This window comes from Falco biarmicus, chromosome 12 (assembly GCF_023638135.1).
Source record: "Falco biarmicus isolate bFalBia1 chromosome 12, bFalBia1.pri, whole genome shotgun sequence".
NCBI lineage: Eukaryota > Metazoa > Chordata > Aves > Falconiformes > Falconidae > Falco > Falco biarmicus.
In genome coordinates, this window is record NC_079299.1 from 5,009,432 (window position 1) to 5,060,538 (window position 51,107).

The 51,107-nt window shown below is 50.1% G+C and overlaps 1 long non-coding RNA gene across 7 annotated transcripts; it reads left to right on the plus strand.

Moving 5' to 3' along the window:
• The first annotated feature begins 7,747 nt into the window (after positions 1–7,747).
• On the plus strand, positions 7,748–37,567 carry LOC130157719 (uncharacterized). Of its 7 annotated transcripts, XR_008824989.1 has the most exons (5): positions 7,748–8,740; positions 29,180–29,263; positions 31,843–32,000; positions 32,546–32,682; positions 35,361–37,567. It is a non-coding gene; the product is annotated as an uncharacterized LOC130157719 (long non-coding RNA). The 7 variants fall into 7 exon arrangements; XR_008824991.1 differs by lacking the exon at positions 31,843–32,000; XR_008824988.1 differs by lacking the exon at positions 29,180–29,263 and having other exon boundaries at positions 7,756–8,740.
• Positions 37,568–51,107: the final 13,540 nt, after the last annotated feature.

The following is a 51,107-nucleotide window of genomic DNA, read 5'->3' on the forward strand; positions in this document are numbered from 1 at the left end:
GCGCTGGAATGTCTGAGTCACTACTCTGAGCACTCTTAATTATACAGAGATATAGATTTCATATGCTGCGTTACATATTACAAGCGTGTGGATGCTCAGAGAAGCCTGGTGGCTGTCATTATGCATGTTGTTTACCAGGAGATTCGAGGCTGGGTGAGGTGACCCAGCGGGCTGTAGTTAGAGGGAGTTTTTTTGGTTGGGTTTTGTTGGTGGTTTTTTTGCAGGTGATTTTATTGGTTTTACAGAAATTGGAGCAAAGCCTGAAACAAGCAAACTGAAATAGTAGGTAATGATTTTCTTCCAGACCTGATGCACAGCACGTGGGAGCGTGGCTCACCCACCCAGCTGCTTCATGCACGTGTGCTCCATGCAAGCACACGCTCACACGTGACATGCTTTCTACGCTGCGTCTGTACGGTGCTTGGCTCAAAACCTGCCACCGTGCTTGGTCCCTTGGGAGTTACTGGGGGTGTGCAGCCCAAGTGGCCTGTGGAAACCAGCCGCTGGTCCAAACTTCCCAGATGGAATCAAAGCGACCACACCAGTCAGGGCACGGCTGGTCCCCGCTGATGGTGAGCCCTTGGCAAGGGGTGGCAGACCTGGGGAGGTCTGTCCGGTGTCCTGGTGCATCTGGGTGGTGCACAGTAAAGGTATGGCTGCCTCTGCAAGAGGATGCTGCCCTGGTAGGTCCTGGACCATATCTGCCAGCCCTGGGTAGGTGCCTCAGGCAGCCAAAGGCATTTCAGAAAGCAGTATACGGTACCTAGGCACAGGCTCCCGCATACCTCCTTGGCCATCACGTGGGCTTCCTGGACAATCCCAGGGCAAAGGGCATGTGGGCTCTGCTATGAGCCGTTTCCTACAGGGCACGTGGACCAGGAGCTGGAGAGCCAGCACCAGTCTGCACTGAGAACTGTGAAGATGCCCTTTTGCTGAGTGACCTCCTGGGATGCTGGTCCCGAGGTTGTGGGCAGAGTTCAATACCAAAGGCAGTGCCAGCCCCTGTAATTGGGCATGCTGATAGTACTTTTCCTGGATTACCTTTGCACCCATGTGACTGAGCTTTCCCAACAAAGCATGCAAGCAATTAAGGAGCTGAAGGCTCATTAAAAAAAAACCCAACAACAACCAGCCACACAGCTGGGCTTGTGACTGGTCGCTGGTGTCTCCAGCACCCAATAAGCATAAGGCTTTGGAAAAATCCAGCATGGAAAGGGTTAGGAGCTCAGTTACGTAATTCCTTTAATAAGTTGTTTTGTCATAAGCCATATCATAAACAGGCAGGAACAGGGACAGGAGGACAAGAAAGAGGAGGAGGAGGAGGAGGAGGATGGAAGGCTTCTCATAGCCTCCACTGCAGGCTGAGGAGGCTATAGGTCATTTGCTGGGTGGTGACTAATGTCATTATCTATTTTTCCCCCTTGAAGTGGTAATATTTCATCTGTGGTTTGGCCTTTTTATTCTTCTGTTCAAAACATGCCTGTTTGCCTTTTTCTTGCAGCCCTCATCACCCCCCTCCCTTGGGATGGGAGGGATGCACGGGGCAGCTCCCAGGGTCCCAAGGGCAAGGATGTGCAGCCCCAAACAGTGGGCTGGGGTTGAAAGGAGGTATAAATCTGGGAAGAAAAAAGGCAGTTTATGAGTTTTGGACCCCAGGTTTGCATGCTCTCCAGCAGCGCTGGCAGCGTCTGCAGCAAGGACCTCAACCCCTCCCGCTTCACTGCTGCCAAAATTTCCCCAGCCCACAGGCAGATGCATCAAGAGAGGCCAACGTTGCACTGCAGTGAGGGTTTGGGGGTTTCATAACATAACCTGTGAAAATAAGGCCTGCTGGGTGGACTGGCTTTCTGCTGGCCCAGGCTCCCAGGAAACACAGTGGTGGGCACCCCATGCCCCCCCAGCTCCCAGGGAAGAAGGTGGCTGATAACCAGAGCTGCTAATTGCTGCGAGGAGCTGGAGACAGGCAATTAGTCACTTCTGCGATGGCCAAGCCCCGTCAAATGCATTAGTTAAGCTGGTGTCCCCGGGTGCTTGGTTAGTCCCCCTGCGCCTGGCTTTCCACTGCACCAGGGTTTTTTTTAGAACATTCGTATTTTCCATCCTCTGGCAGGGATGATGCCTGCTTATTAGTGTCACCGTCGCCCCGAGAGGGAGAGATGCACTCAGGCACGGGTACCAGCAGGAGGGCTGGAGGTGCCTTGGTGGCGCTTGTGCTTTCCAACAAAATCCAGGGAAAGCAAGGGGCAGGGGGAGGGCAGCACTGCCCGGTGGTGATCCCATGGGCAGTGACATGCCCGTGCACGTGGGAGCATCTCAGCATCTTGTCTTTGCACTCACATGTGTGTGCACGTGTGCATGTGGATGTTCAGCTAGCCCCTCGTGAGGCGAGGTTTCCCCGTGGTGCCCAGTGCTGGGAGGGCATGTGAGCACGTGTGTGTGGGGGGGTGTCACTGGGTCTTCCCCCTGCTCCCCAGGGTGTACCACAGCAAGGCAGGCCTGATCTCTCCTGCAGGAAAAAAATCTAACCAGCTTGAATGACATAAGAAATGACCTGAAACATAGAGCTGAGACACGGGTAAGCATAATCAAAAAAATAATAGGAACTTTCTGGTAACGGCATGGCGGGGCCTGGGTTGTTTTATGGTGTCAGGTCAGTGCCCTGAGACAGGCAAGGAGGGAGGGAAGGGGCCCCTCTCCCAGCTCCTGCCTGCTTTTTCCCTTTAGGGAAGGCGTTGCTTTTACATTTGACATCCAAACACTTCTCTCCCAGCTGCCACCCCAAGCTGTGAGCGTTGTACTCTTCTCTTTGAGGGGGTCAAGGAGGGGGTTGAACGGCGAGCCTGGATGCGAAGGTGCAAATTCAGCCTCAGCAGTGCAGACAGTACCAAAGGAGCCGCAGCTCCTTCTGCTTCTGGAGGGATAATTAATCCCCAGAGGTGGCTGCTGGCCGCTGTTTTGGGAAACCAGCTTACAAGTCAGGGGCTAGAGCACTGAGGACCAGCTACTAGAGGTGGCTGGGGTTGCAGAAGAGGAGGAGGACTTTAATTTAAAACAGGTGTTTGAAGCTTGGGGCTGGAGTGGCTGTGCCTGTGAGAAGGGAACGGAGCAGGGATCTAATTTTTAAATAAGCACCGTCCGACCTCTGCCTCGTGCCAGCCACCCCACTCCACCCCGGTAACAGGCTCTTTACCACGACGCAGAAGGAAAAAAAAAAAAGAATAAAAAGAGAACAGGGAAATTCTTGAGATTCTTTCCAATGGAAAAAATGTCTCCACTTATCACTCAGTGTCAACAGCAGCAGACACCTGTGTTTGAACACCCAGCAGTGAGTGGCCAGGCAAAAGGTAACTTAAAGCTTCTGCTTCCACCTCCCTGCACACACGCAGGTGGGACGATGGACTTGGACACCTCTCGTCAGCCCAGTGGGGCTGCGGCCAGTGTCCGGAGGCAAGCTCAGAGGTGGCAAAGCTGGCAGCATCCCGTGGCCAGGAAATGCCAGCAGCCTGACTGCCGACGTGAGGCGTTATCATACGTTCCTTAATTAGACCGTCACCGACTTACCCCTCCCTCCTCCCCATCCTCCCTCCAACTCTTGCTTCATCGCATGCAGCGGTAAGCCCTGGTGCTCGCTATTTTCCCTGCTGGCCAGCCAGTGTGGGAAGCTCAGGAAGGAGGATGAAGGATGTGGCACAGCGTGGTGGGAAGTACTGGGAAACCCAGTGCGCTTCCCCCAGCCTGGGGATGCACGGAGTCTATACTCTGGGGTGAAGTGATGCTCTGTGAGTGGCACAGTTATTTGCTCTTGTGGCATCACAGCATGGCACACCAAAGCCATGTGCTGCCGATCTTCACCAGCCGGGAAGGCTGGGCACATCACGTACTTGTGGCACAAGGATTTCTTGGTCAATCCATCAAAGCTTCTGCTCTTCCCACCACTCCGTCCATCGCTCTCCCTGCTAACCAGCACCTGTGAAGCAGAGATGAGGGCCTACAAAGATTTTCCTCTATTCCCTTCCCACCTTCGCTCAAGTTCTTGTCCATTACAAATGTCAAAGTTTTGGGGAAGAGGACCTCCAAACGTCACAGCAGCCTTGTGTTTTACAGGTTCTATGCAATGCTAAGGTGCTGGTAGGAAGCCACTACCACGTGATGGTCTGTTTGGGGGAACACCTACTTCCCATCCCTCAGTCCTCCCCTGTTACCTGCATGATCTTGAGCAAGCTGCTTATCTTCTGCATTAATTTCTTAATTAACGCTTAATTTCAGCTTGATTCCTACATGTAAAGAACAGAAATAATAACAATACTGAAGCCCATTCACAGAGTGTGCAGCAATACCCTGCACGTGAACACATAGAGATGGTCAGCGATTAGTGAACATATATATGAAATCATAGAATGGTTTGGGTTGGAAGGGACCTTTAAAGGTCACCTAGTCCAACCCCCCTGCAATGAGCATACATCACCCGGCATCACTGACCACATATCCATTGTGTTTCTTTTGTTATTTCTATTGCTGCTGTTTTTCTTTTGGCTTGTTAGCGATAATGCTCCTGAGATGTTTTCTAAATATTTTTTTGAACAAAAAAAAAAAAGAAAAGAATTTCTTGTAGTCACTATGAGATAATTTATCAAGCTAGGAAGATGCGTCTTGGTTAAGTTCCATGCATCCCACAGCATCTGAGCCACAGAAAGGAAACACTGGCTCACACCTGCCTCCAAGGCTGGTTCATCCTGACTGATGCGTGTTACCTGAAGTGCTTGGATTCAGCGTGTGGTCACTCTCGGCACCTCCTACAGCAACGCAGGTGCTCCAGAGCAGGGTGTATAAATATGGTGGGTTGAAATGTTCTCTAAAAGCAGAGGTCCTTTGCCAGCGCAGGTTTAACTGTTTAAAATGAGATTCCTCTGGTCCAGCCCTATCATGCAGCTGAAGGAAGAATCCCATTTTTTTTACCAATAGAGTTGAAAGCAGTGAAAGCTTTTGCTAGCATTCCCGTATCATTTGGAGAAGTGATTTTTTTCTCATGTTTTCCAACGTTTTTCCCCATATCAATCCACTAAGCAAAGTCCGCTAAGTGCTGCATAATTCAGCATCATTTGGTGCCTGTAATGCTACAATTACTCTTCAAGGCTCATTTGCTTCAAGGTCTTCAGGCTGTAAAGTTATGGGAGTGCGGTTAGTTGATTTTCAGGAATGTCTGCTCTCTGGCAGGGGCTGGAGAAGGAAGGAACTGAAAAGAAATGCATGCAAATTCAATGACATAGCAGGAACTTTAGAGGCATTTCAACACTGCGATACCCACAGGCAAAGAAATCATAATTGTTCAGAGGAAATACAGCCTTGCCAACTCCTACGATTTTATCAGGAGTCTTGTAATTTTCAGTGTCCTTAAAAGCCCAGCTTCTGGAGTCATCCCATTGTCAGGGAGTCTCAGCTTCCTTTTAAATGAAAAAGAATGTTTCCAGCCTTTTTTTTTTTTTTTTTAACCCTCCAGAGAAAACCTTTAGAAAGTATGCTGAAGGTTCAGAAATGGAAGGAAAAGAGAACCCAGGTCATATTAAAACAAGCAGAAAACCAACACAAAAGTGCATGCTTAAAAATATGCTCACTCTGTGGGTTTTTTTGGAAAAACTCAATGCCAAAATCACATCTATTGCCATTTTTATCTGGACACCTGATTTGCAGATGCTTGTGCTTGGCTCTCCCAGCCTTGTGCACTTACCTCACAAAGGCTCAGGTAGCCTTTGGTGGCTCCCGGATGGGGCAGGATGAGATGCTGAGGCTCCACTCTTGCTCTTTCTCTTTGTCTTCTCCCCATTTTCACCTGTGACTTGCTGTTCCCCAGCTCTCAGAGGCATTGTCAGCCCTAAAAGTCTGTCTGCCCTGACACAAATGCTTGTTGCTTTGCTACTGGCCTTGTCAACTACTTGTATATCATCTTTGGGCAGTACCTGCTTAGGTATTCCTCACTGCCCTTACAGTGTAGATGATGGTGGGCATCCAACGTGAATCGCTGTCCTGCATCCCTTCCACCTCTCTGTGCGGTGGCTTAGCCACCTGGCATTGCTTAGTTCCCTGAAGGCACCGCTTTCCTCTGTGTTTCCATCCAAGTTCACATCTACAGGGATGCCTTGGCATGCACTGCCCGTGTTCCCTGGCCTCAGCTGGCACCTGGCTGCTCACTCAGCTCTCCCCATCGTGAGCATCACCCCAGCCCCAGGGCCTGTGCTGCAGTGGGATCTGCTTCCCTGGGTGTCGGGCACCTGGGACAAAGGGTGCACAGGGTGGCTGATGGAGGGCATTGGCTTCACTAGAGCCAGTGAGAATTTGGCGAGACCTGAGGAGAATTAACCTTCATGGGGAGGCTTGAAGGCACTTTGGTAGGGGAGGAGCAGGCTGCTATGGCTGGCGTGGACAGTTTTTTGAGAGCTAAAGTAGTGGTGTGGAAAGTTGGCTGTGCTTTGCCTTCCGTCATGGCTGCAAAGTCAAAATCATGACAAGCACGGGGGAAGGTGGAGGAGTTGTATCTCCCCGGTGTTGTGGCAACGAGGTCAGGCGAGGGGATTGCAAACCAGCTGCAAAGGCATGGTTATGCTTGCAGGGTAGCTGGGCCCTTAATTATGTGAGTAATCTTCCCGAGCGGGCTTGTGCAGATACAAGGGATGAGTAAGTGCGCAGGGCCACGTTTGCAAGAGGCACGTAGGCTGGAGGGCCAGCCAAAGCCTGCACATGGACGTAGAGGAGAGGCAAGGGCAGCAGGGAGGCGGGTGAGCAGCAGGGCGAGGGGAGGACGGTGGTCAGTCTTGACCAGAGGGCATCACCTGCCTTTCCTGGGAGGGTCATTGTAAAGACCTGAGGTGAGATGCCAAACTGGAAGTGAGGAGACTATGATTTTTTAAGCAATGCGCCCTTCCGTTCAGAAAACGGTGCTGGGCTTTTCTGTGAGAGGCCGTGAGCCTTTGCCGCACCTTTCAGCAGCACCGTGTGTCCGTCCCCTCACTGCTCAAGGCAGCGGCTCAGGCAAGGCTGGAGATAAATATAGCCAGGGATGGGAAAACTTCACGTCTTTAGAAGCTTCACTCAGCACTGGATCAGCACCAGAAGGTTTCAGCACCTATTTTGAGCACATTTCGACTTAACTGGGTCTCCTGCCTCCTGGAGGCAAAAAATAAGCTTTGTCACAGCATTTGTTCTGCTTCCCACAGGCTTGTGGCGATGCAAGCACAATTCTGCTTTCCTCTAGCCCTCTGAAATAGCCCTTTGGCTACCCAAGGAGCCTCCCCATGCACGGAAGCTGTGACTTTAATAATTTCCTAGCGAGCTGTTGGCTGTCACAGGGGAGGTACATGTATGATGCTCTCTCCATGGCTTTGCTGCTGGTCCAAAATAGAAATCCCCAAATTCCAGAATGGGTTTCCCCCTTCGTGTGTGTGGAGGTATGAAGTGTTGCAATACTGCAGGCTGCTTATGGAGGTGTAGCAGTTGCGATGTGAGGAACTGTTCAACGGGACTGCACAAGCCCAAGGTACTGCAGCCTGAGCCCTTCCCCGCGCTGCCTGTGCAGCATGGGCTCCGCAAACACCTCTGGGAAGGACTCCCGCGCCCTTCGTGCGACGCTGAGCTGCAATCCCCTTTGCTCTTCATATTTCAATGAAGTCTCTCTTTCTGTCTCCCTGCCTGTGCGATTCTGCCAAAGGTTTGGATTCGTAATGCTGCCAAAATGTCTTGCTGAAATCAAAGAGTGAAAATATTTCTGTTTCTGAAAGGATGGGCATTGCTGCTGACAAGGAGTGAACTCTTTCTTTCCATAGACAAACCCCCAAATGTCTGTTCTGGCTTTAAGTAGATATTAGCTTCAGCCTAAGGAAAACAGCAACAAATCAGGAAAACCGAGTTTCCTGCAGAAAGCCCGGTGTTTGTCTGTCCGGTAACGGACTGCTAATTCCAGGAATAAAACAGCTGCTATCCTTGCACGCAGGCAGTTGTCTTGGACTTTAAAGAGGAAATGAAATGGGGAAAGGAAACAAAAAATATTAAAACATCACGTATAAAACCATGCCAAAGGTATAGAGAAGCAGAAGTTCTCATTCAGTGAAGCATTACATGATTGTTTGATAGGTCAGCAAGTACTGCAGGTGAAATTCTGAGTTCTCTGAAGCGGATTGTTAAAACTTGGAGGCTGGGGCTTGCTCACATTTTGCCTAAAATGCTTAGCCTGCTTTCATGCTGTTTATGGGGGAGACTGAGTCCTGACCCATGGAAAAACGATGCCTGAGATGCAACCGGCACTAAGTCAAGGTGGTCCCACAAGTACAAATTCAGGAAACAAGTACAAAATCTAGGAAAAAGCGATCAGCAAGACAGTTTCTGCTATTGATTGGGTTGAAACAGAAAGTTTTAATTCTGTGGGAACTTGCATAGCCCCCATTACGTTATCATCTTGGTGGTGCTTCATCACCTGTATTGCATTCATTCTCATGCAGCCATAGGAGATGCAGGTGTCTCCTGGCACAGGTGAAGAACATAATGAGAGACAACAGAGAGAGATTTACTAACATCCCTCAGCCTGGCTGGTCTTGCCTGTAAAAGGTCTTGCCTTTGGTTGTGGTTTAAGTGTTGATGCAGGGTCTTTTCTTGGTGTACTTTTCTGCTGTCTCTGCCCCTTCCTGGCATCAAGAGCAGATTGGCTTCCTCTTTAGTAGGGATGCTGTGTGACACTGAAGAGCAACATCCTGAGGTAAGTCCCCAAATGGCATTTGTTCATGCTGTGCTGCTGCTTGCTGAGAGCTCCTGGCTTCCCTTTGCCACATCTGCTTTACCCTTCTGCCCCCCATTCCCCTCTTCTCCAGAAATCCCTTCTGCGAGACCCCTGTTTGCTTCTCCCTCCTGGCCTCTGCTTTCCTGTCCGTCCCCACTGATGTGTGTGACCAGGGTGGGGTGGGATGGAGGGGTCTGCTCCCTCCCCCTGGGCTGCACTGGGACCCTGCTGGCATGCCCTCCCTTTGCAGGGGGCTCCAGGCATCCTTGTGGTGTGACATTGATCTGTGTCCATCGGAAAACATAATGGCTTTGGAGAAGGGATGGCTTTGAACCATCTGAGAAGCTGACATCCCTCAAAAGGTTTTAAAGCTCCTGTCATTGGATCTACAAGGACTTTAGAGTGCATTTGCAACTTCTAGATTGCCAGAGAAGAAAACCTTCTGCTGTACTTCTTGCTTTTCTGCTGTCAGAAGATGCCTGGGGAGGGAGAAGCTGCGCTCCCAGCCCTCTGACCACCCCTCTCTGCGCTGCTCCCGGAGCAGGAGGTGGAAAATCACCGACTTTACTGGTGCCTTTTGCTTTGTCTCTCTCTTCCTCTCCCCTGGCAGCCTCCTGACAGCATGGGAACAATGGGATGACGTGACCGGAGCCCTGTAAATGCTAATTCCCCTTTGAGGCTCTTGCACCAAACAGGAAGCACAAACTGCCCCGGAATAGAAATCCAGTCCTTGCTCCGCTCCTCAGCAGAGCCTGCTCCCAAATAATGCCACCTGGCAGGCCCCTCTCTGCGTGGCCGAGCTGCTCTGCCCCTCGCCGTGCTCCCCAGCCCCACTGCTCTGGCTGGCCATGCTCACCAGGGGGTCATCTCCTGCCCGGGGCTGGCAGGCAGGTGGGTTTGGGGATGGGACTCGCCCTGGCAGAGCTGGGGCTGCCAAGTGATGTTGTTGGAAGAGGGCAGAGGTATGTTGGGAGAGTAGCAGGAGCCTTGGGAAGCTGAGCTAGGCAGTGATGCCGGTTTTGAGGATGGATCGTGGAAGGGAGGCTGTCTGCACCTGCTCATGTTACCCCTGCTCTGAGGTAGGCTGCTTGGTGCCAGAATGACAAGCATCATGTTGACCTGCCAATAACCTACCCTCTTCAAAACTAATTTTCCTTTTCACACTGAACAGTGGGGCGTTAGCGTGCAAACTTGCAATTGCTCCTGGGCTGTTGTTCCCTCTGTAACACATTTGCTGGGACATCTGCTGCAATCAATAGATCATTAGGAAGTACCCTGTAAGGAGCGAAGTGTTGATCCAAGTGAGGATGCAACCCAGGTGGAGGGTTTGGATGTGTCAGCTGGATTGCAGGGCCTCTGCTAAAGCAAAACTTCCATGCCTGCTCCCTTTAAACTGCCTTGAGCATTCAGAGCAATCCCTTTGCTTCCTTCGCTTGTCCTTCGCATGTGGTGTATTTGCAGTTCCTGCGGGTGGGCATGCTGCATTTAAATGAGGCTTCAGTCATCGCAACCTGCCGCTCCTTATCCTGCAGTCCAGCAGTGATGTGACAGGGCTGGATTTTGGATGTCGGAAGATTAATTGCCACAGAGTAAGTGCTGCTCGGTGGTGCAGAGACAATGCTGTGCAGGTCAGTGGTGCTGAGTGGGTGCAGAAGCATGGTGGTGCAGTGTGGTGACGCATGCGGTCTTGAGGACATTCACAGACTTTTCAGGAAAATCCTTTTCTCTCCTGAGCTTTGACTGACTCTCCATAAATTGAGGACAGTAGGTCTCTATCTATTAGACTGAGCTGTTTGGAGCAGGTACCATCTCCTGGTCTTTGTGCAGTAGCAAAGCCCCTTACCCTGGAAAGTGAGGTATTACCTGCAGCACTGGCAGTATAAAGGCAGGAGCTGTGCTGTAGTCAGAGCTAAATCTTTGGTGTTGACTTCAGCAGAAAGTGCTTGGGCTGGGAGGGGGCTCACAAGAGACAGTTACAAGAAAAGTGTCCCAGTGTGGGCAGATGAGTTCCTCCTCTGGGTGAGGAGGGATGCAGTGATGTGTTCCTGGAGGATGCAGGTCTGCTCCCTAGCTCAGGACCCACCAAACCACAAAGTTTCCCTGAAGGCTGATGGGCTCTGGGTGTGCAGATGGACTATGGAGTTGTAAACGTGTCCTCCCCTGCCAACCTGGCTACCCGACAGCATGGCAGGTCTTGCCTCTACCCATCTTGAGTCTCTCCATCAGTGTCTAGATTGCTTTAGGCTTTGCTGGGTTAGGAGAAGAGTTGAGGGGCTGGTGACAGGCAAAAGTGTTCCTCCCTTCATGCCGCTGACATGTTTTAGCATGGTTTTATCTGGTATTTCCTAGAGGTAGCCCTGAGCAGCTAAATGGAAGTAAAAATGGAGACGTCCACATGGAGGAAGAATACTAGGCTTGGTAAGCCCCAGCCTGGCTTTTTGGATGGCTTCAGTCAGCCTTTTAAAGACCCACTTCTAGGGGCTTTCTCTGAAAATGGGGACATCCTGACCGGTACTGGTTACAGAGGCCACAGATTTACTTGGCTTCCCTGGCTGCCTTCTGTGCTTCTGTATCATTTCCATTACTGGTTCTTTAACCTCAGCCTTGCCACCTCTTCACCGCTCCCCAAAAAGTGCAGCAGTGACGGTGACATGCTGCTTTCATCTGCACAGCACGCTGGTACATCCACATGATGAAAACGGGCGTGAGATTCTGCTGTACTGCTGGTAGGGGAGGGATCTTCTGCCCTGGCACTGCCAGGCTTCCCTTGCACGTGTAGGTAGTCAGGAGGGTCACCAAGCCTGCGGAGTTTCAAGATGGGAGCAAGATATTTCCCATAATGATCTCTAATCATTATTTTAACTAAGGGAGAAGGGATTGAGCTTGTTGCTTGTGTGAGGCTGAAGACGCATCTAGTTTTCAGCAAGCGGTTTGTAGGATCGCAGCCCTCTGGGAGTTAGGCTGAGATAAAAGAAGACATCCCTGCATCCTCCCATGGCTGTGCCTGAAGTTTCCAGGTTACACCACTTATTCTCAGCTTCTTGCCTACAGCACTACTGCTAATGCGTGTTTCCAGCTTCCATCAATGCACGAGGTTAAACGTGACATCTCCTTAAATGCTGAGTGTCGTCTTCCCTGCACCCTGAAGGTGACGGGCTAGGAGCAGATCTGCTGAGGAGGAAAAAAAAAAAAAAAAAAAAGAGACTTGAAGACAGGAAGATGTGTTTTTACACTCTGTTTCCAAGCTGAGATTGGAGGAGAAAAAGAGCAGGGACCAAGGTTCTGAGTAGCATGGTGATCTGTCAGGAGCCGTGGCAGCTGGGACCTGCATGGCTCGGGGGCTGGGTAATGGGCTGTGCAGTCCTTCACCTCCGGGTCCACAATGTTCATCCAGGCACTGGCCGGCAGCGAGGGAATAGTGTTGCTCTGGCAGAGCTGCTCAGCGGTTTCTGTGAAAATAAAAGGACTCGCTGCTGCCTGACAAGCCCTGTTCCTGCCGTGGCTCCTAGCAAGTGCCTGGGGAACCGAGAGTGGGTGTTAGCAAGACCCTTTGGAAATTACCGGGAGAAATGGCTCCAGTTAGACCAGCTGATACTGGTGTGCGCTTGGGCACACAAATGTTTTCTCATCTATTTGGTGCCAGATGAGGAAATCGGTATGCTCAGATCAAAGGAACGGAAGAGATGGGCTAGATATCAGAAGCAGTAACTGGGTGGACCAGCAAGACAAGAAGGGAATGGGAGTGTGTTCATGTGGGCTGGTCAAACCTTGCTGGTGGTAGCTGAGAGCCTGGTGAATAGCTCAGCTTTACAACCGAGTCCTTGATGGTCCCTTCCTGGACTTCACATGTTGATGGAAACTACTACACACTCTTGTTATTGGTACTTTATCAAAATGTTGCTGTGCCAGATCCTGGAGAAATTTGCACCCAAGATAGAGAACTTCCTAGCTGAAGGACCATCTGGCTTGATGCTCAGAAAGGAAGTGCGCTATTCCAGGGAGTGCTGGGAAGGTGGTGGGTGCTTTTGGTAACTGTGCAGGTGTCAGCAGTGATAAAGCGCAAACCTCCCTGAGTAAGGCTGGGGGTGGCAAAAACACGGAAAGGCTGGTGACAGGTGTGAGTGTTGCAGTGGCTGTGGGCAAGGAGCGGGATAATTGGCTTGACCTTAGGATAGGTGTCAGGCAGGCTTGTGCTCCAGCACCGGCTTGTTTGGAGAGACACTGGGGAAAAAAGATGTTCAAAAGATCCACTGATGGGAAATCTGCAGGAGGGTGCTTTGTAGCCCTCTGGGGATGGGGGAGTAGTTTACTGTACGCTTTACTGATGAGACTGGCCTGACCGGACCTTCGCGGGAAGACTGATGAAAATTTTTAGGAAGGAGGTTCAGAAGAAGATGCATTAGATCTAGAGAGCTAATGAGGAATGACAGTGGTAATATCCACCTTGGCATATGTTTTCCTAGGCAGATCTTGAGAGATTGCAATGTTTTACCCTTCCTGTGTATCTTGGGCATCCTGGCAATGAGGTGACAAGGAACTTTAAGCACTGCCTCAAAATCTGGTGTCAAGCTGGGTGTGTGACCCTGCTCCAGCTAAACTCACCTGCTTTTCGAATAGGTCACCACGCTACAAAGCTGTGTAAAATTGAGCTGGTGGTGCCTGGGTCAGGATCCTTGTACTGCGTGTGAGACAGGCATGGAGAAAACCTGGCATTGGGAAGCTCTCTGAACTGGGAAGATAAGGAATGGCAAAGTGTGGCTGCAGCCTGGTTTTACAGCAGCTTCAGTGGTGATGGGCATCAGGGTTAAGGGAGTGAAGGGCTGCAGCCAGCGAGCCGAGGGGGCTGGGGGGCACTGAGTGGGGTGCCCTGGTGAAGCAGTGACCTGGCTGAAGAGCCTGGAAGCACGCAGAGGTGGTGAAGGATGGAGATGGCTGACCACTGGCTTCCGTGTGTGCAATCTGCTGCTGGCAGTGCTGACACTGGGCTGAGCTGTGTGGTGTAAGGCAGGAGGGAAGGGATCGACACCCAGCCTGTTGTGGGGGTGCAGGTGGCAGTGGCATCTTTGAGGTTGGGGGACCTGCTGTCGTGGCACGAAATCCTTCTGTCAGGGATCAGGGGAGGGGCTGGGGCTCTTCTGTTTACCTTGGCATCCTGCACCCACTCCCTGGAGCTCCTTGGGTCTTTGTGAGCCTGTGCATCGCATTACTGCAGCGACCTTTCTTGAATTGCTTTGGGCTCAGTATCAGCACAGTCTAGCCCTGTCTACATTGGAAATAGGATTACTTTCTACTTTCCACCTCGAGAGGCAAATTGGAGTCCACAGAGCAGGATTTAAGCCGTTAAGGCATTCCTATTAATTAGTCTCCTTTCCAGCAAACTGCCTGGATGGAAAAAGAAAAAAGCTGAGAGGTAAGGTGTACAGCCCCTCATCTCTGGGGTGGGCTCTGCCAGAGTTGTTGAGATTTTTTTTTTATCGGTTTATTCTGCTTCTGAGGTAAGTATGCTCACTAATGTCTCGTGGGGGAGAAGTAGGGTTTAGCAAACAAAGCCCTGTGAAAAGGGAGAGCCAGAAATAGAAAGGCTGTGAATATAGAAGCCCCAGGCAGTGTCTTCCTCTGCCTGGAAGACTCTTTCCTTGTCACAAAAGCCACCCTCCGACTGGCTTTCGATGGCCCCAAGCAGTCAGGGGAAAGCAAGGCCATCAAAGAGGCAATTTTTTTTTTTTTTTGAGGCACAGTAAAGACCTATTCATGAAAGAAGCAGCAGGAGGGAAGGTGGGGAAGGGAGGAGGGAAACAAAGGGAGGTAGTAGGCAGACCTTCTTTCAGTCTGAAAACTGTCTTGCTATTAACCTTTTGCAGTGCTCTGAGCATCCTCAAGCCCTGGGAATCTCCTAATTAATCCACAGGCTTTTATAAAGGTAATGGGGAAGTGGGAACTGAAGCCTGCAGATTTTGGTGGATTATCAATCACCACTCTGCCCATCCTGGCAGGCAGCAGTGTCGTTCCCAGCAGGTGTATTCCTGCGAAGGACAGATCTTCTGGTGCAGAAGACTTCAAAGCTCTTTCAAGGACAGCGGAAACTCTCCTACCTTTGAGTTTTGTTCCAAATGAGAAACTTGCCTGCTGGTTTGAACTTTCTGGTGTGTCCCAGCGGTCTTCAATGAAGCTGGCTTTTTTCAGCAAGAAATTGGTGAACACCTTGCACAGGATCCAACCTGGGACTATGTTTTGCTGAAGAAGTGCTCTGCTTGCGCTTGATGCTTAAAAATAGAAGTGTGGGACGAAGGAGAAAGTTCCAGGGACATAAGTTTGCATGGCTGAAAGGAGGCAAATCACTTGGAAGAAAGCTTGGGGGAGATCGGTCAGTGTAAGGCTGCTGAGTCCACGTGCCCATGTTAAGGGCATGGACATGAAGCTGTTTCTGGAGAGACTGTGGCAAGTATTAAATGGTTTTAAAAAAACAGCTCACAAGGCAAAGGGAGTTCTGGGCTTTACAAAATGATGCTCAGTGTAGTTAGTGGCGCCCACAGAAGACATTGTTCTACAATATGCCTGTAACGCTCCACATCTCAGGGTTTTTTTTTAAAGAAACATTTTGTATTTTTAGGGGGGAAGTAATAGAAATTCATAGGAAACGTGAAAAAGCTGCTCTCAAATGGATTTCCAGGGATTTTTCTAAAAACAGGCTTTGATTTTTTTGCAGGTAGTGGTAGTCAGTCACGCAATCACAGCGCGCACATGACTATGCACAGCATGCAGCATCCCAGTGCCTTCTCTGCTAATACCTTTCAGCTGGATTATGCCTTAACATCAGATATGAAAGGGCTACAACCATGTTTTTTGTGCCTTAGGTGCCCCAATGGTCTTCTGAGGGACTGCTCCACACCAGTAGCAATACCTCTGTTCTGGGGAGAAGGGATTGCGGAGATCCACCACAGAACTGCAAACTCCAAACACAACTCCTGCTTGCTGACCCCTTCCCAGCTCTTGTGGCCCTGCTCTACCTGAAGCAAATGCCGTGCTTGTGTCCTTACGTGCCCAGCAGGGCTCCGGCGGGGGATACCCTGTCCACATGGAGTAGGCATGGGGCAAACAGACCAAGCAGCTCCAGCAGGAAGCTCAGGGGGGGATGTGGAGTTCATTCCTTGTGCACAAGTGGCTCGCTCCGTAGGTTTGATCCACTGATGCTACATTTCTTGCTGATAGAACATCATTGGGTAATTCAAGCCCTGAAATAAGGGGCATCTGAAAGGCATAGCATGTCTATAGGGGTGCCATGTAAGTTTCTAACCTGAATTACTTGCACCTGAGGCATGTCAGAAATGGGTATGGCAGCTAAATACAGTTAGAGCTGCTCAGGGTGGTGGGGTTGTGGAGGAAGGGTTAAGTAGAAACAATGGAATAAACTGGCCGAGGGGAAATGTAGGCTGAATACTAGGAAAACATTTCTTCACGCTAAGGTCACTTGTGCTACGAGAGGGGGAAGTGGCAGCTCACCCGGGCTGCCTTCTCCAGGCGTGGGATGGCTGGGGATGCTGAGGCAAGAGGGAATGGTTTCTACAGAGATGCAGGCTGCCTAGCATGTGTTTTCTGCTTCTGAGCGCTCGTGAGCAGCTGGAAAGGGAAATGTCCTAATGCTGGTGCCCCCTGAGGGTTTTTGCTGCAGTCCAGCAGCACGGTTGGGATCTGACATAAGAAAGAAGGAAAACCAGGGAGTGAGTAAGGAAAAGGAGTGACCTTAAAAGGAATTAATTGGAAACATTTCCCTGAATAGACTGCAACCGTTGCCCAGAAATATCTGCAAAGAGATGTGAAAGGGACACCTTTGGCCTTGTGTGGGGCTGACCGGGGGTCCCTGTGGGGCAGAGCAAGGTGGGGGGTTGGCCTCATGCTCAGGGCTGGCACTGCGGTGCCAGGGCAGTTTGGGCTGTAACGTTTTCCTGCAACCCCTGCCCTGGTCAGGTCAGCGCAGCGGCAGACACTCATGCCTCTGCAGCCTGATCTTCTGCCCTGATGGAAGTAGAATGGGTTGGTCTAAACTGTGCCTGGGTAGCCATAGGCTGCAATGTGGATGTGCAGAGGTAAACTGTCGTGTGCAGGTATGAGGGAGTTTGTCTGTGAGGAAATAAATAGAATAAATATAGAATCTTGGAAGAATAATTTTCTTCATTTAGCTTTTGGGGCTATTCAGCCCTTTGTGCTGAAGACAGTTTACGATACACAAGTAAAAGGAAACGAGGTTCCAATAATACTGGCATGTGCCCTGGCTTTTCTGTATTGCACCGTTCTACTGAAAATAACTTTGGAAATCTGATTTTCCTCCTGCTCTAAATGTTTATGCAGAATATTTTTGGGTCAAGCCTTTTGTCGTCCCTTGGAAGGGTGTCTGAGTGGAGATGGTCTTTGTGTGCTGAAGTTTGGCTCCTCTGCCTTCTGAAAGGTCACTGTCACAGCGCAGAGCAGAGGCGGCTGGCACTGAAATTAATTCTGCAGTAATTCAGTGACTGGTCAGCTCATGCAGTTGTACTCCTGCGTTTAGTATAAGTGGTGCTCTGGTTACTAGAAATCCTCTTTAATTCTTCATTCTTGGTTGCTAACTCAAGTATCAACTGGAGCTGTACAAGAAGAAAATGGAAAGACCAACGTTCATTACTTGAAGTGACTTGAGAACTGCTCAAGGTGTATTTATACACCTGGGCAGTGTGGGTGAAGCCACTGAGCTATTAGCGTTAGCAGGGGAGCTGTAACCAGGAGACCTCAGAAAACCATCAAGTGATTTCAGTCCTTCTCTAAAGCTTTCAGAAGAGGAGGCCAGATGGGAAAGGGATTTATTATTGAATCTGAGGATATTGGCATCTGGTTTTTGTTCTGGCCTGGGCGCAAAACATCTGAGGACAGTTAGTATTTGAAGGCTACTCTGCTGCAGAAATTGTGTGGAGGAGACTTGGTCTTGTCCCACTCCCTGATCTAACTGGCCTCCTTTAATTCAGCTTTAGTAAAGATGTTGCTGCCTGGAAAGGGAACCTGAGCCTGGGGGGAACCTGAGCATCCTTCCTCTCTGCAGTGTCAGAGGTGAAGAACTGGTTTGGGTTGTTCACTTTCAGGACTAGAATGGGCATCGTTTCCACACTGTGGGGGGACGTGCTTGTTGACTCACTCCTTGGCTTGGCCATCCCAGTCTCACTGGTGAGGCTGATGGTTCTGTGGTCTGAACACCTGGATGCTCCCAGCTGGTGACCAGGCAGCTCCGGAGTGACACTGCCTGCTGGCCATGGGTGATAAGCACGACTTTTGTTCAAGACCGCTCACCGGCACTAAGAAATACAAAACAGGTGTCATTGGTGGGCTAAAATGTGACACTTCCATATGGATATGCTGGTAGTGCTGCAAGCCCTCTGCAAGGGGGTGAGCCAAGAACAGCACAAACAGTATTAGAAGGGATTGCACTGGCTGAGAATGCATTAGGGCAAATGCAGGTTTCACCTTTTCTGCTGCTAGTGACACCAGGGCAACAATGTGAGTGGCCAGGCATTGCAGTCTGCCCAACCTACCAGACCCTCCTGCCTGCCCAGAACTCCCTCGAGAACAGGTATGGCTGCAGGCAGCGACTGAAAAGAAATGATGTGGTTAACAAATAGGAGAAAATCAAGTTGGTGAGATGTACTCGTCATCTGAGCTGGTGGCAGAGCGTGGATAAGTGATGGTGGGGTACAACAGCTGGTCCTGGAGCAGCCTAGGAGAGCAGGCGGTGTTTGGCTGGATGCTGCGCTAAGTGATCATCATTTTGCTTACTTGCTGGAAATCCTCCTTCTGCTCAGAGGTCCTCTCTGTCTCCTTTGGTTTTCCTCTCTGTGTTGTAGTAATTCTGCTTGGGTGAGACAGAACTTGTTTTGCTTTCAACAGCAGAGGAAAGTCACCAAACAGTGTTAAAATTGGGATGCAATATGCTTGTTCTGTAATGGTGAGTGGGTGGCTGAGAGACTCTCAGGGGATGCCTGGGGATGCTAGAGGAGAGGAAACAGCAATAGGAAGTCCCTACCCAAACAGAACTAAGAGCAGAGTGCTAAACTATGGTTGTAAGACAAGCAAATAGGGAAAAGCCTCCATGATATTGCACAAAGTTTAAAGCTTTGGCTTCATCGCTGTGGAAGCCCCTCATGGGGTTTGTAGGGAGAGAGAGCCTTAAGAAAGGGGACTGAATGTCTTGAACCACAGCGTCCAACAGGATGGAGAGTGCTTGTGTCCCACAGGGGCCAGCTCCTAAACCTGGTAGGAACGATCTCCAGTACTCTGTCGGCTGGGGAAAGCAAACCACTGCAGCAGGGTTACTGCAGAGCTTGAGATTTGCAAGGGAATGTCAGCATTTTATTTTGTTTCTCTTTCCTTTTTAAAGCAGAGCTAAGCTGTTCCTTCCTCCTCAAACCACTGGACTGAAGTTCCAGTCTAGCTTGCACCCACAAAACCATGCTGACTTCAGCGCATGAGCTGAATTTAGCCTTTGGCCCTAACCCCCATGGTAGCAGAGACACCTCAGGTCTGTGCTGGCTGGCCCCTGTGGCTGTGTGCTCCCAGCTCTGGGAAGTGGGGGAGGAGAAGCTGCTGCCACCTTGCTTTTTACCCCTTCAGGTTTTGCTGACTTTCACAGAGCTCACCTCTATTCTAGCAAAGGCATCGACACACCAGCATGGTAAATGGCAGAGTGGGTTTTGGCCAAGCTCCATTATGCAACAGGAAACAAGACATTGTAGCTGAAAGCAAGAGATCAGGGCTTCAGAGAACCTACTGGGACACTTTCATCCCTTTTTTTTTTTTTTTTTTTTTTTTATTATTACAGGAAGGCCTGGTGGGTTTTTTGTTTGCTTTCTGATATCTACTTTCCCACCATGTTAGTGCATGGAGAGCCTGGTCCCTGCAGCGTGTGCTCGTGCAGAGTGAGCGTGGATGCTCATTTCCAGAGCTAGCGCTGGCTGGAAGCAGCTCTGACTTTCCTGCCTGGTGCAGTGATGGAGCCCAGCCAGAAGCAGGGCAACTGGGAGCCACAGGGCCAGTGCTAGCCCCAGCACGGCTGTGCTTGGCCACAGCCACCGAAGCTCTGCCAGCAGGGAGTCACGCAGCATCCCTGTGTGCTCCTGCTCCGTGCGGTACCCATCCTGCCTGCTTGCCCTGGGCATCCTCTTCCTCCTGTGCCCCAGACAGCGGGGAACTAACCAGAGGAGCAGAGTGGCTGTGGCCTCTCTCAAACATTTTCTGCCACCGTGCACTTCAATAAGCTGTGGTCCTTTTTCCACAGGAAAGAAGTTTTGGGTATCACAGTTTATAACTAATAAAAACTGAGATTTTGTTGGCCTGATGTGGCCCCTGTCTGACTGTAGTTGTAGCGTGGGTGTTTGCTGCTCTCAGGATCAGGGCATCAATGTGCTGGTCTGGGGGACTTGACATTGCAGCTCCTGGATCCAGGAGCCCATCCTGGGAACCTTCCTGTGGTAGCTGGAAGCATAAAACTACAGGTGGGAGGAAACGCAACTATTTTCTGTCCTGTTTCTGCTGTCTCCTCAGCCTTTGAAGGACTCTGAAACTCTGAGAACAAGGGAGTCCAGAACTCTGGGTTACCAATATTCAATATATTCTCCACACTGGCATAAGCCCTTCGACAGTTGTTGTTCTTTGGGCAACTGAATGAAGGAAATACAGGCTTCTTGCACTGAGAGAAGGATGAGCTTGCAGGTTTTGGTGGAGAACTAGGCTGGACTGGTCTCCTCTGACACAGACTTTTGGCATGACCACAGACAAAGCACTTAACATCTGGCCCCGCTGAATGCAGTGACAGAAGACTTATTTTAACAGGATGGGAAATCGGCTGGTTACAAAAATACTATATATTTGATGATTGCTCATAGGAAGTGATGTCTGTTGTCAGACCCGAGGTCTGTACAGGCTTATGTCTTTAACACTGGGCAGCAGTGAAAGGTTGGGGACAAGGACATAAAGAACAAGGCACCAGTAGGACAATCACTTTTAGATTTGTAGGTGTTTTTTTTTGCCCCATAACATGCTTGCTAACGTCTTAGCAAATCTGGCATTTGAGTTATTCTCTTCTCTCTGTCTCTTCTTGGTTATCTCTTTGCTCCTGGTGAGAATGATTTGACGTGCAGCAAAGCCAGCGGTGTTTCCAGCCCCTCGCCTCTGCCTGCTGTCCAGCCTGGGACGCAGTGTTAGGTGTTATCGCAAGCTGAGCAAAGAGCCCTCCCCAAGCTTTGAATCAGATGCTTTCAGAACAAGCCCCAAGTTCTTAGGAATATTTAAAGCAGCACACAGGATTGTTTGTGTGGGGTTTTTTTTTATTTTTTTTTTTTTTAGCTCAGCATTGACATTCCTGTGTTATCAACCTCTAGAGCTTGTTGCTTGCGCAGGAAGGAGGGCCATGAATGGTCCAGGCATGTGATGTTCCACTCACTTAACCCTATCTCTTATCAGCACACAGGAGGCTGCTGTGTCTTGTGGAGAGTTTTTCCATTGCCATTAGCAGCTTGTTGCTGCTCCTAAAGCTGCTATTCATTTTATATATATCCTGCCTGTTCCCCTCCCCAAGGTACTCATCCAGCTGTAACTGCAGCTCCCTCATTTTCTTTGAAATCTCTTTTTTTCCCTGCCTGCTCCTGCACGCCCAGGGCAGGTATGCTGGCTTGCTCTGGGGACACCCAGCCGGTGGTCTTCCCTACCTCATAACTTCGGAAAGAGCCTTCCCTGAGGCAGTGGTGTGTGCTTCAGAGGGTGGTGATGGGCAGGAGGACTGGTGGTGTGGGTGGTGGCTCTTCCCTACCTCATAACTTCGGAAAGAGCCTTCCCTGAGGCAGTGGTGTGTGCTTCAGAGGGTGGTGATGGGCAGGAGGACTGGTGGTGTGGGTGGTGGCTCCCCACAGCCAAAAATCACCCCCATGTGTACCCTGGTAGCACGATGGTGAGTGAGATTAAAGCAGGGGCAATAAGCTGGTATCTATATCTCTATGTATAACGTACAGGCAGATAGCTGTAGGGAATTATGTCCTTACAGGACACGGGATCAAGCAATGACTCCAAGGGCCAGACTGTGCCTTGTGCATCAGTTACAGCTTGATTACCATGACTAGGACATGTGGTGGTGCTCGGACAACCTGACCCTGAAAGAATCCTTTGGAGAGACTGATGAAAACAACCAGGCCATAAAAAAAACCCAAAAAACCAACCAACCCACAACCCCAAAAGCAACCAACTATCAACTTTGGTATTTGTTTAAGAGATTAGATAAGCTGACAGAAATGCAGAAGATAATTATTTACTCACGAACGAAGACACATATACCAGGAAGAAAATTCTTTTCCAAAAATAGCCACTTACTCTTTATTTATAGCTTCCCCACTCCCACCCCCCGCCCCCTGTCCTTTCTTCTGAGATAGAGCAGAACATTTACATAAGGGGCAAGGAGATCTCATGATGAATAACCATTTCTTGTGCAGAGCAAAGTCCTCATTAGACCTGCCAGCAGGGATAGATGTCTGGACCTAGCAGAGCACCAGAATTAGCAAATATCTTTTAACTGCCTGAAGTCTTTAACTGACAGTAGATGATCTCCTAGAAGTTCAGTGGGTTTTTTTCAAAGCATCTAAATGATAACAGGCCTGATTTGTTCAGTGTAAGAAGTTTCACAGGACAGAAGCAAAGGCTTAGCTTGTGCCTGAGCTACACCCAGTTCATTTTGGCTCCTGCTCCCATCTCCTTGGTCATGTCCCAGTGAACAAGAAATGTGTAATGCCAGCGCTGGGGCAGCTAGGGCTATGCTGCCACCTGAATTTTACGGAGGGAGGAACCGAGGCACACTGACTTTTGCTGTTTGGCCATCTCCTGAAGGCCTTTCTGCAGACCTTTGTGGGGATCTGTGCCTAAGGTACTGACTCAAGATCGCTCCGAAAATTGTGGGCAGAGCAGAGCAGAGAAGCGATAATGCTGCATTGCCTGGTCCCCTCTACGTGCTGCTCTGAGACAGGAGGATGGACCTGCGGGGTTCTTGCTTCCTTCTAGCACTGACTTCTGCTAAAACAAAGCAGCTGTTCACCATGGAGCTGCCGGTGGGCTCACAGCCCCTTGTGCCACCCTCACCTGGCTCGCAGGACATCCTTCTTCCCTGTCATCTGGGGTCACAATGCTGTTGCTTTGCAGAAAGGACTTTGCAGCCAGCAGGTGAGGGCTGCCGGGCACTGAGCACAGTCTGGTTGCAGAGCTGCAGCAGTTGCCTGTGGCTACCTTAAGTTAATCTTATTTTGTGCTGCAATGTTGCTGCTACATTTTTGTGACCAAAGTGCTTGTGGTCCTGAGTGCAGGATTGTGGTCTCGGAGGATGATGAAGGGAGTGGAGGAGGCTGGTTATGAAGGAGGAGCCTCGATCTTCACAGTGCACATAAACCTATGGTAGATGCTGCCACCAGGAAGAAGATTGCTGGAGAAAGGGCACGGCTGATTGATGAGTTTTAGAAACATGTTCTTTTTAGCTTTGTGTGCATGTATTTTTAGTCTCGTAGGGTACAGAACTAAACTTTGAGCAAAAATAGCGATCGGCTTACATAACATCCTTGCTTACAAAACTCCCCCTGCTTCAGCTCTCCGGAGGCTTGTGGAGCGGAGGGCTGTCAATCACAGCGAAGCCATGACTCAGGCGCCTTTGCACAGCTCAGCAGCGCAAAGTCAAGATCTGCCGTGTTTACACGGGATGCTCTGCACAAGGCACGTGATGGCAAAGCAGCATCCCAGCTCCACTACCTCACAGGCAAGGCGGGGTGTTGACCAGAGCAGAGAGGTGCAGCTGGGGCAGTGTTTCCCCTTTCTTCCCACGTGCCCGTGACAGGGGGAAGAAAGGATGAGGGAAAGTTTTTCATTCTATGGGTTACTGTTTTGTTTTGGTTTTTTTTTTTTTTGTTTAGGTTGTCTTGTAGAGTAGGCAGTCCAGACACTGAGCCTTTGCTCTCAGTTGCCTTGCAGTGGGAGTTGTGGGTCATCTGGTACAGCCCAGTTTGCATCCCTGCATCCCTGCCACTGCTGTGATTAGCAGTCCTAGCCAAGAAGCTCTGGAGCTGAAGAGGTTTGGAGTCACAGCTCTCCTTGACCCTCTGCTTAGGACAGAGGCCTAGTCGTGCTATGGGGAAAGTTACCGGGTCACAGCCAGGGCTTCATTTATTCCAGTGATAAACAGGGGAGTGTAGTGTCAAGGGTGTTCATTCTTTCCATTTGCACTTTGAACATGCGTGGTTAGAGATTAATAATGTGTCATCCTTTCTTCATCCTGTTTTCCCTTGGCAGCCATGCTGTACGTGGATGAGCCCGGGCAAGTAGGTGATACTGGTTTGGTTGCCAAAAGTAACATTATGTTGTGATAGTACATGTTGACTCTAAAGAACCGATTCTGCTGAACACGCTTGTTTTCCTGAGACACCAAGGTGGAATGGGTTTCGGTTAAAAATAACTGACCTCCCCTTGCTAAGCCTGAGCATTTCTTCCTGGGAAGCCATTTTTAACCACAGATGATCACCAGATGCAGTGGTTTTCAAGGAGATCAAAGTTGGAAGCCCACCATGGGGATGAGCTGAATTCTTTCCTTTTGCTATCAGACCTTCTCAAGTGGAACACCTTCTTGGCTGTCCTCTGGCGTGAAGAGAAAGGTCTGTTTGGGGGGGAACGTGTGGGAACCATCAGGTCAAGGAGAGACGTGCCGTGGTGTGTGTGCATGCATGCTTAGTAACAAACATTTACTGGGACGCTGATGGATTCTGAGAAAGCCAGGGCTGTCCGCTCCGTCTTGAAATAGCTCATGAAAACAGACAGCCTTACACTGCTTCCATACTCTGCGATGGAGATGTACAGCCCTGAAACGTAATTGGTTATGCAATTTATCGTAATAGTTATCCTCCAGGGGCTTTAGAGCCTTAGTGAGAAGAGACAAGGAAAAACTAGGGACTAGCTTTCTTCAGTGGGATAAACAGTAAATTGTTTTCTGAATGCTTGGGAGTGATTTTATTGGGAGTCTTATTCGACCTCGGAATACAGTGGTGCATTTATAGAAAGGTTATTTTTGTCTTAGCTATGTGGAGGGTGGTGCTAAAACTTCCATATTGTTAGTGGCTGTGAAGAGAGTATCTTCCAGTTCCCTGTCTTTTCAACAGCGTTGGATGCTGTTGTAGATCAGGTCTCTCCTGTCTTTCTTGCAGCAGCATGCACACCCATCACATGGAGGGACGCACATTCGGTCTGTGGTCATATACATCAGGGAGAAAGCACAGTCTGGCAGACTGGGCACTAAACAGATTCACTTTTTACACTACTTCAATGAATCAGAGCAGGTGTATGGCTTGCCCACGGACACCAAAATGTGGGGAGCCCTTCCCTGTGTCCCAGGTGTGCTGTGATGACAGGATCCATAGCTGCTATGGAGGTGCCATCAGGTGGTCCTTATCTCTTGTGTAGCGAGGCTGAGCTGTTTGCGTGCAGGTACCATCATTTGCTTTCCCCTTGCTTTGGAATCAGCCACCAGCCTGACATATCTCAGGTTGGCTTTTTCCACCTCCATATGTATATATATATATTTCATTTATTTAGAGACATTCAGACATTTCTGAAAATAAAAGTAATAAAAATCTGGTGTTCTTCCCCAGTTAAAATTCTGGCAAATTTCTTCTAGAATACCTCTTATACTGCTGGGAATTTTGAAATGTGTTGTGGTCTGGTCTGTTTGCCAGCCTAGTACCTCTAGGTTATGCTATGTGAAACCTCTGGCAGGGGGGAGGTAATTTGCATATGCTCATATGGATTTTGTAGAGAAATTCCCAGAAGATTTTATATGCTTTATGCAAGTCCAAGCCAGGGACTGAGTAAGACTTTGGCAGCTGGCGGGTCTGTGTCCAAATACCTGAGCTGGAGGCAAGGAGGCTTTCTCCCTGGGCTGCTGGTGTTTGCCCCGTTAACACACAAAGATGAGATAAAAATCCCTGAGAATATTAACGGACCTGCCTTTGGAGCGGTCTGAGTACGGTACGATAAAAAGGCAAACGGGGGGGTGTAAAGTAAAATCCTGAGTTTGTATTCAGTGAGGGATCACGATCCAGGATAGGAGCTGAGTGTGGGAGCGGGAGGCGGTCTGCAGTCGTGTGGTTGATGATGATGTGGTACTACCTGCGCAGTGAGTTACGGAGCACGCTCCTAAGCGTTTCGCTTCATAGGCTAGGCAAAAAGAGTTATCTTTTGGTGTAGGCTGCTGTGGCATGCATGCCCCCCAGGGATGTGTGCAGTGCATCCTCTTTAGGGTGGCTGCTCTATTTTAGTGGGTACCTCTGCACATACCAACACAGGTACGTGTGTTTATAAAAGCTGGCCCTGCTGGTATGTGTGCGGGAGGAGGGGGCATGAGTAGGTTTACACCTCCACGGAGCAAAACGCTGTGGCCCTGCTAGTCTGCGTGGGCTCTTCGTGAAGACCCCTGTGTTGTCCAAGCCACTCAAAGGTGTTCTGCGAGCTCCCTCGATACCTCGGTTTTGGAGGAAACAAGCCCCAAAGGCCTTTGGAAGCTCTTACTGAGCAATAACTCCTGTAGCTCTTCTCTAATGCTAGCTTTGTCTGCAAAATTTGCTGTTTCCATGGCCTGGCTAGAGCGCAGGATCCAGGAAGGTTTTGCAATTGATGTTTACAGGACCGAGATGTTGCTGTAGGTGTTTAGCACCGCTGCTATAGCTGTGCAACCTGACATCTCTGCCTAGGCAGGCTACAGCAATAAAGCAAATGCGTTCACCCCAAAAGCGCTTCCCCACTGGTCCAGCACTCACTGCGCCATGAGAGGGCTTTCCCTCCCTGTGCAGTGGTCTTTCCTAGGATGTCCAAAGTATTAAGAGGGCCGATTTTCACCCATGAGCCTGTCGCAGATAGATCTGATCCCTAGCACTTTGTTACAACCGGGAGAACAGAACTAGCATGGAAATGCTGTTCCCTTGCCCACATTGAGCAACACCTTGAGTGCTTACAGAAGGGGAGCAAGGGCCAGGTACCATCAAAAGTGGCACATGGTGCACAACCAGCATCTTCTTTTATTTAAAGCTCCATGTAATTGAGTGAGCTTTTCTCAGCAGAGGACAGTCAGATACGTGCTGGCTCTTGTTTGTACCCACAATGCTATGCACACGTTCCTAACTTTTTATAGAAACACTCTTGATTCTCTGGGTGTGGGTTGGTTTTGTTTTTCTTCATCTGTGGGGATTTATCCCACCAGTTGGCCTAATCAGCTCCCAAAATTGAGTGATCATGGGAAGTTGTGCAGTGAAAATAACTCGTGAGAACCAAAAAAGAAAAATGCTCAGGACATCCAGGCTATTAATAAAAGCAAGTGTCGCAGAGCCCTGTATAAGCTCGCTGCATCAAGGACGCAGAAGTAGCTACCCAAACTATTTTGGCTCTTCCAGCCAACAGAGCACTTTCAGCTCATGAAGTTGTGATGTTCCAGCATCCATCTGGTGCAAGAGGAGCTGGTGCAAACCTGCCTCAGGGGCAGGGCTCCAGCACAGCCTCCCTCCTGCTGAGAGCCATGGAGCACCCTGGGGGGCACCTCTCCCGCAGAGGCAGCAGGCTCGCCACTGATTTTGGCATGGCTACACCTGCAGTTGGCTTTGGAGAACCTCAGCCGACAACATGGCCAGGTTTCTTCCACCCTTACCTGTGGACGTGCACGCTTCTTTAATCCAGCGCCAGGCTTCTTACTTCTTCTTAAAGTTCTCACAGCATCGATTTCCAGTTTTTGCACTATGGGAATAATAACTAACCGAGCTGTAATGCTTTCCATTGCATATTTAACTTTGTATGTGTGGCGTGTCATTGCCAGAGCTTGTATTTTCAATTCCGCAGCCCAAGGAACGCATGCACAAGGTACGTCTTTAGCAAAGGAACCGGTTCAAAGCGATGCTTTCTCCACAACAATTTTAAAGATCAGCGCGCAAATAAATAGCTGAGCTTCCGACAGGGTGCTGCTGTAAGCATCGGAAGATCCACCTCTTCCAGTCAGATCCCAGCCCCCGCCCTCCGCTCCCCTCCATATAGTGCTGATGCCAAATCAGCAAATGTTCAGAGAAACAGGATAAGGCCACAGCTGTAAACCAGCGATGGCATCTTGTGCATCGGGTTGTTGTGTGTTGTTGGGTTTTTTTTGTGGGGTTTTTTTTTTTTTTTTTTGGTAGTGTGAAAGACTGGAGTACTGCAACACTGAAATTACATTGGCTAGGATAATAAATGGATCAGACAAATATAGCCGGGCATATGCTGAGTGTGGGTGTGGGGTTTTAATTTCCCTTCTTCAAACTGAGGTCTATAATAAGATGTTTCCTGGCTTGTATGTGAGTGTTTTTTAATAGCTTCTTTTTCTTTTTTTTTTTTTTTTTTTTTTTCTTGCTGGATACTTCTGGATGTGGCTGTACTAGCCAAGCTCTGCACGGTAGCTAAGTGAATATTGTTTTATAGCTCTGAGCGGAGAATACAGTAGGTGCCATAAACTGTACTTCGAGTCTGCTCTGTCAACGGGTGAGCGCATTAGCAGCCTTTCTTTGCAAAGCGAAGCGGCGTTGGGGATGGCAGAGGAAAGAGGTTTTGTTTGCAAGAGAAGACTTCGCTTCTCCTCAGCTGGATGGTGGTTGTTGGAGCAAGGGAGGGTGTGCTTTTATTTTATCTGCCCCTGCAGTCACAACAGGTTGTGGAGGTTGCTCCTTGATCTTCTCCCTCGCCGATCCCAAATCCAGTCCAGCCTGGCTCCCAGCTCTCTCCGCAGACCCCGTGCAGCCCCCAGGAGCTGCTGCAGCATTAGGGACAGGAGGAGCTGGCAAGCAAGAGGCTTCACACAGTGCCATGCACACACACGCTGGCAGTGGTTAGCACCACGGGCTTGCCTGGAACCACTCCTCACATAAGCTTTGCCGAGTCCGTCTGGTGTCCTTTCTCTCTCAGGCCGAGCTAATGCAGATTTGCACTCACCATCCCTGCTCCATGTTACCGAGGTGGGATTCCCAGAGGGTCACAGCTTGCAGCAGCACAGAGCCCTGGCTGTTGCTGGCCGCCGTGTTTCTCCATCATTGCAAGGGCTGGTATGTCACCTACATGTAAAGTAGGATCTCAGGGCTGGAGCGAGGCACATACAGTGACCACTCCTTGCACAGGACATCGAAGTACCTGCCGGTGGAGGAAGCTTGTTAGAAACTCTACAAAATGTGTGTACTTGCTTCAAATTGTATCATCAGATGTCATTTGGATGACAAATCTCAGCTCTCACTTAAAATGATGAAAAATCCAGCTTTAGGAGCTCTGACCTCAGTGGCTCAGAAACCTGAAGGTGTATCTGAGGTACGCTCTGATTTTAACCCACAGGATTTATTTTTGAAGCCAGTGTCATGGCTGGGAGAGGCCTGAGTTGTAGTTGTCTTCAGACTGGAGCCAGTTCCCATGTCTCAGGTAGGACATTTCTAAGCCTCCTACGTAACACTTGAACTTGATGTGAGTCAGCATTGTGATGACGTTATGAAAAAGGAAAACACTGTACCAGGAGCATGGCCTGTGAGAAAAGATCAAACTAGCCAGACCTACTGAGACTGAAAGAAGAGAAAGTTGGGGGAAGGACAAATCTCCAGGGCATCACAGGCCACCTGAGAGAGGGAGACACGTTGCTGCTGTCATACTATGACACCTGCATCCCACCTCCATGAAGTCAAGTACATGGACATCCCTGATTGAAAAGGGAAGATGGAGCAGAGGTGGAGCATTAGCCCCTGCTCTGACAAAGGCTTCCCTGGGGAAATACTTTTGTATCTCTGCTCCTCGTCTCAGGAGTGGGAATGTCAACGTTGTTCTGCCTTATGCACATTAAGGCACCAAGTAATCAGATGTTGTAATTTCAGGACCACGTCAGTCCCTCTGATATGCAACTTGATAGCTCCAAGTGGCTTTGGGAAAACCTGAGCATGAGTGTGGGCTCTCCCACGGGTGGAGAAGCCACCACCTGGTCAGCTGCGCTGTTCCCTTCTGCAGGCAATAGTGCACATTTCCCCTGGACCTCTGGAGCAGTTAAGAGGGGGAAAGGGAGGAAAACAGGACCCAAACCAAGCATTTCTATAAGGACACCATTCCCACCTCTGTCTTAAATGCCAGCTCCCATTATGGTCTTGCCACTGCATCCCCAGTGTGACCCCAGCTCTGATGAGCTGAGCCCTGATGGTCCTTCTTTGCAGCCGCGTGCGTAGGGCAGCGTGTCTGGAATCAGCTTTGCAAAGGGGGGCTGTCTCCCCCTTCCCTCCATATCCAGCTGGGCCGTGCTCAGCTGCTGGGACAAGGAGAGCTGGGAGCAACTGCCGGGGCAGCTGCACCGCCGAGGAGCGTATCCCTTATGCTTGGCATTGGCCACTCCATGCTGTCCCCATGGCCGTGCCGCTGTCCCCATGGCTGTGCTGCCATCCCTGGGGCCCTGGGCTCAGCTGCGCGTTCGTTAGGACTGGCTGCAGACACGGCTGCAAGCGTCCACAGCTGGGCAAGTGCTGCTGCTAGGAAGGTGGCCCAGTGGTGGATGCTGAACAGATTTTGCCCTTAGAGAAAGGGCTTTCCTGGAAGGCTCCCTGGGCTGGCTGACATGTGTGGTGCGTTGCTGAGGGCTCTCACCTGCTTGCCCTGCACTGTGGCTGAAGCTGCGATGGAGGGAAAAGTCACATTATCCTGCAATATATTGGAATTTGTCTCTGTTCCTTGGACCTGTTGGGTACCAGGGCTACCTGGGCTTGCTTTTCACCTTTGGGCTGAAGTGTTCCATGGCCAGCCTGCTGTCAGTGACACATTTTGTCTGCACGCAGCTGATCTAGCACAGCCTCAGTATTGTCTCTGTCCTCATTCATTCTCCTGTTGTGCTGGTTTTGGCTGGGATAGAGTTGATTTTCTTTGCAGTACGTTGTATAGGGCTATGGTTTGGATTTGTGAAGAAAACGGTGTTGGTAATTCAGGGATGTTTTAGTTATGGGTGAGCAGTGCTTGCGCAGTGCCAAGGCCTTTTCTGCTCCACACACTGCCCCAGCAGCGAGTCACCTGGGGGGCACAAGATGTTGGGGGACACACAGCATGTTGGGGGGGGATACAGCTGGGACAGACCCCACTGACCAAAGGGATATGCCATACCATATGGCGTCATGCTTAGCATACAAAGCTGGGGGAAGAAGAAGGAAGGGGGGGACATTGAGCGTGATGGTGTTGGTCTTCCTGAGTCCCTGTTACGTGTGATGGATCCTGGCTGCCCTGGGCATGGCTGAGCGCCTGCCTGCCCATGGGGAGTGGCGAACAAATTTCCTTGGTTTGCTTTGCTTGTGTGTGCATCTTTTGCTTTACCTATTAAACTGTCTTTATCTCAACCCACAAGTTTTCTCACTTTTACAATTCCCCGCCCCATCCCACTGAGGGCAGAGTAAGCGAGTGGCTGCGTTGAGCTTGGTTGAGACTCAGGGTTAAACCACAACACCTATATATACCAGCTTATATATATATGTGCCAGGGTGTCTCCATGGCAGAAGTGAATCCCGGGGTGAGGTGCATCGCTGTCCTGGTACAAAAGGCTGGAGCCACGTGGGCACAGGCTCTGCTGGGGTTTACCAACATACTCGGCACGCAGCGGGCACCCTAGACACAGGCTTCCGCTCACAAACATACTCGTGGTGTTTGTGTTCTCTTCCTCCAACAGCTCTTGCTTCCCAGGCATTACCAACACATCCATGCATCCCTTTGCAACAGCAAACCAAGGCCCAGGGTTTTGCACGCCCCCCCAGGTCATGCAGTGATTCGTGGGTGTCTCTCTGTCCGTGCTGGGCCCCGTCTCTTCCTACAGATGTGGTGCAAACCAGGAGTTAAGATTGCATGACGCTTGCTTAATAACGCAGATACACCTCTGTTTTGGGAGGGCGCTTAGGAAATCCTTCCTGCTCAAATCAGCCCGCAGCTGGCTGCTTTCCTCCTGTGCAGTCTTGTGCCGGGCAGTCGCTTCCCATTTTTCTCTATTCCAGCTTTGCAGATGCGCAGGGACACCTCACGCTGGCCTGAGAGCAAGCCAATGCATGGAGACCGTTGCACCTGTGAAAGCCTGCATATGCAAACCATCTTGTACAAGCAGTAATTCGCTCTGTGATTACTTCTGTTGCTGCCGCAGCATCGTCCGCTCTCAGTACGTCAATCATCGCCTTCCCTCCAGGAGCCGTTTTGGTTTTCCAGGAGGTTGCAAAGCTTTGACCGCCCACCATGGGAGCGGTGCATAGCACATAGCCATCCGTGAGCCCTTCAGACACTGACACCAAGCAAGACCAAAACTTGCTGGCAATGGTCCAGCAATGACACTGCCCGAGGGGAGATGGGAGATGCTTTCCCTGTCCCTCGAGCAAGTGGGGTTGGTAGCAACATCCTTCCTCTTAAGCCATGGTGGGAGAAGGGGTTAATCCTCCACTGACACCAAGTGCTAAAATGTTTTATCTGGCAGGCGGTAATACACTTTCGACAGAGATATGTAAAATGAAGCGGTGACCCAAGGAGGTGTAATTAGCTCTGCTGTCACATAGGAAAGAACATGTTTCTACAGCTTATTTCGAATTTCTGGCAACACCTGCTCACTTGCTTTAACCAGCTTTCTCAAACCAGGGACTAATTAGCACTTCCTTGGAAGCCCAGCTCTCTCCAGGCAATGGCTTTACCTCTCAATCGGTATTCCTTCTGCAGGAAGGCACATTAATTACTGTATCAGGAAAACCTGATGGAAGCAGGAGACCATCTTCATGCCTAAAACTAATTAAATGAAAAGGCAGAGCTCACTAGACCTGGAGTTCCTCGCTCATGCAAGGGGTGAGGGCTGCGCGGTGAGTTTCCTTCTCTGCATCCTTGAAGGAAAATGGTATTTTGCACATTCATGATTTCTGAGGGCGGTGGGTGAGGGCCATGTGGTGCTGTTCCCCCAGGGTTTGAGCCCAGCAGTGGCACAGAGCTAACCCTGCCCCCTCCAGGGTGGCTTGGGACCAAGGGGAGCCCCCATAGAATCTGTGCTGGCCAGGGCTCCTCTTTTTTTTTTTTTTTTTTTTTTTTTTTTGTAGCAAACATAACTATGAGCAAGGCTCTGGCCATAGTTAGGTATTAAGTCCAATTTGGGAGTTCCTAGTGTTAATCAATGCACCTGTTTGTAGAGCATGGTCTAGCGAACCCCTTCCTAAAGCGGAGGATGGTGAAGAAGGTAATGAGGGAGGCGGGGGAGGGGTGCGAGGATGCTGCAGGTGAGTGTGCCAAGGCACAGGGTGTTAGTGACTGGCCAGGGCAGTCCTCCCAGGCCAGCCCTTCATCCCTGCTACCAACCACCAGCTCTGCTGAAGCTTTATAGCAAGGAAACCCCTTTTGAAAGCCTTCTGCTTTCCTCTCCTGCAGGAAGGGATGAGGCGCAGCCATCTGACTTGGCTGTCCCCAGCCCTTCTCTCCTTGTGAGAGGTGGGGGTGATGCTTCTTATCCCAGGACACAGTCCTGGAGCTGTTCGACACCCTTATCCATTAAATCAATACTCTTTCGATTGCTGCAGTTTGGTGACTTCCAGTCTTTAGGCAAATACATGTTTTTGGGAAGCGATTTGTACTGAACCGACTCCCTGAGAGTCTGCCATACGCTGTCTGCCGAGCACAAGGGGAGAAAGTACGGCCAGTCCCACCTTCCCCGTGTTTCAGGCCATGCAGCCACACCTCATCCCTCGTGCACTCCGTCTGTTAGCTTGTTTTTTGGCTAAAACATGTTTTCCAGGCAGATATCCAAGCTGGCTTTGACCGTCTCAAACGATGAAGACTCTGCTCTTCCCTTTGCTGTTTGTCTCCGACTCCCAGGCTTGCTCTGTTGATGTATTTCTTCCTTAGTTTGTCCAGCTTCGGTCCACAGCTTTTACTTTTTATTCTTCCTTTTTCTGACAGGGCATTTTAGTGCCTGGAGTTACGTGCTCGTGCACGGTAATTGAATCCACCACCTCAGTGAGATAGATGGCTCGCCCGACGCCTCCCCATAAGTGTCTTCTCCAGCTCTGAAGCTGCTTTTGTGGCCTGATTCTGCCACCCTCTCTATTTTACTGTGTCTTTTTGCAGCCACGGGCACCAGGGCATGGATGATGTGTTTTGGATCCAGGTTAAAATCTCTCCTGAATATATATGCAAGGATATATAACACTTTGTGCTACAGCATCGCTTGCTGTTCACCTGCAGTTTGCCTGCATCTCCTTCCCTGCTTTCCTCTCCTACCTGGATTGCACTGAACTCTTGAACACTAAAAGCAGTAGAAAAGGCATAATTTTAAAGGATTTAATTTATTTATATATACATATAAATATAAATATGTATGAAAAACTTTAAGGAAACCATTTTCCCACCCCCTACCCATCTTATGTGGAACTTGCTGCCGTAAAACAAAAGTGAGGCCAAGCAGGGCAAGATGTCCACAAATAATAGAGACATCTACAGAAATAACCGTAATTTATTTTTTTTTATTTTATTGGAGAGCTTCCAGAGACCTGTGAGTCCTTAAACCCTCTGGCAGTCTTAACTGGTGGGGGCTTCAGAGAAGTTCAGGGGGGCTTGTGCAGTGCAGCGCCTGGCAGTGCTGATTGCCAGGTAGGAAGGAGAAGGACCAGCAGGCTGAGCCAGCAGGGCAGCTCCCACATACCTGTGCTTGCTGTCATGTCCCTCCGAGAGAGGTGTGTGACCTTCCAGAGAACAGAAATCCCTGTTCCCCAGCTGACCTAGTTTATTTCCACGCATCATTTAACATGCCTTATAATATTTTATAGACTCGCTTCTGTAACTCAACGTTGAGCTATTATTTAATGAAATGATCCCCAGTAGGGACCTTAGGAGAGCTAATCGTATATGAAAGCTTTGAGGGTGGGGCAGTGGGAAGCATCCACAAATGCTTTAAATACTGAAGTTTGCTTCTCTTAATATTTATTTATGTATTTATTTTTAGCTTCAACTGTGGTTGCAATTCTGCAGATACACATCAGCAGTGATATTGATGATACCTCTGGTGCCAGTGCAAACCAGCATCAGAATCAGGCGCAGAGAAGCAATATTTTAATTCTTCTATGCCTGTTTTGCCAGCTGGAACCTTATTTTAATGGCATTGGTAGATGTGTGAAAAAAAAAACCTGTTGCAGAAGACTTCTAAGGAGGGAGAAATTCAAAGAAGTCCCTTTATCAGCGGGTCTGAGAGTTTGGATGTTTCCAGGCAGCTCTGCTTGAGGTCTCCCTATGAATCTCTGTCCGCATCCGAAGCAGCAGGAGGCTGAGCCATGGGTCAGGCAGTGCTGGAGGGAACCCCCTTGCGAGAAAGGAACATCTTATTTATTATTTTTTTCCTGCTTTTTTCTCAACACAAAATTTGCAAAATAAATATGATTGATTGCTTTTTGATGACTGCTCTGATGCTTTGCAAAAATATGATGAAACATTATTTTTATTATTGATATTCTTTATTATTCATATTCTATATTCTTTCATTATCTCTGATATTCAGCAGATGTGTAAGTGTTCCAGCAGACCCCAGGGAAGTCTGGTGTTTGACACAACTCGCAAAGGATCGCATGAAGTTTCCCACCAGGACTTTGCATTGGGGAGTGAGGAACGAAATGGAGCAAATCTTACCCTCCGGGACTGGAGGACAAAGAAACCTAAGGAGCACCTGAGTGCTATCGATGGTATGAAATGCCAGAGGACATAGGAGCTCTGCTTCTCTGGTCCCATGGAGGCTTTTTAGCATGAATCATGCTAAAGCAGCAATCCCCATGAAATGAGGACAGCTTCCAGCACAGGCTGACGAGTAGATATTTTTCCTCCTGCTGCTGAAGCCATTGGAAAAGTCTGATTGATCCAGGATGTCATGTCAGAGCCTAATTCCCCTTTTTGCAAACGCCCATATGCTCATGTTTAGTGCTTAATAAAAGGTAAGCTCCAGTCAATGGGAAAATGTGCTTAAGAGCTTTATTCGCTTTCTTAAGTGCTTTGCTGGGTCTGGCCCCATGCAACGTGTCAAGCACCCATTAGTCTCATCTTTTATTGCTGTAATACAGATAGCTCCTCGGAAATAACCCTTTCGACACAAAGGTGGGGTTTTTTTGGAGGGAAAGCCACCCTGTGCACGTGCACTTACTAATAATGACATGCGTTTGGGTGATGCTCTGGCTTTCTGCTCTGAGGAAATAAAGGGAGGAAACATGATGGTCTTGGAGTAGGTACAAAGCTGTCAGGCGCCTGGCTCGGGTGAAGTTGCAGAAAGCGTTTCTCTTTGTGTTGCAGGGCCTGGCAGCCTGGTGAGATAATAAAAGATAAAGCAAACTGTACGACAATGGAAAATGCTGAGCTCCCTGAGTAATTAAAGGTTGTGTAAGATGGTCGCATGGCTTGTGAGGCTTATTAATACAGTCACGTTTGCATTATATAAAGGGTAATTAAAATGCAGCCTGCTTACCATTGATTACGCCCTTTGCCTGGTGTTTGTAGCAGTGGGTGCACAGCCAGGCTGCAAAGGCGGCACAGGAGGCAGCAACTGCCAGCAAGAGGAGAGGCTGAGGGGGGGCGGGATGCCCGAGCTTGTGGGACCAACGCTGTGCCATGGCTTTGGACAAACCCCGGACAAATTGCCCTGCAGATGTACCTTCTCCTCCCAGCGCTGTGCCGCAGCCACCGCAGCTTGCCTACCAGAGCCTTTTGGGGTCTGGCGAACGTGAGGGGTGGGGGGGTTATAAGCAGCTCCCGACAGAAAGCTAAGCTGGCCGTGGGTTACAGATTGGTGCAGCTGAAGAAACTTTTCCAGGGTAACCTACAGGATGTCTGACACGGAGAGAGGTCACCGTGCAGCTGGGAACCAGCTTAGCCCGCCGCAGGCTGCACTGGTTTGCCAGTCCGGGTGGCCGGGCATCGGAGCGCCGTGGGTACCACGCGATGCTCTCGGGGTGGCACGGGCCATCGCAGAGCAGCTCCCCGCGGCAGTGCAGAGCGGACCCAGGCTGCAGATGCCAGCCGGCCCCATTGCGATTCCCAAAGCCCAGTTCATTAGTGACACGTGAAAGATGGGAGTGGGCCTGGCTGTGGCTTTCTGGCAGCCCCACCTCAAAAGTGAAGGGCAGCTTCACTTGTATGGTGCTGCGCATGGAAGTGCAAGCTAAGGGGAGTCTGAAGTGATGTGTTACCTGCGTGGGGGTTGCAGAAAACATTTTCCACTGGCTTTCGCAGCAGGGAGAGTTTGCCCAGATGGAGGAGAAAGGAGTGTAAACTCCCTGATGTCAGCTCCTGTGGGCCCTTGAACTCCTGGTTTGCATTTTCTATTACCTAAGGTACCTCTTGGTGCCAAAGAGGGGTTCCAGCAGAGCTGGGCAGTCTTGCTCTCTGCAGGACATTCTGCTTTTTGGAGGTCTGTGCTGTCTGCTCCTGGCAGGGCTTGCAAAGGGAACGCCTCAAACCCATGTACAAGGCTGTCGGGATGCTATGAGCACACCGTGTCTCTACATTCCTGATTATTTCTCTGTGTTACTGATTATTTCCTGGGGCTCCTGTCCTTGGTGCTTTTGGAGCAGCAGCAAAGGCAGCGCATCTGAGGGAGCTGGAGATAAGAGTACACATGAGAATGAGCTGGACCGACTGTATCTCCATGGAAACATGATTGGCACTCAGCTGTTGGGTCCAGTAAATCCAATTATGGCTGTAGACAGAAACGTGTTTAAAAAATAATACTAAATAATACTAAAAAAAAAAGACTACAAGCCAAGCTGGTGTAAATAAAAATATAACCATGTGCTTTAGAATTGTCGGGGCTATTTTTTTGATTTTTACAGACTCAGCTTGTGGGGTGTGAGTGGTGAGGGATGTTTCCCGTGGTGCCTCGTGGAGCCGTGGCACACCACCCCTGCCCTGTGGTGGCAGACGCTGGTCCTGGTAGCGCTCCTTCTGAGAGCAGGTGAATTATGGTGCCAGCCAGCCAGCCAACGCCAGATGTGTAAAGAGGGAGGTATTTCCACAAAGTCATTTCCCATGCAATGTGCCTGAATAACCAAACACTGAGCTCCTGGAGATGACAGCTGGGAACCCATAGCCTTCCTTCCAGCCACTCCTGCCACAACAGCCCTCCAGTGGCAAATAAGACATCATTTTTAAATACATATTAGTGTTCCTTGCAATGCCAGGGACCCTTTTTGGACACTTGAACTATGCAAAGAAATGCTGCGAGGTGAGGCAGCCACAGCCTGAGTTTGCAGACCCTGGTTACAGGTGGATGCCTGGCCAAAATACCTGCCGTGAGCTTTCTCCTTGTAGTTTTGTAATTCCCTGTCCCCACAGGTGATGTGTTCTCTGCTGGGTTGGGGGTGAAAATAATTTCTTGCAGCTAAAATGCGACCACTAGAATCTGAAATTTTTTTTTTTCTTCAAAAAAACCCCATGCAAATTAACATCACAAGTTCTCCCAGCCTCAGCCGTACCCTTGATGCAGCGTTTCAGCCCACCCAGCCCTGGGTGGCACTGCCAGCACCTTCCGCTCCCTGGAGCACCACACCAGGCGGGGGAAAAGCCCTTCATGCTGCCTTTTCTCATTTGCAGGTCACGGGGAGGAATCTGCTAGCAAAGCCACAGGCTTCAAAACCATTTTTTCCTGTCCGTGGAAGGAATTAATTGCTTTAAATGCATGTTGCGGCAGGTACAATTTGCTGTCTTTTGAATTGGCATCTCATCTGCACTTTCAGCATTCCCTTGTGACCGGTTTGAGGTCTGTTTTGCTTGTTTAGTCCCTGGGTGGCAAAGCTGTGGAGAAGTCAGGAGATGTGGGTGGCTTTTCCAATACTGCTACTGACTTTTCCTGACTGGCTTTCAGATGCTTATCCAAAATATGACTCGATTCCCCCATCCATAAAATGGAGGTTGTTGCTTCATCCCCTTCAAAAACTGCTCTGAGAGCTTGGGGTAGAAACCAGCCAGTGGGTTCCAAGTTGAGTGAGTTTCTATTTTCCAGATCTGTGACAGTTTTCTCTTAATTCTGTGTTTTGAAGTACAGAGAAGTATGGAAATACTCAACCTTTTCTTTTCTTGGTTTGGTTTTTTGTTTTGGGTTTTTTTGTTTGTTTTTTTGAGGGGATGAGTTTTAAAAGCTCTATAATATGGATATGGTGGAAAACTTAAAAAAAAAAAAATAATAAAAAAATATTCTTCCCACAGCATTTTAGCCTTGCACTGGACCAAATCTTGAAGGAAGCAGTATCAGTGTGGGTTATAATTGTCGGGCTTCGGTATTTCTCTGTTGTGGAAACCAAGTATCAGGGTTAGACATAAGGTCTCGTCCCAGTCATACTGTGCTTTCTCATCTCGGTTATTCCTGACAGAAAGCAATAAAACATCCAAATGGATACACTCCAGGCTTTCTGGGGAGGAAATGCCACCCGGCGGTGAGAGGCAGCTCCCCTGCAGAGGAGCACGCTGGCACGGCAGCCAGGCACGCTCCTGCACCTTGGAGCATGGGAAGGAAACACACGGCTTTTCCAGGTGGACTCCATCCCCCAAATCCAAGCCCGTCCAGCCGCTCTGGAGAAGTCATTCCGCTCATCCTCCCAGAGTTGGGTGGGTCCAGGTGTCATTCCATGGATTGAATGACGATTGATTGATGAACCCCTTAAATCGCCGATGCCCTTTGCAGACCCTGGGCAGGTGGGGCTCCATCCTGCTTTGCCAGCAGCTGGAGCAGCCCCCAGCCCGGAACAGCAGGGTGTTCATTCCCAGGACCATCCCTCTCCTGCCCCAGTGGTAGGTCCAGGCTGGAAGGAGACACTGTGGCATGTGGCCACAGGAGGTTCTCTGGTTGCCCAGGTGGCCCCACGCAGGTAGTTTTGCTTAATGGTATTAAACAGAGGGTGATAATGTTACCTCTGGGGTCAAGTGGTGAGCTTTGTGTGGCAGGACCTGCGGCAGCAGCAGGAGCCTCTTGTGCCACAGAGAGGAGCAGGGTGTCACAGGGACCCAGCAGGTAGGGGAAGGAGGGTAATGCTCTGGAATGGGTGGGCTGCTTGCAATAAAACCCACCTGTTCCCAGATGTGCAGCCCCTCTGTTTCAGCCCAAGGGCTTAATTTCATTTTGTAGTATTTTAACTATTATTTAGGGGCCACCTCCGAACATGCTGAAGCCGCTCATGCCGCTCCATCTCCTCTTGCCCCAATCCATCATCAGCCCAGGGCCGCCTCTGAACACGCCAAAGCCACTCATCCCGCTCCATCTCCTCTTCCCACTGCTTCCCATGGCTGCCACTGCTGGAAATGAGCTCCACGGTTTAAAACGACAGCTTCAGAGGTGACTGTGGCTGTGGCTGTGTGTGTCCGGGGTGGGGGGGAACCAAACATCAAATAACTAATCAGTGAGGAGGTGGTATCAGGATCTGTTTCCTGACCCATGGGTTGAGGGGAGAAGGCCAATGTGCCCAGCAGTTGCTGGCTTGGCTCTGGTGATGCCGGCGACTTGCCCTGTGCCATCCCCAAAAGGCTGGCCCCTGCTGGGCTGGGAGCCACAGCTGCCTGCCACCCCCCCACTGGGGCAGCTGGGCTTGGTGGTGCACAGTGCATCCAGCTATAGAAAGAAGATGCTATAATGGGAAGTTATAGTATATATATGAAGTATATATACATAAAAAAAGTCTCTATATATGAAGTGCAGTTCATCTCCATTGCCAGCCCAGTAAATGGCAGATTCAGTGGCATTAAACCATGAAATAAGCTGCTCCCTTAACTTCTGGGAAGGCAGCATGAATTTCAGGCGGGTTTCTGTCAGAAGGGAGGGCTGATGAACTTTTGATGAACCGGGGCTGGAAGCAGACAGTCGCTCCTATTGAATCAGCACGGCGTAAGGCTGGCCTCATTAATGAATGTCAGGGAGCCTGCCTGAATCAGGGGTTTCAGGCCGCTGCTTTTTCTCCTTTAATTGCATTTTCCAGAGTTCACAGGCCAGAGTAAGCGGGGAAATTTGCGATGGGTCAGAAATGGCTGTGGTTTGGAAAGAATCTCAGGCATCCTTCATGTGACCTCCTCCTCCTCCTCCTCGTGCACAATTGTTGCTTTTCAAAGAAGCAGCGATCACGGGGGGGGGGGGATCAGGGCATCTGCCTTACGGAGATCTTGCCCTCAGCCCTGCCATTTGCAAACCCCCGTTTCGGTCCGCGGGCAGGGAACGGTCAGTGCCGCGGGGAGATGTCCGAGGGCGGGGGACTGGCAGCCGGGCACCCCTCGCCCTGCGCCCGCCGGAGCCAAGGAGCCAGAGCTGACCGCAGCCACAGGGCACCGTCCGGTAGCAGCTTCAGAATTAGTCAGGCAGGGCTCCTGCGCCGTCAGCGGGCTTCGGAGTTCATCTGGAGCCGAGTCAAGGCTTGCAAGGCTCTGGGAGCGATGGGACTCACTCCCTCAACAGCCTGTTGTCAGCCGAGGGGGGAGAACCCCCTTGCGCTCGCTTGCTAACTCAGCTGGCCTGCCTCGTTAGTGTTAAATAAGCCAATTAAGGCTGCACCATAGCAATGCCTCTCAGATGAAGGTTTGCTTCAATAAAGGCAGTGAGATTGAGCTAATGGTGGCCCCAGTCCCAGCAGAGTGGTCCTCACCCAGAGGGTCAGTTGTGGCCTCCCAGCTCTTCCCATGCTGCGGGCAGGACACGATTGCACGGAATCCAACCTATGGAAGAGCGAGTGGCAGCCCCGGGTTGCCCAACGGTCAGTGGGTTTGGAGTGTAGCAGCTCGGGTCTGTTGGTTGCTAGGTAAGCCATGGTATAGCTCCCGTGCCTCAGTTTCCCCACCTACAAACCCAATGATGCTCCTGAAAGGTGCAGGACATCTCAGGGTGTCCCCTGTTGGATGTGTGGTAGTTGTAGCACTGGGTTAAAGCAGGTGTGTGTCTTCAGTGGGGGATGTGTGGCTAGTTATTGCTCTGCACCGGGGCCCAAAAAGCTGAGCATCCCCCCTAGCAGCCTGGTCGGGATCTCTCCACAAAGTATTTTTTGGCTTGCTGATGAAAAAGGTGAAGCAAAGTGTCCTCTGCTCTGGCTGCTTGCCCTGCGCTTTCCGACACAAGTGTGGTAGGAAGTTTGACCCAGCACAAACAGGCAACTATTATCCCTGCAGAACTCCAAAACAAGTTGCCTTCGTTGACTTGACACCAGGGCTGGCTGCGGCTCTACCTGCGGTTCCCAGGCTGCAAAAACCTGCTCTAATTAAATCTAAGAGGCAAGATGATCTGTAGGGGCTCAGATCCTTACTTGGATGTTGTGCTGCAAAACAGGAGAGCGTTTGCAAGAGAGGGAGGGATGGGGTTTTTTTACCGCTCTCTGTATTTTTTAAAATTATTTTTATTTTAAGAACTGCTCTCTTCAAATAATACCTCCCTGTGAATTCATAGTCCTCCAACCCAGTATTTTATGATCTCAACAAGAAGCCCATAAAAATAAATGTTTGGAGAGGAAGAGGAGAAAAAAAAGGGGGGTGTGTGTGTATAAAAGAGGCACCAGCAAGTCTCAGCCGAAAACATGGAGTGAGGTTTCCCAAGGCGAGACTTCCAGTAGAAGGAGCTGGACTGGCTGGGGAGGAGAGGATGCTTTTGTGGGATACCTTGTGCTCCGGCTTTTCCCTGTGCTGGTGGGTTGGTGGGTTGGGACCCTTGGCAGCGCCAGTGAGGTGCCCTCAGCAAAGGGGCATCTTGTGAGGGGGAGGCGGGGGCAGATGATGGGCTGTGCTTCACCTGCTGGCAACATCCTCATGCCAGGAGTGGTCCTGGGGGTCTGCGAGGGGATCACGGGGCTCGGAGAGGGAGCAGCTTGCTCAGAGGAGTCATGGGGCTGGGGGGTGTGAGCGTGTGCATTGTAGTGGGGAGGGGAGGTGCACGCAAAAAGCTCGGAGCTCAGCATTTCTGCAGGGATTCAGGGAATGTACTGGGTTTCTGAACCCCTCCCAGCTCTAGCAGGTCGAAGGCAGAACGGTGCCCGGCAGAATGCCTGCTCCTGGATGGGGACAGGCCCTCTGCCACCTGCACGTGGCAGAGACGTGGCTCCTTGCAGGCACTGGAAGCTGGGAACGGCAGGGCTGTACACACCAAAAACCACGGAAATGCTGAAAACCTGGTACCCTGCAGCCTCAATTTCCATGTGAGGTGTGGGGGGGTATTTTTTATTTTTTTTATCCTTTTTACCCTCATTCTCCCCAAAGGCTACGCTGTATTTAAGGCGAGGTTTTTACATGTTCTAGCTCAGCAGTCTCTGAGCACCTTTCCCTTCTCTGCCACTTGGAAAGGAGCAGGCTTCGCTCTGCAGAAGACCTCTTGGTGGGTCTGGTCTCCTGTGTGCCCCCTCGCCGCGCAGCTCGGCCGCCTGTGCCCCAGGGAACCCAAGTACCAAAGCTGGGGGTTTCTACCATCTAGATAAACCTCAGGTCTCCTTACAGGCCCATTAAAGCCAGCGAGGAACGTGCTCTGCCCCTCTGCCCTTCAGCCTAGCGTGGCTGGTTTGCCTGTGTTTATTCTGCACATTTCTGTGCTGGGTTAGAGTGCTGGCGTCCCCATGAAGGCAGATAAACCATGACCAAACCAGGTTCACCTGTGGCCTTTGGGGTTCTCTCCTCTCTTTACAGCTTCTGGGCCATTCCCACCACTTCGGTGTCCCTTGCAAGCCACAGCCCCCAGCATGCAGCGCAGTCGGTGCGGGCTGGGTAAAACCAAGCCCAGCTTTCCATCCCTACCCTCCATCACTAACACTGGAGCTCACTTACCCCTTCTGCTTCAGGCTAGTGCTGGGAGCTTGGAGTTGCTTGTTTGCTCTGATCAGCTGAGGGGGAGGTCTAGTGTGTGCCTGGGACCTCAGGGTGCCTGGGCAACTGTCCCCCTGGAGCCAGCAGTGAGGCAAGGTGGCCAGCAATCCACGGCAGCAGCACTCGCTGCTCTCCAGAGCTGCTCTTTGAAGCCCATGCAAGGATGTTACCCCTAAAGAGGCATTAAGGACTCGCTCCTGGCATAACAGTATGTCTTGCTTTTTCTTTTTTTTTCTTTTTTTTTTTTTTTTTAACTCATAATCAGTTTAAAGATGTATAAGAGTGGCTCTTTCACAATTTGTGCTTTGGAAATGGGGAAAGTGCAATACTTGCCCTATGCTTGCTGAAATCTGCGTGTTTTTTCCAAAACAAGAAATTTACCTCCTGGCCAAGGTCCAGAATGGGAAAACTTAAGCAGAATAAATATTTCTGAGCACATGTGAGGTTTTGGTTTTGGTTCCGTGTTTGTGTGTTTGGGTTTCTTTAAGTTGCAGAGGGTAGCTGCCCTTTCCCCCGACTCCTTGTGGTCCTGCAATGGGATGTCCCTGTTTTGGGAGGCACAAGCTGATGTGATTCTCCTTGGTGTCCGCAACTCGGGGGCTGTGACAAACCCTGGGGGATGATTGCTGTGTGCACACACTGGGATGGGTGAGTTTCGGAGCACAGGGAGGCTGGGCAGGGCAACGGCAGATACCATCTATACATTTGCATGCATGCAGATGTGCACATGTTGAGCCATGAAGATGAGCACTCTTCCCTGCAGTGCGCCCATGTGTGTATAGGAAGGAAGAAATATGCTTTTATAGGCTTTATCTGCTCTCTTATTCATGCATGTTGTCAGTAACACTAATTACTGAGTGTAAGCTGTTGGGAAATGGCTGTGTGCGTCCATCCATTTGCTGGTAGACTCATCCCCCCACCCCCTCGCCCCCCCTGGTCCTTCCACTCCTGCATTTTAGAAAGGGATTTATTGTAAGGCAGCGCTGTGGAAAAAACTTCCTTACAGAAACACACCAGGATGATCTGGGAAAGGCTTGACTAATGGAGCTTTTTGTGGGCTAATAGAATAAAACTGCTTCACAAAAAATATTATCATTGGGAACATGAGCTGAAAAAGGAATGATTCATGTGAAATGCAGGATGTGTCTGTATTTCATGTGAATCAGTGCTATGCAAAGTGGGAGAGGGCTGGGGCATGATGAGCATCCGAGACTGCCCCTGAGCATGGGAAAAACACCTTTATTAAAGACCTCAGCAGGAGGTAGTCAGGAGGGTGATAGACATGGGAAAACCACAGGATGGAGAGTCCCCGGAGCTAACCAGAAAGCTGTGTTAGAAGCCTGGATGATTGCTGATAGAATTATGATTAAGGACAAGCAGGCAGAATTTCCCCGTGATGTTCCATGCAAGCCAAAACAAATCTCTTCACCTCTCTGTGCCTACTCTACCCCACCTAGGAACATGAGAAAATGTGCTGAAAAGGAGCTTTGTGGGCTAAATCGGCACTTTGCTGGGAGCTGCTGCTTCAGAGGAGACTTGGTAGAAGAGATTGGGGAGGGAGGAATCTGTTGATCTAGTAATCTTTTTTTTTTTTTTTTCCTCTCTATGAAGAAGAAATCATTCCCATCCACTATTTAATGTTTCACAGGCAGTAGAACGTGTGCTCCTAACTCACTAAGGGCTTCTGAAACCCACCCCTAATTTCTTCCCTGATGTTGCCACTAGCTGAGGTGATGGAGGAGAAGGAGGTTTGGCTTTTGTGACATCTCCACTTTCTTTCTGCCTTGCTGGAGACCTCACGGTAGTGCTGAGGTTTTGTGGCTGTGTGTACGAGCTGTGGCCCCCAGGGGACCCACGGGGCCAAAAAGCTGCTGTGTTTCCTCTCACCGTAACTTTGAATATGTGCCTGTATATCAGGACTGGGCTGTTCCTGCCTCTGATGGTCCCCTGAGGTACCATATTGCTGTATTTGGACCGGGACTTTCTGTCACACACTATAATTAGGCTGTGGATTTGCATTGCTCACTTGCAGATCCTAACGAGCAGGCAGCTCGCTCGGCGCACTGAGCACTCGCCTCTCGTGGGCCGCACCAGCCTCTGAGTGTCTCTGTGTTGTGTGGTCAAGGAAGCTGCAATAGGGGAGAGCAAATAAACACCTGGGTAAAAACCGGCTTGTCCTCTAAATAGCAAAGTGGCATGTTTTTTATTTTATTTTTTAAAGAGAACCCCAGACCCTCTTTATCACAGGCAGGACTTGGAAGCCCAAATGTCCAAACCCTTTGGCAGGTTACAGGTAATTTCTATGGCTATAACCCACCTGGAAGGTTCTTGTGGTGCCTCACTTCTTGGAGGCAGCACAAATGTGATGCCGCCAGGCAGGGCTGGGGCTGTTGGGTGCTCGGAGGGATCCCTGACTGCTGGGATTACCCCTTCCCTGCACACTCATGGCTTGAACTACTTTCCAGGGTCTCTTGCTAAAACAAAATGGTCTGGGTGACAAAATGGAAAAACTGGTCACTGATGATTCAGAGATAGATCCTAAAAATATATGGCTATTGTTCCTTTCCTTATGACCCATCTGGGATGAGTTGTTTTATAGAGGAAGCAAGAAGATAAACAAACAATTCCAGCATGCGATGGTGAAGGCTGCAGTCCAATTTTTTTTGGCTGCCTGAATTCGACTCCTAGATCCTCCTTTGCCATCAGGCTCTCCTGCTCCGAGCAGGAGGGCTGGGAAGGGTGGCCAAGGACATCCCTGCTGAACGCTGTGCTGGGATACTGCATGTAGGGACATGCTGGGGTGCTCGGGCCATGATGCTTCTCCTCACCAGGTCACTGATTCAGCAGTGGATCATCAGGGCTGGGGAAATGATGCATTGCAACACTGGCGCTGCTGCAGATGGGAAGTCCCACTGGTGGGTGTCATTGACTTGGATGTGGTCCTCCTGCAGCACCTGGAAGTCCAACAGTGCTGCAGGCAATGCCTGATGAGACATTCATGTGAAACCATCTTGCTGACCCCATCCTGGCTCCGAGGCTCATGGGGACATTCCTGCCTGGCTCAAGCTGAGCCACCCCTTTCTTCCAGCCTCTCAGTGTGGCTGTCACCCTGCTTGGCAGTTTAACGCTGTTACCTCTAGCTTGGCCTCTCTGAGCGCAGGGAGGAAGCACAGCACTCATTACGTTAAAACACCAACCCAAAGCAAAGTATATTGCAGGTGGCCTGAACTCGTGGGCACCAGGATACAAATCACTGCTTGGGAGGAAGCTCCTTTTAGCAGCAGGTTGATCCCTAATGGCTCCTTTCAGGTTTAGTGGTGGGTTTTTTTGGTACCATCTTTGACCTCCCGATTCCATTCAGAGAGGACGCTGGTCCCTTGTGTGACCGCGCGTGCCTGCGTTCGTGCACACTTCCTAAATCACAGCGAATCATTTAGTGCAGAGCCTCACATGGCCTTCATTTGCCCCCCTGACATTATAGAAAATAAGAAAAATATGGAGTAAGGCAGCACCGCTTCTCAGTAATTGGCTCTGCAGCTGGTGTGGATCAACCCAGCTCCTTGGGTTTCTGCGGAGTGACACCCTTGTGCACCAGAGATGGTGTGACACCCACACCCCCCCCCGCCATGTGAGGGGCTCCTTTAAAACCTCTCTGTGTCAGACCTTGCACAAGGACCCAGCCAGCAATATTTAATTTTGCAAGCACTGCACCCAGCTGCTGCTTTTGTTTTTCTTGCAAGTTGGCTGTCCTTAGAGCAGGAACAGGATGAGAAGGCAGAGCGTATCTGCCTCTGGGCTGCCTGAGTGCCACTTTGCCGTATTCCGGCTGGGCAACGGCTGGGAGGCACTGGAGGGAATTAGGCTGCCTCAGCAGCTCTGGTCTTTTTATTATTTTTTTTTTTTTAATTTTTCTCCAATAGTCACTTGTCAGATGGAGACATAAAGCAAGTGTGATTACTTTTTCAGGGTAACAAGGGGAGAAGTCTGTGCCGTAACCTCAGACCAAAGCATCCCTCTGCTCCGGGCACGTCTGAGCCTGGAGCCCGAGTTCGGTCAGTGGTTTTTTGATGTGTTCCACCACAGCTCTCAGTTAGAGCAGCCCAAGCCCTGTGGGTTTGCAGCCCAGAGCCCAGTTCTACTGCTGAAGAAGCTGCTCTTGAGCTGGGTTTAAACCGGTGAATTTAGGATGGTGGGTGCCCATGTACCCCGCTGTGTTTGGACAGGAGCACTCAGGATTTGGCTAGTTTTCCCTTAGCCCTCAATAAGCCTAAAGAAAACCCCAGCGTATCCTCGCAAAGTATAGATGTCTGTGAGTCTGTAACGTTGTTTTCATTTTGTTAGGTGAAAAGGAACCTGCTATTCTGAATTATTTTGAATAACAAGGTTTGCTGCTTCAGTCAGCTGGCCGTCTGCATACCAGGTCGGGCTGGGCTGCTGGGCAGGAGATGTCTGAGCCCTCCAATGCAGGCTGAGCCTCCATCACGTAGCACTCCTGCTGATTCAGTGATCTCCAACGTGTTTCAGCTCTTCCTGAAGCCTGACATGTGACATATGGAGTGCTATCACCTTCCCTGCAGCTTCAGACACCTGCAGGGGCTCCTGCTGTCACCCGATCGCTGGCTGGATCAGTGTGACGTGCCCTGGGCGTGCTGCTGGCTCCTGGCTGGCACAGGGAGGGAAAACTGGGGGGGCTGGGGATGTCCTTCATGGTCCCTGTCTGAAGACCTCAATCAGCTCTCAGGACCTCTTGCCTTGGTCCACCCCTTCCAGGGCTGCAAGTGCAAGGGGGCTTGGGGAGCAGGGCATGGGACGGGGGAAGGTAGGGGAGAAGCCATCAGCCTGATGTGGTGCCTGGGTGTCTCGGGCAGCATGGGCACCTCCGGGAAGGAGGCTGATGGGTCTGTGACCCTCCAGCTTGCAGGGAACGAAGGTCCCTTTCCATCAAGCTCCATGAACCAGAGACGGGGTTCTTCACCAAAAGGCACAGCAAGAGGCTGCTCTCACTCAGCATTTGATCCCAGCTTTTCTCCTGTCTCTGGCTATCTGCTCCTTTCACTGAGCACCTGGAAACGGCTGACTAATGAAGATGTGCAGATGGTCATCAACTTCTGCATTATGCAGCATGTGGTTAAAAATAGCCCAGGCTGCAGGTCCAGGCCCAGGCCCAGCTCTTCTGGGAGAGATTTGCAGGGCAGAGTCAAGAAGAGATTTGTCCCCTGGTGCCATGGCAACAGATTTCAATATGTGAGTGGCAGGATGATGCCCCACTGGCATGCGGGATGACCTTGGGAAGAGGGCAGCAACAAGGTGTGCCATCATTCCTACTGGCTGCTTGCAGGAACCCCTCCTGCTGCCCCCTCCCCTGCCTGCAGCCATCCGCTCCTGGCTGGCAGAAGAGGCTTGTGAAGAAGGATGCACTAAATTAAGGAAAACGTCCCCTGTTGCATTTGCATTTAGGTGGCAAAGATAATGATGATCTAGGAATTACCAGGAAAGGTGACAAGGGGAAAATGACAGCAGAGGGTGAGCTGTATTTCTGTTTTGTTGCTGTATCGTTGGAAGTGCCTGTACTTCTCTTCTTGGGGGTCTTTTTCTGTACTGCTCACTTCCAGGTTAGCATCTGCTGCCTGTTCGATGTGGTGCTCCAGGTTCTTGCTGGAGGACAATTCAAGTAGGCTGAGGTTTCACTGGGAGATGGAGTTCCCTGAAAGTGTTATAAATGCTGTCCAAACCAAAGGGAGCAAAGGTCCGTCCTCAGCTTTTTGCTGCCTTAGCACATCACGGCCCTGCTGTCTGTCACATTGTCACACTGTCTCCGCGGACTGATGGGTAAAACTTCACTGTTTAATGGGAGGGGAAAGGAGATGGGAACTGAACTGAGGTAAACAATTCCGTTTAAACAATTTGTAACCATTTTTTCTGCAAAGGCTTGAGGTGTAGGAGGTTCCATACTTCATTCCAAGTGACCTTAAAAAACCCCAAAATCAACTTTACTTGCAAAAAGTTTAGATGCATCTTTGTTTTCCACTCTGCTCTCACCAGAGAGAGCAAGCTGAATATCCCAGACCTTATTTTCATGTGTGAGATGACCTATCTCAACTTTCAGAGGATGCTTGTGATTATTTTTTTTTTTTCAGGAGCTTGAGTGTTTTCATAATCTCAGCCCCAAATATGCTAGATGGCCTGGTTTGAAATGGGCCCAACTTCAGGGCACCTCGGATCCCTTTGAAACCTCACTGCGGGTACCCAAAAGCAGACAACCCAAATCACCAGCTCTGCAAAAGTGCCTTCAGCCTGGCTCTGGGGTGACTTCAACGTACGGGCTTTTACTGAGACGGCCATGAGTATTTGGTGTACTTATTTGAGTAAGGGAAGTGGTGTAGGAAAATGGAAAAGGGTTCAGGCCCAGGTATTTGGGTACAGGAGAGGAACTGAAGCATAGCCACATTTTGCAGAAGTGTCTGCCTTCGCCCTTGCTTGTGCTCAATGCTGTGACGACTTCTGCACAGAGAAGTACTCTCCCCCGTGGAGCTGTGGCTGAGTCACAGGTTGCAAGCTGTGGCTTAAGGGCTGGTGAACTTGGTTTAGTTGGGTGGGTTAAAAGATATAAAACATTCAGGAAAAATATCATCCGGACTTGGGTTTAAATTTTATGTGCACATTCTCAGATGTTACAAGTTTGGGTACGCTGAGTTTTCTTTTAGGCAGGCTCATTTGTCAGTAAGGCTGAAGAAGATTCCATGCTTTATTCTGTCAGACTCTTTTTACTGGAAAGTTAAACACATGTGCTGCAGAGAGACAGCCCCATCTCCGAGGGAGGGACCTCCCGTTTCTCAGAGCGTGCTCTTGGGCAGGTGTCCCACTTCCCTGTCTGGGGCTGAGCAGGAACTACTGAAGGGGAAGTGTAATAAAAGCAATCAAATCAAATAGTCATGAAGTATAGCCACTAGCATTGCTTCTGGGACTAGGCATCCTCAAACTCCTGTTCTGATGCCACAGCAGATTCAACAAGGTGTGTTAGAATGATGAGCTGCTTGAAATGAAAAGCCTCTGTCTCTGGTGTAATGAGAGCTGCAAGAAAAAACACGCTGCAAGGATTGGGCACGTGCAGGATTCAGCTGGGTCTCCAGCACCCCTGTCTCTTTAGCTGCTCCGTGAGAGAATTTCTGCATACAGCCCTCAAGGAAAAACACTCGTGGAGGGTCCCCTCAGCTGCAGTAGATCATACTTGTTTTGCCCTGGGAAGTGCTGGTATCTCTCAGCCCAGGAGCAGAGGCGGCAGCTTGATCCAGCTTTGTGCATCCTTGCTTGCGTATTTGGATGACTGAAGCATGGCTCGGGGCTGGCGTCCCCCTGCAGCAGCAGCACAGCACCTCCCTGTACATTCTCACTTGTTTCTTCCGCTGCTGGATGACCTCTAACAAAGCATATCTCTATTCCCACGAAATCCAGATTT